At 39.3% G+C, this 71,842-nt stretch overlaps 4 protein-coding genes across 5 annotated transcripts; 3 read left to right on the forward strand and 1 right to left on the reverse strand.

The window, feature by feature from the left end:
• Window positions 1–16,112: 16,112 nt before the first annotated feature.
• Window positions 16,113–31,563, forward strand: tgm1l1 (transglutaminase 1 like 1). Its single transcript, XM_085141233.1, is given in 15 exon segments — window positions 16,113–16,359; window positions 19,332–19,590; window positions 19,592–19,625; window positions 19,707–19,898; window positions 22,492–22,743; window positions 26,285–26,403; window positions 26,660–26,767; window positions 26,863–27,040; window positions 27,641–27,779; window positions 28,360–28,552; window positions 28,737–28,890; window positions 28,976–29,260; window positions 30,086–30,246; window positions 30,365–30,501; window positions 30,596–31,563. Coding segments are annotated over 14 exon segments (2,355 nt in total). The 5' UTR covers window positions 16,113–16,359; window position 19,332; the 3' UTR covers window positions 30,741–31,563.
• A 2,515-nt stretch (window positions 31,564–34,078) lies between these two features.
• On the reverse strand, window positions 34,079–39,649 carry abhd4 (abhydrolase domain containing 4, N-acyl phospholipase B). Its single transcript, XM_085141234.1, has 8 exons — window positions 39,432–39,649; window positions 38,416–38,501; window positions 38,199–38,303; window positions 37,786–38,074; window positions 36,308–36,489; window positions 36,111–36,222; window positions 34,770–34,956; window positions 34,079–34,649 (listed from the first exon to the last, which is right to left on the reverse strand). Exons 1-8 carry the CDS (start codon window positions 39,479–39,481, stop codon window positions 34,560–34,562), a joined length of 1,101 nt encoding a protein of 366 aa, XP_084997360.1. The 5' UTR covers window positions 39,482–39,649; the 3' UTR covers window positions 34,079–34,559.
• Window positions 39,650–40,346: 697 nt separating this feature from the next.
• On the forward strand, window positions 40,347–47,526 carry dad1 (defender against cell death 1). The gene is made up of 3 exons (XM_085141235.1): window positions 40,347–40,664; window positions 43,051–43,190; window positions 43,588–47,526. The coding sequence occupies exons 1-2, from the start codon at window positions 40,454–40,456 to the stop codon at window positions 43,179–43,181; spliced, it is 342 nt and encodes a 113-aa protein (XP_084997361.1). The 5' UTR covers window positions 40,347–40,453; the 3' UTR covers window positions 43,182–43,190; window positions 43,588–47,526.
• Window positions 47,527–53,064: 5,538 nt separating this feature from the next.
• Window positions 53,065–57,386, forward strand: pigr (polymeric immunoglobulin receptor). Of its 2 annotated transcripts, none has more exons than XM_085141566.1 (8): window positions 53,065–53,201; window positions 53,828–54,172; window positions 54,259–54,340; window positions 54,524–54,750; window positions 56,477–56,567; window positions 56,654–56,742; window positions 56,930–56,979; window positions 57,090–57,386. In XM_085141566.1, the coding sequence occupies exons 1-8, from the start codon at window positions 53,153–53,155 to the stop codon at window positions 57,171–57,173; spliced, it is 1,017 nt and encodes a 338-aa protein (XP_084997692.1). In that variant the 5' UTR covers window positions 53,065–53,152; the 3' UTR covers window positions 57,174–57,386. The 2 variants fall into 2 exon arrangements, with proteins under 2 accessions (XP_084997692.1, XP_084997691.1); XM_085141565.1 differs by having other exon boundaries at window positions 53,066–53,201; window positions 56,474–56,567.
• Window positions 57,387–71,842: the final 14,456 nt, after the last annotated feature.

Below are 71,842 nucleotides of genomic sequence, written 5' to 3' on the forward strand. Positions count from 1 at the left end.
AAAGCAAAGCAATTGCAAGTTTGATTTTTTACAGTTAGTAGAAGCTATAATGGAAAGTAATGTCTTTGTCAGACATTGACGTAAACAGAGAAAATATCAATTTTGATCACTGATTTGGGGGATTAAAAATTGGAAATGGAACTTATACTGTGTCTTTGAAAACAGTGTAACATAGATTATATGAACATGGATTAACATCAGTTCATTGGTGTATTCTCTTTTCTTTTTTAATAGGAAATGGCAGCTCGGACTACTCGTCCTACTTCATGTCCATACCTCCTAAGAAATTGTGAAAAATGACTTTATCTTCACATCCACAGTTAGTGGATGAGTTGTGTCAGAAGCAAGTGTAATTTTGGGAACATTTTCTTCGTACCAAATAAAATATTCCCAGAAACATTTGACTCCAAGCACAACAGATGTCTATTGTGCTGTTCATAAGACATATTTTTTCTGCAAAAGGGACGTTAAAAACGTCATATTATTATCATTAACAATATTAAAATGTAATATTCAGCGGGCGCTGCTGCTCACTCAGTGGAGGCAGCATCAACAATTATCAATGAGATCGTAACAGTTGGGGATTTTGATCACAGAGGTATATGACAATTCAGGTTTGTGGCATTAAATTTGTATTCTAATTTTAAAAATGTAACACATATACATATAATACAATTTCTAATAGACACCTTTCAAAACATAGCCTACACCTGATTCTCATACATGCATTAGTTTACTGATAATGTTGAAATTGTGGGGGGAAAAGCAGATCAGCAAATCTGTAGCTGCCAGCTCCCCTCTAGGCTTCACCTCTGCAAAAGCTGTGTCTCTGAACTGGACCTCAACAGCATGTGTGGTCTCATAAGGTCTACTGTCAGTTTTAGTTTGCATATTTGGATTGTTCAAATATATTATGCTAAATATAGACAGATTTATCCACAATGGATATGATAGTAAGAGTTAGTGAACCTCTATTAAAGTCTCCCTCTGCAGCCTGTTGTTTCTTAGATTCAGCAATGAAACTGAATTTAAAACAAATCATAGATGACATTCTGTCACCTCGGCAACCACCAAGATCCCACTGCCTACAGACATTCAGTAACTCTCATTGGATAGTGTCAATAAATATCTTTCACTAAATATGAAAGTTTTCTACCTGTCCTTGTTTAAATTATGAAAGAAGCTATTATGTGTGAGAATCTGTTGAATGTCAAATATGTTTCCACTAAACAGTTGTCTTTTACTTTGGTTAGGGTTTTTTAACAACCATTTAAAAAACATATTTTGCTTTTGTTTTATTTTTTACTGCAATTCCTGTAGAGTAGCTTTTATAGTGTTAATTCAGTATGTGCTACAAAATAAAAGCCTTTCCTTTACAGTAGGTTTGTGGGTATTTTATTTTGAAGTGTTCCAATCATGGCACTTCAAAGGAACAGCCTGTGATGTCATAGTGCACATTCTACTGGAAAACCCTTAAATAGGAGAGACATTCAACCATCTTTAGTGGATCTCGGATGGCAGAAACACAAAACAACCTGGTTGTTATAACAAAGACAAGGCAGACGCAGAGAAACGCAGACGCAAACGCTGACGCATCTACAATGGCAGAAGCAAAAATCGAAATGGTCATCACACCTGAGCTTGAAAAAGCCGCACAACCAAATCCTGAAAAGTCTCCTGTGGCACAACCACAAAAGGAAATGGTTGTGAAACCAAAGAAACAAAAAAAGCAAAAACAGAAAAGAGTGGCTGAAGAACCAAGAAGACCAATTACTCGGGCATATGCTCGGGCTCTTCTTGAAGCTCAAAACAGCATGGGTGATGGAGAAAACCCGAAAAATCAAGAAATGCAAGAAAACACTGAAGCCGCTTCTGAAAGGGAAAAAGCTGAATCCCTCACCATTTCAAATGTAAAGGTGGACATGGAGAGAGAGGGAAAAGTGAAGAACCCCAGCAGACCAAACCCTGGGCCTAATGGAGGGACTTGGCAATATCAACCCAAACCCACATTTAGACCCCATCAGGGCAGTGTCCAGTTTAATCCCTGGCACGAGATTGCTGCTCTCAGAGAACAACTGGAAGCCTCCCAATACCATCAGAACTACCTTTACTGGAAAATGGTAGGTGCAAACAAGAGGGCCTCTTATCACCAGTTTCAGGTGAACAAACTTCATGAACAAATGCACGAGAACAAGAGAAATCATGAGGAAACAATTAAAGACCTCATAGAGCAGCTAGAGGAGGCTTCTAGTAATAAGCCCAATGACATCAGTGAGACAGAGGCTCTCACAAATGCCAATGAAGCTATTGTCTTACTGGATGAAGTGATGGTTACCCTGCAGGACCAAATCAGCCACCCTACCACAGAGCAGTGTGTGGAGTCTGCCACTCCAACCACAGAGGCTTCACACACTGACTGTGTAGGACTGATGTCCTCTAAGGAGGCTGAATTTGAGGTCCAATGTAGGATTCAGCAAGAGCAGATTGAGATGCTCCAGAAACAGCTCCTAGCAGCTCAAAATCAGCTCGAAGAGCAGGCCATTAAACATAGGCAGGAGCAGGAGACACTCAACCTGGAAATCAGTGACCTGAAATCCCAGCTCTGCCCCAACAAGGCCCTTCATGATTTGAAGGTTGAGGAGCCAGAAGAACAAAATTCCACCAATGCAAATGAAATGCATAAATGTGAGCCTCTGAAAGAAAACGAGACTGGAGAACAGGAGAAGATGGAAAAAGAGGACTCACTGCCATCCACTGCAATGTCTCTGCAGGAGCCTCAGAAAGAAAAAGACACCACAGAACAACAGAAGATAGAAAAAGAGGACTCGTCTGCATTGTCTGTGCAGGAATCTTTGCAAAGTGTTCCTGACAAACAGAAAATGCTCACTGTGAAGGTGGCTGAACTCGAGACTGAAGTTAAGAGCCTGCCAGAGGTTCAGCCAAGTAAGAAGAAGAAGAAGAAGAAGCAGAACTGTCTGCGTCCCCAATTTCACCTAATTGGTCTCAACATCAAGTCCTAAAAAATCACATTTATATACAACTAAATTGTCAGTGAACATTTGAACCCCATTCGGTCGAGACAGAAGGCCACCCCTTCCTGAGCCCGGTTCTGTCAGAGGCTTCTCCCCTATTAAGAGGGAGTTTTTCCTCTCCACTGTCGCCAAGTGCTTGCTCATGGGGGATTTGGGGGCTTTTTTAACACCAACCACTGATAAGCTCACTGACATCAAATTTAAGACTCAGCAAATATATAAATGGATGAGGAATCATCCATTTAAAACATGTTTGCTGAGTCATATTTAGTTGTATATAAATATGATTTCTGGGACACTGAGGCCAATCACAGACTAATTTGAACAATTAGTAAAAAAAATAAATTGTAAAAATTAAAAAAAAAAATAGATGTGTCATTGATTCATATAGATTTCAAATAACATGCCATTTGATGTCAAAATATTTTTGTTACATATGCAGTGCTTGTGGTATTTGCAATACCAGGTGCTGTAACCTTTTCCACTCTGTTATGCTCAATCGCTGCATCTTCATGTAAGACACGTTTGTTTGTGTGATCTTTAAAGCTGTTCTTCTAAAAAGTTATTAAATCTAGGATTTGGAATGCTGATTTCTTCAAGCTGCAGCAAAATGTATGTTTGATACATTCAGTCATGAGTTTTTTATACTGTTATTATTCCTGTTAAGAGTATCTGGAATATGCACATTTCAGTGAGATATAGGAGCTTGTGAAAAAGTCCTGAAAACGTATTGTTTTGAGTCATATCTCACATGAAACAAGCTTTTTTGGCATGTCATAAATGTTTTAAGCTGCTGTGTTATCTGTTAAAGATTCAATTCAATTCAATTCAATTTTATTTATATAGCGCCAAATCACAACAAATGTCGCCTCAAGGCGCTTCATAGATACAGAGAAAAGCCCAACAATCATATGACCCCCTATGAGCAAGCACTTTGGCGACAGTGGGAAGGAAAAACTCCCTTTTAACAGGAAGAAACCTCCGGCGGAACCAGGCTCAGGGAGGGGCGGCCATCTGCTGCGACCGGTTGGGGTGAGAGAAGGAAGACAGGATAAAGACATGCTGTGGAAGAGAGACAGAGATTAATAACAGATACGATTCAATACAGAGAGGTCAGTTAATACATAGTGAGTGAGAAAGGTGACTGGAAAGGAAAAACTCAATGCATCATGGGAATCCCCCGGCAGCCTACATCTATTGCAGCATAACTAAGGGAGGATTCAGGGTCACCTGGTCCAGCCCTAACTATATGCTTTAGCAAAAAGGAAGGTTTTAAGCCTAATCTTAAAAGATGAATCATCTCTTTAAGTACAGTGTGTTTATAATTCTTACATACCAATCAAACCACGTCAATGTGACAGTGAAAAAGCCAAAACGCTGAAATTATGTTTCCCTCTCAGTTTTGTTGCGCTGAACAGATTACGCCAAATGTAAAATAAAAAGTAAATAGAACATTCAATTTCTTGACAGTGTTTAAAAACATTATTTCAGCCCCTATATTCACAAAAAACTCAACAATGATGTTTGATGATGTCTGTGAGATCATACTTCACTGAAATGTATTTGCTGTTATTAAAGTTTACATAGTAGTATGCTGTATAACCAACAAGATTTCCAGCATCCACAAAAATATTTTCCTGAGCTAGACAGGGAACTTCTACCTTATAAGCTAAATATTAACGACATACAGTTAGAAAAATAGTTTGACGTTTAAGATGGGGGAACTAGGGGCTGGATTTACTGAGGTAGCTGTAAATTTTGGGAAGACGAGCATAAACAACCCAGACAAACAAGCTCTACATAGCAACATCAAAAAACTAAGAAGGCAGAAGTCAACTTCCTCCCCAGTTTCCCAAGAGGAGAAGATCCTGCCTTGAAGAAACAAGACTGAAAATTGTAGCTAAAGTAAAGATTTGTGATAACCCTCTTGTCCTCATTGGCACGGCGTTTGTGGGATCCTGAAACGCTGGTCTGCCCTCAAAATGAGTCACAGGTCAAAATGCTGGAGCAGACGTATAGCCTTTCATTCATTTTTATGTGACTGTGATTACTTGGTCAAGTGATGTCCTGGGTCAGTTCTTCAGGATTTACGACCTCCGGGCTAGTTTTTTTTTTTTCCTTATTTCTTGATGCCTAAAAAGTAGCACAACACTTGTGTTAATTAGTATCCAGAGTAAGTCATTATTTATTATTTTCTTTCACTGAAGGAGCAAGTTGAAGTCCATGTATGACATGCTGCCGTCCTATCTGCCGTCCTTGTCATTACATGCTGTATGCTGCTTTTAAAGCACAGCATGGGAGAATAACACAAACCTAAGACAGCACTTCTGTTAAACATTATGCAACTGCAGATTCTTTAATATGTTTAGATTTTTGCCCTAAAAATGTAAGACTTGATATCTTAATGATTTAGTTGATCCTTCATTTAGGAACATATTTCCTAAACTTTACACAACATATTTTTTTTGTTTTGCTAATCAAAGTCTAGAAAAAGTATCCTTTATAGTTTTCATAAGGTGCTCCCTGTTGTATTAATGAATGTTTACACAATGTTGATTTTCAAATAACTTTATTGTGTTCAAACACAACAGCACCACTGACAATGTTTTGAGATGAGCCATTTTTAACATACTGACAACATTCAGACACAAATAAAGTCCTTTTCCAAAAACAAAAAGTCACATTTTTGTAATAAATGTTACTCATCCAAATTTAAAGGTGTGGTGTTATCAGTCAGAATATCAAACCTATCTTGACTGATAGTCACTAACAAACAGATCAAAACATAAGATGGCAGGATGTGAACTCTTCTATCTGGTTTCCATACAGCAAACAAATGTGTACTTGAGTTCTTTGGGAAACTCCATGTTGAGCCCATAAAGTAGGCCAAACAGGTAGGCAAAGGCAGTGGGAAGGTCTGGCAGATCATCAAGAATAATGTCCTCTTCCAAAACAATGGCAGTGTTGACCCCTGTGGACTGCAAGGGGTCCAGAACAGTGAGGATGCCCACCGTAACCCCTCGGGTTGCCCTCTCAACTGGATCTGTATCCTATGCAAAATTAACAACAGCACATATAAGTCTCTGTAAACCAAAACTGAAGACTCCACCACCCTACGTGTATTTGCACTTCGTGAAATACATGTAGGGGGTGTCACAGAGGCTTGTCAGACATGAGCACGCCTGTTTGGTAGGGATGCTTGTCGGATTTACATTGTTTTGTGACATGGCGATTTTTATACGAAAACTTTAAAGCACTATTTTATGATGGAAAACATTCAAGTTGCTCACGAGGGCATTCAAGCAGCACGATTGAGTAAATCAGTCTAGGGGGAATCTTAAATGAGGTAGTAAACACATATAAATGCACATTAAAAGAAACATTACTTGCCTTCAGAAAGTTGACATGAACACCTTAGCTGCATCCAGCTCCTGGTCTAAAAAGCCTCGTGTTCGCCTTAAGGCAGACGGTCTTATTTGAGTTTATGGGGCAACTCAGCTTTTATTGTTGAATTGTGAAAGCAAAGCAATTGCAAGTTTGATTTTTTACAGTTAGTAGAAGCTATAATGGAAAGTAATGTCTTTGTCAGACATTGACGTAAACAGAGAAAATATCAATTTTGATCACTGATTTGGGGGATTAAAAATTGGAAATGGAACTTATACTGTGTCTTTGAAAACAGTGTAACATAGATTATATGAACATGGATTAACATCAGTTCATTGGTGTATTCTCTTTTCTTTTTTAATAGGAAATGGCAGCTCGGACTACTCGTCCTACTTCATGTCCATACCTCCCAAGACATTGTGAAAAATGACTTTATCTTCACATCCACAGTTAGTGGATGAGTTGTGTCAGAAGCAAGTGTAATTTTGGGAACATTTTCTTCATACCAAATAAAATATTCCCAGAAACATTTGACTGCAAGCACAACAGATGTCTATTGTGCTGTTCATAAGACATATTTTTTCTGCAAAAGGGACGTTAAAAACGTCATATTATTATCATTAAAAATATTAAAATGTAATATTCAGCGGGCGCTGCTGCTCACTCAGTGGAGGCAGCATCAACAATTATCAATGAGATCGTAACAGTTGGGGATTTTGATCACAGATGTATATGACAATTCAGGTTTGTGGCATTAAATTTGTATTCTAATTTTAAAAATGTAACACATATACATATAATACAATTTCTAATAGACACCTTTCAAAACATAGCCTACACCTGATTCTCATACATGCATTAGTTTACTGATAATGTTGAAATTGTGGGGGGAAAAGCAGATCAGCAAATCTGTAGCTGCCAGCTCCCCTCTAGGCTTCACCTCTGCAAAAGCTGTGTCTCTGAACTGGACCTCAACAGCATGTGTGGTCTCATAAGGTCTACTGTCAATTTTAGTTTGCATATTTGGATTGTTCAAATATATTATGCTAAATATAGACAGATTTTTCCACAATGGATATGATAGTAAGAGTTAGTAAACCTCTATTAAAGTCTCCCTCTGCAGCCTGTTGTTTCTTAGATTCAGCAATGAAACTGAATTTAAAACAAATCATAGATGACATTCTGTCACCTCGGCAACCACCAAGATCCCACTGCCTACAGACATTCAGTAACTCTCATTGGATAGTGTCAATAAATATCTTTCACTAAATATGAAAGTTTTCTACCTGTCCTTGTTTAAATTATGAAAGAAGTTATTATGTGTGAGAATCTGTTGAATGTCGAATATGTTTCCACTAAACAGTTGTCTTTTACTTTGGTTAGGGTTTTTTTTAACAACCATTTAAAAAACATATTTTGCTTTTGTTTTATTTTTTACTGCAATTCCTGTAGAGTAGCTTTTATAGTGTTAATTCAGTATGTGCTACAAAATAAAAGCCTTTCCTTTACAGTAGGTTTGTAGGTATTTTATTTTGAAGTGTTCCAATCATGGCACTTCAAAGGAACAGCCTGTGATGTCATAGTGCACATTCTACTGGAAAACCCTTAAATAGGAGAGACATTCAACCATCTTTAGTGGATCTCGGATGGCAGAAACACAAAACAACCTGGTTGTTATAACAAAGACAAGGCAGACGCAGAGAAACGCAGACGCAAACGCTGACGCATCTACAATGGCAGAAGCAAAAATCGAAATGGTCATCACACCTGAGCTTGAAAAAGCCGCACAACCAAATCCTGAAAAGTCTCCTGTGGCACAACCACAAAAGGAAATGGTTGTGAAACCAAAGAAACAAAAAAAGCAAAAACAGAAAAGAGTGGCTGAAGAACCAAGAAGACCAATTACTCGGGCATATGCTCGGGCTCTTCTTGAAGCTCAAAACAGCATGGGTGATGGAGAAAACCCGAAAAATCAAGAAATGCAAGAAAACACTGAAGCCGCTTCTGAAAGGGAAAAAGCTGAATCCCTCACCATTTCAAATGTAAAGGTGGACATGGAGAGAGAGGGAAAAGTGAAGAACCCCAGCAGACCAAACCCTGGGCCTAATGGAGGGACTTGGCAATATCAACCCAATCCCACATTTAGACCCCATCAGGGCAGTGTCCAGTTTAATCCCTGGCACGAGATTGCTGCTCTCAGAGAGCAACTGGAAGCCTCCCAATACCATCAGAACTACCTTTACTGGAAAATGGTAGGTGCAAACAAGAGGGCCTCTTATCACCAGTTTCAGGTGAACAAACTTCATGAACAAATGCACGAGAACAAGAGAAATCACGAGGAAACAATTAAAGACCTCATAGAGCAGCTAGAGGAGGCTTCTAGTAATAAGCCCAATGACATCAGTGAGACAGAGGCTCTCACAAATGCCAATGAAGCTATTGTCTTACTGGATGAAGTGATGGTTACCCTGCAGGACCAAATCAGCCACCCTACCACAGAGCAGTGTGTGGAGTCTGCCACTCCAACCACAGAGGCTTCACACATTGACTCTGTAGGACTGATGTCCTCTAAGGAGGCTGAATTTGAGGTCCAATGTAGGATTCAGCAAGAGCAGATTGAGATGCTCCAGAAACAGCTCCTAGCAGCTCAAAATCAGCTCGAAGAGCAGGCCATTAAACATAGGCAGGAGCAGGAGACACTCAACCTGGAAATCAGTGACCTGAAATCCCAGCTCTGCCCCAACAAGGCCCTTCATGATTTGAAGGTTGAGGAGCCAGAAGAACAAAATTCCACCAATGCAAATGAAATGCATAAATGTGAGCCTCTGAAAGAAAACGAGACTGGAGAACAGGAGAAGATGGAAAAAGAGGACTCACTGCCATCCACTGCAATGTCTCTGCAGGAGCCTCAGAAAGAAAAAGACACCACAGAACAACAGAAGATAGAAAAAGAGGACTCGTCTGCATTGTCTGTGCAGGAATCTTTGCAAAGTCTTCCTGACAAACAGAAAATGCTCACTGTGAAGGTGGCTGAACTAGAGACTGAAGTTAAGAGCCTGCCAGAGGTTCAACCAAGTAAGAAGAAGAAGAAGAAGAAGAAGCAGAACTGTCTGCGTCCCCAATTTCACCTAATTGGTCTCAACATCAAGTCCTAAAAAAATCACATTTATATACAACTAAATTGTCAGTGAACATTTGAACCCCACTTGGTCGAGACAGAAGGCCACCCCTTCCTGAGCCCGGTTCTGTCAGAGGTTTCTCCCCTATTAAGAGGGAGTTTTTCCTCTCCACTGTCGCCAAGTGCTTGCTCATGGGGGATTTGGGGGCTTTTTTAACACCAACCACTGATAAGCTCACTGACATCAAATTTAAGACTCAGCAAATATATAAATGGATGAGGAATCATCCATTTAAAACATGTTTGCTGAGTCATATTTAGTTGTATAGAAATATGATTTCTGGGACACTAAGGCCAATCACAGACTAATTTGGACAATTGGTAAAAAAAAATAAATTGTAAAAATTAAAAAAAAAAAATAGATGTGTCATTGTTTCATATAGATTTCAAATAACATGCCATTTGATGTCAAAATATTTTTGTTACATATGCAGTGCTTGTGGTATTTATGCAATACCAGGTGCTGTAACCTTTTCCACTCTGTTATGCTCAATCGCTGCATCTTCGTGTAAGACACGTTTGTTTGTGTGATCTTTAAAGCTGTTCTTCTAAAAAGTTATGAAATCTAGGATTTGGAATGCTGATTTCTTCAAGCTGCAGCAAAATGTATGTTTGATACATTCAGTCATGAGTTTTTTATACCTTATTATTCCTGTTAAGAGTATCTGGAATATGCACTTTTTACAGTGGCCATGTTACACAGTACGCTGCTCGTGTAAAAGTGCAAGAAATAAGAGTGCTTCTGGTGTCTTGCTTTAAGATAAAGTCCCATATTTTTTGTAGCTTTTTGAACAGATGGTGTCTTATTCTCAGCAATTTTTTCCAATTATCGTTCTCATAGTTGAGATTTAATTCTTATATTTAACTCAATCAAGAAAGAAACAATTCAGTCTCTTTCCTTGTAATAAGTCAAATTTTCTTCAATTAAACTTCAGTCATGGGGTGGGGTTTGTTTTCAGAGCTAGCCTCAAGTGGCCATCAGAGGAACTGCAGGCTTTGCAATTCCATGTTCCTTTTTCAGTCCTAGTTCATCGTAATATAACATTGTAGTTTTAGTCATGACGAGTAAATGCAAATTGTCAAATAGATAAAAGGCTCACATCCAAACCTTTAGTCTACTTTGTTGCTGCACTGTGTTAAGATTCAGATAGTAAAAGTTAAAACCTACACAGGGTTTTTTTTTCTACACAAAAATAGATCAGGAATCAATAACTCTGTTAATAATGAACTGGACATATAAACAGAATTGATTAAAAAAAAAAGTCCTAAATAATATTCACATTCCTTCTTATCAGTATGTAGAATTTGCTTCCATTTAATTGGCCATTGAGGCTAAAGCTGCACAATACAAGAAGACTAAACAAATACGTTCAGAAAGCTGTCTCAGTCCTGCGGGTAGAGCTGGACAATCACTACACAGTCGTGCAGTGGAGGATACTGTCAAAACTTCTCTCTACCATTTATAATGTCTCCCACCTTTTAAATAGTGTTTGGTTTGCTAGAGGGGCATCATTATCCCACCCAGAGGATGAGATAGACTAAAGGCTCCGCTGAACATTACAGGACATTACATTACCTCCTTCGTGCTTAAGCTATACAATTTTACACTTTCCACAATCTGGAGCAACAATTACCCTAAAGGGATTAATGAAATGGTTTTTTTTGAGCAGCCTGTGCTTGATAGCTTTCTTACATTAGCATTTAGCTCTAAGCAACAACCAGATCTAAATCTCTTTACCACTCAGCCTGTACAGCCTAACTACAGGTTTGATTGCATTGCAATTAGTCTAGTTCCACTTAAAAAGAGATCAAGCAGTATATACAACCATAAAGCTTTAGACAGACAATGTCCGGTCAGTTTTGCAATCTATATACTATAGAACACACTCTGTGATCCACTCTCGATTTAGATAAGTCCCTGAAAAAGGGTACTTGCTATCAGAAAGCACATATCTCTGCCTTTAACTCGGAGAGCTGAATCATGTATCCTTTTGAAAGAGAATCTTACTTTCTTTGGATTTGCTCGTTTTAAATTGTGGGAACAAAGAACTGATAGTGGGGACACAGGAGAACAGAGATATTGTTTGTTCTCCAGCAGAGTTCCTGTCGGCTCTGTCTGTTTGTATTCATCTCCAGAGCAACTGCAGCAGTGCATGAATCAGCCTGAACACGGCAAACTGTGAAGGAATGCTTCAATTATGAAAAAAGAAAATCCCGTCTATGCAGGCGTGCAGCATAGACAGATTTCATCACATCAGTCTAAAGCAGACAGCTGTTGATGTCATGCGCTGAATCTTGTTGAGTCATGTTAATCGGGACAATAGCAGAACTTTGAATGTTAAATCCTCCACTCCCATTTACCAGGCTTTAGGTATGACGTTTGTGTCACGCTTAATGAAACATCTCTCTTTATCTCAGGGTTGAATTCTTTATTAAAGATGGGTGGATGAGGTGGAGTCACACTATGAGTAAACTAGTTTAGATGCTGGTGATGGCAACAAGCCTAACATAAAAAGGGGTACAGCTAGCTTGTTCAAAAAAGTGTTTTTTTCAAACTCCCTACCAAATAAAGTACAAGGGTTGTGTCCATAAAAGCATTTGGTAAACAAGTTCTCCACTGAGCCCAAGGAGTGCTCATAGACAGCATAAAAGATAGATCTAGCCTAAGGGTCTTAAAAGTGAAATCAAGTGCCTCCGACCTCTGTTGTTTTTAAATGCCACCAAGAGGCAATAGCTGTGGTTGCACAAAGACTTCCAGTTCTCCATAAGTTTCATATGCACATAGCTCAACATACTGAACATGATACAATCACCAGTTGCAAAGGGAAAGATGTGTATTTCCAAACTGGTTGATAAATGGTTCCTGGAGGTTGTTGCCAGTCAATGGGTTGCAAAGAGGCTGTACCAAAAAAAAAGAAAAAAAGAAAACGCCTTATGATCGCTTTGGTCAATGGCAGATTTCCGCAGTCACCATAAGTTTGCATGGAAGGTCCTGACTTGTCTGCAAACACTTGTTACCTAAATGCCGAGCAGTAAAAGTTGAAAAAGTGTGATGCAACCCAGAAACTGAGCACGTACACTTTCAAAGTAAAGGTTGCGAAATGAGTGATTAAATGTAAAAATCCGTCACGAGTTGAAGATGTAATCAGATCAGATAGGATGCAGGATTAATATTACAGAGAAAACTTATACAATGGATTTATTTCTCCACCCTAGAGCTAAATCCACGTCTTAACTTGTCTGCAGTCTAAACAGTCCACGTACCTTTGGAAGGTATCTAGCCAACAGTCAGCAGTCCAAAGATTAAGCTACAGCCAGACAATTTATCTTAGCCTAGTTTAGCTTAACTTACAGTCAGCTTGTCTATCTTCTTAAGCTTTTAAAGGAATAAAGTGTATAAAACATAAAAAAAAATTTAAAAAAAAAAGCTTAGTAATACAATGTAGCTTTTTTAAAGAAATTTATGTGAAACATTCTAGATATATTTTTTTACTTATTTTATTTTATTAATTGATTTTCTTGTTTTTAGCTAGCCCTCTATTATTTTAAACTCCCCTTATTATGCTAAACTGATCTGTTTCAAGGCTATTTCTACACAACATCATCTATGTCTATGAATTAACGCATAAGAGACAAATTATCTAATTAATTACATAATTTCCTAAATAAAGACTGAATACAGAGAAAATAAAAAGAGGCAAATGGAAACTGATTGCTTCTTCATTACAAATGTTTAATGAGGGGTTTTGATTTTTTTTAGTTTTATATTCTTTTTTTTATTCAAAATGCTTTACTTCTCCTCTTCCACCTGTCTTCCAGTCTTTATGCAAAAAAAGCTATCCAGCCCACAGATAAAAGAACTGCCTTAAGCATTCCTTTGGCATAATATGGGTGTGCAGAGGGTCTTTTTTTATTTTCCCTTTCTTCTTATGTTAAACTCATAATGTGTGCTTTGGCTCTCTGTGCTTTTTTAAATCCTCTCGCCACTGAAAAAAGTCAGTGGAACTTGGTTACTTTTTAACAAAGACACACCAATACAGCACATACCAAAAATATTCTCACAGACACGGGGTCAGTCCGACAGTAGCCTACTGTGTGTTTGCTGAGAAAAAAAAAATCCAATTGTAAAATGATATACAATAAATGACAGCCAATGTTTTTCACTTTTTGTTCTTAATAAAAAAATGTATATAACACACAAATAAAAGGTTTCTTCCAACTCCTAATAAGTTATGTCTCTCACAGCCAGGAAGTTTCCTTTGGCCCGCTGCTGGGTGTTTAGTTTCCCAAGTACAATATAAGAACAAGGGCCCAGTCCCATCTGTTATACTCAGATACTCAGCGAACCCAAGTCACCTTTATGTTTCCTCTCACGCCCACCGCTCTGCAGAAGCCGCAAATGTTGTCTGAGCCATTTATCATGCTAGTGCCAAGCCAACAGAATCAAGAATAAGACTGATAAACCCTCTGCACTTTTCAAAATACAAATCATGACAAAGATCTATGGTTCTTAGCTGCTATTTCTAATTATATTGTAAAAAAAAAAATTGCATTAGGCCTTTAATTTCTGCATCAAATGGTTCAAATAATAACAGCCCTCTCTCTTAGATTAGACATTTATGAATACATTTCTGTGTTCCAGTAAGTCCCTAACTAAATGTTAAACTCATGTTCCGGACTGCACTGTACTTGTGACTGTGCTGTTTACTGTATCTTTGCTGATGCATTTTGCAGGCCTTCTCTCTCCAACCCCAACCCAGACTGCTTGACCCAATATGCCTGCGTCCTGTGACAGAAGATAAAGTACTATTAAATCGACCACCTCCAGAATGGTCAATGTTGTTTTTTCTTTTCTACGTTTTTTCCCCTCTTAGACTGACAGACTGAAAGTTTTTGCTCAGGCATACAGTGCAAAAACATGCCTTAACTCATTGTTACTCAGCCATGCTGGCACCTAACTTGCACCTTTGCCGAAGGTACATTTAGTCCAACACTTAAGTTCAGTCTTGAATATCTTTAAAAAAAAAATAAAGAATTAGGAAGGTTCACACCAAAATTTGAAAACTTTGTAAACCAACATCAGGATGCTCTTCCTAAGGTAAAAACCAGACTTTACTTCTTGTATCCCCACAAGCTCACATGTTCACTGACAATTAGATTAGCTGCAATGAAACTTGGCAACACGTGTGGTCCGGGGACAGATGGGTCCTAATGATTTCCAGCATGGCTGAATGTTTTGACTGTGAACATGAAAAGTATGAAAATAGCTGTTCTTAGTGGCTCATATTTGTCACAAAAATTCCAAAGTTCTGGAATACTACAGAGGTTCTCCCATTACAAAAGAGGGGAATCGAGTGACTTAATTGTCATGCCTAGGAAAACCCCCGGCATCGCTATAGTAACTTCTAACGTCTGTTACTGCTTTAAATTTAAATACAGTACACATCATGTCAGGTGAAATGGTAGCTATAGAACACAGTGAAATGAAAAAAAGTGATATACTTTATCGCCTAAACGTGGATTGAGCTACAAGAATATCAAACTGTATACATCAACATATGCACCACATTTTTAAAAGGTTAAACTTATGCATCTGCAATTTCATCCGGAAAAAAGTTTAAGGATATATTGATAATAATAACACCAACATTTACATTTAACATCACCTTAAATAAATTCAAATTCAAATTCAAATTCAAATTCAAATTTTTATTTGTCACATACACAGTCATACACAGTACGATATGCAGTGAAATGCTTGGACAACTGCTCGTGACCTAAAGAAAAAAAGAGAAGGCTATTTTGCTTGCTTATTGCAGCCCTAATTCTAAGTAATAGTAAGTAATTTGTAATGCCTTACTGTAGCCTGTGAGAGCATTTCTCTCCTCTAGATGTAGCTGATTAAGCAACCATCTAATGCTGATTGACACAGGAGGGCAGGTTTTTTGATATTTATCGGGCTGTCTGTGTCATCATCACCACGATCTGGTATGATTTCACAATTCTATTCTGCCAAGCCACAAAGCTGCTGATGCAAATTCAGTTATTCACTCTGCTTGCTTGCATTGGCCTATGAGTCATAAAACCTCGAATAGGTGTTCAATTATCCCGGGATTAACTTATGCCTTGGTTATTAGGAAGTTCAAACTTTGCGCGGTCAGAGGTCAGAATGGGTTTGACTTTGAGGTTTTCCTGTAAAGCAATCAAGAAAAGGAGAAGAGAAAGTTTGGCTAAATCAGCCCTTTCTTGAATGTGACGGATTTCCTGAGTTCATAACTGAAAACATCCATGAGATTTTTGTTATTTTTGGTCCTATTGTATGCGCCGTATAAAGCAAACACAAAAAATAGTTCTTCAGGCATGCCGTCCTTATCTCTCCTCTTCACTGTCTGTCACCTTCCCTTGTCTTTCTCCATCGATAAAGTTTTGCTAAGTGTTGCACAACGAAACTTTGGGTCCTCCGCCTTGTCCCACTCTATGCTCTCTGACGCATCGCGCACAAACGTCATCTGCACCTTCTGTTGGGAGTGGGAAACTTCAAACCAGGGCGGGGCGGTGGTGCTAAGCGGTGTGAAACAGGGGTGTGTGTGTGTCAGCTTTAAGTACCGCGCAGGACATTCCAGGGCACCCTTAAAATTCTGATCCACGAACGGAGCGCATTAAGACGAAAAGTTTCCAAAAGTTCTCACAGGCTGAGAGATAGCTACTCACGACGACATCCAGGTCTCATCGTTGATCCAAAGAAGAATCCATACAGAGAAAGTAAGCTTTTCAACCACTCGCATTTCGCTTTCTTAAGACAGATGTTGAAGTCAGGCACAGGCGTAAAGTTGTGCGCATTCTTTCTTGGTTTTGTTGTACAGTTAAACTCTTACTGGATCTTTCTCCACGGGGAAAAACAAGTTAGGAAAGCTCGAATTTGATGCTATGTTCATCATTACAATTAGCCACCTCATCTAATTTGTGTCCAGTAGAAAGTAGTAGTGCATTTTTGTTGTTTAAACGTTTTCTACGTTCATTTAAAAACAAACAAACACAGTAAATTAGTTCAGGTATTTTCATGGCTTCAGCCTTTTTGGTTGGCAGCCAGCTGCTGCAGCTCATCCCTTTCTTTTCTCAATTACCTAGACGATGTGTAGTGTATAGGATTTAAGCAATATCTCTATGTACTTAAAAAACAATTACACTGGAACTCCAGGGATTTGTTGCGACAGTTTAATAATCAGTCAGTTTTACATGGGACCAAACTCACTGGACAAACAAGCCAGTTGAAGCTGGTTTTGCTGTAGACAAGATAAAGTTAAATTTGTGGGGGGCATATCAGGACCTAGTAGGCGTACCAGACATGCCAACAAAAACTGGAAGAAAAGTGCAGGACTGCGGAGATACAGAGCAAAGTACAATGGAAGAAAGTGATATGAGTGGTAGTGAGAGTAGCAAAGGGAGGACGAGATGAAGAATACTTCATTTCAAGCTTGGCTGATGGCTGTATTACAGTATAGATCATTTTAAGTTTGTGCATTAGAGTGTGAGCAAGGGAAGAGAAAGGCTGCCAAAAAATTAGGCTTGTGAAATGACTTTTCATGGTTCTAGGGGGTTCAGTGGATGTCTCTAATTGGCCAATTTTAGACCATCTTGGTGCAAGAGGAAGATAAGGCTTCATTTTAAAAAGGACAAAAAACGCTTGTAAGTTGCTTGTTTACTTAGTTATGTTTCAAAAGATCCTGTAACAGCTCATATGGAGGGTGTTTGTTTTTCTGCCTCGCTTCCTTTTTTTTAGATTCAGTGAGCCTAACAGTATCGACTTGAGCTTTGGGTGAGGTCACTGTGTGAAAAACATACAGCTTTATCATCTTCCGTCAGGATTCAGATGAACTCAGGAAGCCACAGAGTTAAAAAAATATAAAACGTGACCGTCACACAGATGGTGTGCATGCATTGATTTTAAAAGCTTTGAGGTGCCCCTCCCTCTTCCTCAGCTGTTGTCTGCCCTTTGACCTCTGCCCTTTCCACCCTGTGTCGTGACATGCAAATAGTTACCCTTGAAAATCAGCTCAGCCACACTGGATCAGCAGCTCCCATCTGTCTGCGTTATCATCTAAACATTCCTGTAATGCTTTTTTATTTCACCGGTCAAACCTGTACCTGTAAACTGGTATGCTGAAGTTATGTACAGAAATGATTAAATGTGTGGTAACTCCTCCCCAAATTAACTACTGTCCAATCACAGCTCACTCACTATAACTAGAAATGATCTCCAAAGTAAGCCCTAAATGTTACCTTGTATCTTGTTTATAGGGAAACTTAGGGCTACCCCCAAAGCTAAGGAGCATATTATTAGTTAACTACAGTACAGTTCATGTTCAAGTTCAAAAGTATTAACATTGCCTAGAAGTCAAGATGCTCATGTTCTGCTGACGGTGGCTCATGTTTAGGTGGTTGTGAATCAGAAGGTAGAGCCGATCATCTAGTAACCGGAAGATTAGCGGTTCAGTCCCTGGTTGCACAGGTCGGTATGCTAAAGTATCCTTGGGCAACATACTGAACTACCACATTTCTGACTGTGTATGCTAATGTTAGATCAAAAAGCACTCAGACGTAGAAATAAAGTGCTTTTGATGAATTAATAAATGAATGGGTGAAAGCCACATGCTCAAGTAGAGTAGAAAAGAGCTATATAAGAACCAGTTCATTCACCAGTAAGAACTGGTAACAAGCACACACATGCACATACATATATGTTCATGGCTATTTGAATTGTATTGCTCTATAAACCACGTGTCTGCTATTAACGTTTCATTAACAACACTGTTTTCTCCCAACAATGTGCATCACTGCAGCTCATTACAGTTTACATGTGCTAACAAAACTTCACCGATGGTTGGTTTTTGAAAAACAAAATAGCGTTCAGATTTGCAAAGTTGCATGTCACACACAGCTTGTGATTTTGTTTTGATAGAGAGAAGATGCAGATGGTAAAACCAAAAGAAGGATTGAGGGAAAACCGTCTCTTCCCTCAGATTTGCATTCTAGTAAACACAAGAACGAGCGAGGAAGGTCAGGCCAATCCTCAAAGAGACTAACGATCTCATTCCACTGTGATTATTAGTGCAGTGTATGAGGGTGGGGATGTGACAGTATGATAAATGCTCGTAAGGTGCACGACCCTGTCCACTTGCGCTTGCAGTCAATGTGCACGCAAAAAGACATCACGAGCACAGCGGCTACACTGCTCTCCAGCAGCTGAGGCGCAGCAGATTGAATCCAGCTGCTTGTAGCAGTTATGTTTGCTCACGCAGAGCACCTAAGAAGGACGAATGGCGAAATTCCCCGAAATTGTTTGGCAAGGACTTGCTGCCGAGTAGAGTCCATGTCAGGAATGTAGTAATGAATGAAAATAAGAAACAAGGAAACTGTTCATTTAGTCCATCGCATTGTTTTTATTACAAAGATATGAAATAAATTGGACTGCCTGTGGCCTCTCATTACTTGTGAGCAGTTAATTGATATAAAATATTAACTGTATGTGTACTTAATTAATCTCCTTTCTTTCTATTTTTGTGGGGTCTTTACTGTACTATATATATATGTTGGGAACTGGCCGATAAAAAAAAAAAAAACTGAATGAAAATTGAATTTTAGTGAATTAAAAGACCAGAGAATAGTGCATATAATCGGTATCCAAAATTCTTCTCTTTAGAATTACAGTTAACATTTTTTCATGTGTTTTCCAGAATGCCAGGTGAGCGGTTAACAGTAAGAACTACATCAGAGATTGGGCGATTCCCCGGAGCAGCCCCACCCACAAGGGTGGAGCTGACCATCCAGAATGAGGGTGACAAGAAGCAGGAGGAGGGGGGCTGTCTATGGTGGCTCAGAAAGATGTGCCCGTGCTGCTGTAAGCACCCAAACACCACCTCATATGATGTCACAGATAAGGTGGAATTCACCAAACTCCCAACCCCTGCCGCCGTCGTAGATCCCCCGAAGCCGAAAGCCCGAGAACGGAGAGGCAAAGGAAACAGATGGTAACGACACTTATTTTAAACTGTGTGAAAACATGACATTGTTTTTGGCATCAAATCTGATATTCAACCCTCTCCTGTTAGAAGGGAAGCTGTCAGTGTGTTCGGTGGACCTATTGAGTTCCAAGGCAGGTCAGAACAGACAGGAGCATCACACTGACCTGTATCACGGGGATGAGCTGATCCTTCGCAGAGGCCAGACCTTCCAGATAGAGGTTGAGCTCAACAGGCCCTTCAGTACTGACACTGACAAGCTGTACCTGGAGCTGAAAACAGGTATGAAGCCAGTGGCTGGACAGTGTCCATCTTTTTAAAACCAAAATATGAAGAAAAATGAATTAAAAATTGTAACAATGAGTATGATCAATAGTTTTTTTTAAGCCATTTAAAAGACAGTTTTAAAAGTAACAGATGCACATTGTAATTAAGTGTATGTGGGAAACATTGCATGTGGGAGATAACATTTAACGCTGACGTTAGTGGAAGGTAAGACATCCAATAAAACTCTGCTTTCGATTTTTCATAGGAAAAGTGCCACTAACTATTTGTAAACGTTTTTTTTGCGTTTAAAATTGTTGGATTGCCTTTTAACCAAAATTAGCTGCATTTGCAAACACAAGAAAGAAACCAGCGACTGCTCAGATCATGGGAAATACGGTCCAACTGTTGTGCATAGCTAGCACGTTTGATTTCAGCAGCAGCTCATGGCTGCACAACAAGTTCTGGATTCCACCCAGCAGCCCGCAGTCTTAACAGTTTCCAGGCCACGGGACACTGGACACCTCCCTGTGGTATTTACAGACCTCACGCTACACACTCTGGCAATACATCACCACCCAGAAGTGATTTGCTCCTTCTGCTGTGATAGCTTCATGGGGAGAGGGGAGGAAAAAAGAAACAAACTGCATGTAAGTGTCTGAGCTGTCCACATTCAGCAGACTGGCTGCCATCAGTGTCAATGTGGGCAGGGAACAGGCTCGAAGTGTTGCTCCAAAAGCAGTGATTTTTATCAGTAAAGCTTTCAAAGCTGTTGTTTTGAGCAGAAAAGAGACACTGTTTTTCATCATTTTCATGCTTTAAAAAAAAGTATGCTAAAAAAAAGTATTCAGAGGTGAGAGAGGAAGGGAGGGGTGTCCTGGATGCGGTCAAATGGAGAACAATGGTTTCTTGGTAAACTCCGTATTTCTGTTTGGACGAATGGTCGTCCAGCAGGGTTGCACAAAGCAAGCAGCTCAGAGGAGAACATCCAGAGGGTTTTAATCTAACTAATGGATTTGCTAGACCATGACAAAAACACGTTTAAAGGAACATTAAAGCTAAATAATCACTCACACAAATGTGCACGCTTTCTGTGGGGATGCGCACATCCTGGAGTTTTGGAGGTTTTCCAGGCCCACGCTAGTGTTTACTCTTGGAACCCACACATAGCTGGGCCAAAGACTATTATACACATGTGGTTTACAGTTTGGAATGGTTGCCATACACTGGAAATAACATAAAATTACTGAGACGTGAAAAGCTTTGCAACCAGATTTTGTAAGGAGGTCTCTTTGCTGTTGTTGCTGCTGCCTTATTTGATCGGAATCTTCAAGGTTAGCTTATAATTACAAATAAACGAAAACAGGAAAACACTTTTTGGAGCTGTGCAGGTTACATTTTCATTCAAAAACATAAAGCAAAGATAGTTTACCACATCCTTGACAAGGTTATGTGCATGCACTCTGTGTGTATGAGTGCATGCACATAACCTTGTGCATGCACTCATACACACACAGTACACTCAAATACACACATACTCCCATTTATACCCTTATTTCTATATGAATCTGTTGCTCTTGTGCAACGAGTCGAGTATTAGATTTTGTGGGGGGAAAAATTGGATTAACTATATTTTAATTTAAATTGAACTAAATTTGTGGAACATTTGCCACAGGGCCGCTCACAGGCAAAGCTAAACAACAGTGTCCTGACTCAAGTTTTAAATTTAAAAGACAAATTCTCTGACTGTCTTTAAAACATTGAATGCCATGAATATGAATTTAAATGTACATTTTGTAAAAACTCTTCATAACTCTTCATAAAGTGTATTTGAAAAGAACCTCTGCCACAAGGTGGCAGCATTTTAGCAAAATAGTTGCAGTTGTTTACAACTATTTTTGAAATCCTTTGTCATCGCAATCAGTGTTGAATGTAACGCTTTCCAAAGTAACATGTTGCTCTATCGTATTACATTTACACAATCCAGTAATTACAAGTTTATTGTCACTTGCATTACAAAGCTATTTCGTTATTTGCACAACCCAGACAGAAAAAATAAGAAAAAACATGCTACATTGAGCTGATTTCAGTTCTTGTCAAGAGGAGGAAAATGGTGGAGCTGTGGTCGTTACTTTTATCTTTATTGCATGAACTCACAGGAGCATGATGGTAAAGTGCATACTGAGTCCAGAACGTAAATAACTACGTAATACTATAATGCAACTTCAGCTCTTTGCAAGCATCTGCACAGATAGCATGCTAACACAAAGCTAGCCAAGAACCTAGGGTGATGATAAAGAGTGAATGCTGACCCCAGCACAGCAGCCCGAACTTCAGCATGTGATAGATCAGTGATGAACAGTCCGGCTTCAGCCTCCATTTTTACCTGTTCATGTTAACAAGCACAACACTAAGCCTGGATACTCTGACTCGCTGTAACATCTTCAAGAGCACAGCCTGGTCCTATTTCAACCTTAGTTAATAACTCTGCAACATTTAGAAGGATTTCAATTATTAAACAAGTGCTTTGACTATTAGTAGTTTGAGTAGAAATATACAAATAAAAAATAAAAAAAAGGGAATAATATGGTTATGTATCTGTTTGGTGTAGGTTCCCTGCCCTTGGTATCCAAAGGGACCCATGTCATCATTCCGCTGGTGAAGCACCTGGAAGACGAACGCTGGGAGGCCAAAATTGTAGAGCAGAACGGCAATAAGATCAAGCTGTCCATCAACTCTCCAGCCAAAGCTGTGATCGGCTTTTACGAGCTCACTGTGACAACTTCTTCGCTCAAAGGCGACGCCACAACTACTTACACCTCCAGCAAGAACATCGTCATGCTCTTCAACCCTTGGTGTGAAGGTAAGCTGGCACCAATGGGAACAGGGAAAGCGGGGGTGGGTGTGGGTGGATTGAAGCCAGGGAATGTGGAAGAGAGGAAGGAAAGAAGACGACTCAGAGATGATTGGAAAAATAAAAAAAGAGAAGACGTGTGACCTTACATAACATTCCAGAAATGAATTACTTACTATCTGGATTTATGTTAGGCTTTAGGTAGAATTGAGTATCTGAAAAAGTCAATATTTTTCTGGGAGCAGCATCTGGGAGCAGCAGATTCCATCTGTCTAACTGCGAATACTCAGATAAAATGGATGCCTGTATAGCCATTTAATCTCCTAGAGCAGCTCTGGTATAATATTACACTTGGGTGATAAAGCCAAGTCAGTCCACGACTGACATGGGAATAGCTGTTGCTATTCCCATGAATAGCAACAGCGTGACTGTGTGTGTCTTTGTGACTGTGGTCTGTTATGCAACTCCCCCAGCTTGGACCAAAACTTCTGCCGTATTTGGTTTAGCCACAAGTGAGAGCACGACTTTCACCTGCATTGGAGATCAAAACAGTTTGGGTGTAAGATGAGGGAGACCTTTAGCGGGGTCATTCGATATACAGATATGATTGCTAATTGTGTATGCCTAAATGCCTGTTGTTCAAAGAGCTGAAAGCACCATGACTTAAGAAAACAAACAAGGGAATTGGGAACATTTCTACAGAACGGAGGCACAGCAGAGAAAAATACATTCAGAAAAAGCTGAAAAAATGCTGCACGTAGCACAGACTACAATGGAAATGAAGCCAGGGTGGACTATAAGTAATGGAGATGGCTGAAAGAAAAGAAAAACACTTTTAGGTGCTTCGGTTACTAATAAAGCTTCAGAAGTTGGCCGTCTGTCCCTGGTGTCCTGGGAAACACTGGAGACATTAAGTGTGTCGACTGGCTTGGAAAGCCCCTCCCACAAGAGCTGGCAGAGGCAGAGAGGGAGGTCTGGGCATGTCTGTTGAGACTGCTGCCCCAGTGACATTGGTGGGTGGGTGGATGGGTGATCAGATGGACGGATGGATGGGTGATCAGATGGATGGATGGATGGATGGGTGATCAGATGGATGGATGGATGGGTGATCAGATGGATGGATGACAAATAACGATGAAGGACCACACCACCTGGAGGATTACCACACCAGTTATCTGTGTCATAACTTTGACCAGCATCAAATAATCTGGACTAGTGAGGTTCAGTCTAAATATAACAGCAGATAGTTGTAATGGTTTTAGGGGATGAAACTGTCACCTAATGATTTTATGTTATTTCCTAATTTGGATAATACATTACCATTTATTTTTGAGGAGTATTTTTTGTGCATATTTCAAATTCTCTTTATGTAGCTTTATTCGGGTGATATTCAATCTTGTGTACTGTGCTTTTTTCAGTAGAACTGGTTTGATATGAATTCTTGGTATAATAAGACATTGAAATAAAAAATTGTCTGTTATTGACTTTTTAAAAAAACTTTCTTTCATAGTTTTTCAATGTTTGTTGCACATGCCGTTTCCTAGAGGGTTAAACTTACAATGTAGTCTTTCACTCTTGCAGAAAACATTTTTCTTTGAAGGGTTCAACAGCTAGAGGGGCTTTTCCTCTTTCAAAGAGAAAAAAGGAAAAAGAAATGCCTCTACAGAAAGCTCACAATGCTGTCTGAAGCTCAGCATGATGGACATGCTGAGCTTCAGACAGCATTGCGAGTGTGTGATTCTTAGAAAGACAGGGGTCAGCACTTGTGCTAACTTGTCAGGCATGGTGGGTAAAGCTTCTCTGGGCTGGTGAAAGCAGCATGGTTCCTGAGTTTTTATGTCTTCCAAATTAAACTCTCAGTTAGAAATCCCATAATCAGAGTCATGCCTCCCTCCCCTCGCCCCAAACCAATCAGGACAGATAGCCGCCCCTCCCTGTGCCCGGTTCTGCAGGAGGTTTCTTCCTGTTAAAAGGGAGTTTTTCCTTCCCACTGTTGCCAAAGTGCTTGCTCATATATTATTATTGTATGGTCTTTACCTTACAATATAAAACACATTGAGGTGACTTTTGTTCCAATTTAGCACTATATAACTACAATTGAATTGAATTATTATCGTCTTCTTGCCAGTGGCCAGCAAGAGGGACCAAATGTCTAATTTAGCTTTTTTACCTTGATATAAGTTATGTGAAGCCTGGCCCTTGCTTGCATCTGCTAATCTTAACCCTATTCAAAGCTCCACTAAGAAATTCAACCGTACAGTGTCTTGTTGTACATTCTCAGAACTGTTATCTTAGACCCAAAATTCTATTTTTTTCTTTGATATTCGACAGAAAAAAGCACATTTGCAAAGTAGCAAAATAAAAGAGAAAAGAAAAAACAGTGGACCTGATTGTGATAAAACGCCTGTGTGTCTTTCATTATGGGGTTGCTGCTTTTGGCAGCATGCCCAATCTCCTTTTCCCTCTTTCAATCTCCTCTTCCCTAGACCAATCTCTCCCTCACACTCATAAAAGTCAAAATCCTACAATTACTGTATGAAGCGCCATGGGGCGAGCTCGCAGAAATCCTTACAGCTGGTGACAACCTGTCCTCTCCCTTGCTTTTACTGCCTCCGTGTGTATTTCCTTCCCGTTTTTATGCCTCTCCCTCCCTGTTTTGTACCTTTCTTGCTATCTGCTGACCTGACCTTCAGTCTTGTTCTTGGACCTCCTCCCTAACATCCTCCTCTGTGAATCTATTTCTTCACACATTCCAGGAATTTTTTTTAGCAAGATATGAAAACCACAATTATCACAGCTGCCAGATACTATCAGCTTCATCCCTTAAAATCTCGAGACAATATGTTATGCTTCACTCTCTCTCTCCTCCTCCTCCTCTTCTTTTCCCACCCAAGCATAACTTCCCCTCTTCCTCTCCTATGCCCCCCGTACTTTGTTAAACCTCTTCCTTCCACTTGCATTTTCTTATGTCCATCTCAAACAGTCTGTTACTTTTACTGCTTTTCCTTTCTTTCTCTTTGTCCCGTTCCTCGTCCCCACCCATGGGCATTTTCAAGGTGGTGACAGTAACAGATAAAAAGGGATGGAAAAAGAAACACATAGACTCGGGTGAGGGGCGCACGCCCAAGTCTGGAGTGCTGAGGTCACCAAAACCAGACTTTTTCCCATAAGTGAGCGTGGGCCTCACTGCAAGATCTATGCAGTCATTGTGTTTCTTAACCATTTCCTGGCCTTGGGAACTTTTTTCACATGATAAATAAAAAAAAACCACATTCTTGAGTTGTTCCGTCACAAAGGAGGTGAATAAAGCAGGGATTTTAGGCCATTTTCACAAACGGGGGGGAAGCTCGAATGTTTCCATTCATTAAAAGAAATTTAAAACATCTACTTAAAAAAGGGTTTCCTTGTATTCCCTGGTTTAATTAGACTGAACGTCAGGGATAACCACATAAATGTACTTAACTGTGCATGTATTATTGAAAGCCTGTTCTTGGAAGATTACATTTTCAGTGACATGAAGCTAAATAAGAGCAAATTCCTGTGTTTCTAGAGGACAGCGTGTTCCTGGATAACGAGGAGGAGAGGAAGGAGTATGTGCTGAATGACACTGGGAGGATTTACTACGGAACGGAGAAACAAATCGGTGCTCGCACATGGAATTTCGGACAGGTACAAGCTACGAAGAGCAAGCTTGGTTTCTAAGCTATCATTACACGATTATGACCGTGTGGCACTTACCCTGTTTGTTCCTGCTGAAGATGGAATTATTTTAAACTTTTCCCAGTACCTATATTTTCATTTTTTTTCAGTCACTGGTAATTTCTGTTTAAAAACAAAATGTTTTCATTTTTCTTTACAGTATTCAGTGTTCACAGGACAATTCTCCAAACTTTGGTTTCATAGTGAATTTTTTTCTTCATTGTAGTTTCATGAGGGAATCCTGGAAGCATGTCTGTTTATCATGGAGAAGAGTGAAATTCCGCCATCTGGTCGAGGGGATCCGGTCAACGTGGTCAGGGTCATATCTGCCATGGTGAGCTAATATACAAAAGAAAGATGTTTTTTTCTAGAAAAAGTAGGAAAAAAAATACAGGAAATGCAATGACCGTGTCACTGTGTCCTTTTTAGATAAATGCTCAGGATGACTACGGTGTTCTAGTTGGAAACTGGTCAGGTAATTACTGTGATGGAGTCTCACCTACGGCGTGGAGCAGCAGCGTGGAGATCCTGAAGAAATACCACTCGACCAATGGAACGCCTGTGTCATATGGACAGTGCTGGGTCTTCTCTGGGATCACTACAACAGGTGATTATGAGGAAAAAAACATTAAAAAGCAAGGGTGCTGGATGGCTGAGTGAAAGTTAAGAGTGTGTCTGTGGTGAAACCTTAAACTTTAGTAGGCAGTTGCAAGCCTTAGGAGGCATGCAAATGGATTGTACTGTATGTTCGGCTTGTGTGTGTAAAAAAGCTGCAAAGAATACCGAAGAGTGGGTCTTGATGTGGATGTCAATTTAATTACAAATCCACAAATTTATTATAATCATGGCTTTTTGTCAGTCTGTGTCTTTGCATTAGCTCTCACAGTAACTCTGTCATAGAGCACTTCATAGTCACTGTGTGTGCATCCAGGGAAGCTTGCATGATATCTAGCTGACCCTAGCACATAATATTGCCCCTGATAGCAAGTCATAGCTTTTCTGCACTCCAAATACCTTGCATTGGCATTCTTGACATACCATCTATATTTGTCACAGATAGAGCCACATGTGTTGCTTTCATTCAACCAGAATAATGAAATTCCTTGCTGCCTAAAGTATTACCATCTGAAAATCTAACTCAAGTATCAAATGGCATTGCAGAAATAAATTTTAATTGATCTATTTATATCTGTGTCTTTGGTTTTAGTGCTGCGCTGCCTTGGCATTCCTTCCCGCAGTGTGACCAACTTCCAGTCAGCACATGATACCGACGTATCCCTCACTACAGATGTATACCTTAATGAGAATTTGGAGCCAATTGACTACCTCAATAGAGACTCTGTTTGGTAAGATATAGAGCTTTACGTGGAATGGCATCCTGCCATGAAAATCATCTAAACCTATGCTAAAGAAATGTTCTAAAACATTCTTGAAAATCCCCAAGTTGAAATTTCTTTTAAAAGTGCATAGGCTTTTTTTTGTATCTATGTGTTCTTTTATGCTGTATTACTGGTATCCTACAAGAGCCCTTAGACATTCTGTCTGCATTTTCCATATCCCTATAACTGCCTGAACACCCGTTCACTATAACTGTGGAATAGGGCACATGTTGTGAATGTAGCTAATGTAACAAAAACTAAACCCATATCCTTAGTTCCTATTAAATTGTTAAGATGTGTTTCACTTCTACAAAAATTGCCAGCTATGTTCAAAGTCAGTAAGATATATCTACAAATGCCACCAAAAGTCTCTAATGAACACTTTGCATTTTATACAAAAAATTAAAGTGCAAAATTGTGGCATAAACAAGCTAACTGCTTTATGCTAAGCTAAGCTAACTACATGCTAATTGTATTATTATATTAACCTAAAAGGAACAGTTTAATTTATTTAAATTCAAAATACCTAAACTCTGTCTAACTGTAGGAATTTCCACGTATGGAATGACTGCTGGATGGCCAGACCAGACTTACCTCCAGGTAATGGAGGCTGGCAGGCCGTAGACGCCACTCCCCAGGAAACTAGCCAGGGCACCTTCCGCTGTGGCCCTGCTTCTGTGAATGCAATCCGCTCTGGCCATGTCTACCTTAAACATGACACGCCGTTTGTCTTTGCTGAGGTGAGTGCGTGTTCTTGAACTGAACTCTTTGTTGTTTTGCATGTACTAGATATAGATATGTAAGAATTTCAGAAGTGGTCTTTGCAGCTTGAACCGTCAGCAAAAGATGAATCACGTAATCAGATGTAAAAAGGGTAACCTGTTCTGTTTGAGCTTATTGTGTTTATTGGTATTTTTCTGGCAGGTCAACAGTGACAAAATTTACTGGCAGAGAAACCTGGACGGCACATTTAAACAGATCTACAGTGAAAAGAAAGCTGTCGGCCACTGCATCAGCACCAAAGCGGTGGGCTCTGATAAGCGGGCAGATATCACATCCTTGTACAAACATGAAGAAGGTACTGGCAGCTATTTTTTTACTTGTCTAATTGTAAGTCTACCTTAGACTGATGAGGTGCACTTACATTCTCCTCCCTCTACTAGATTCAGAAGAAGAACGCATTGCAGTAGAGACTGCAAGTCGCTATGGCAGCAAGCCAGATGTCTATTCCACACCAGTGGCAGAAGATGTGTCAGTGGAGGTAAAGGTGGATGGCGAGGGACCCAGGGTGGGTGCTGATGCCCAGTTGAAAATTCTGGTGAAGAATCTAAGCTCACAGCCCCGCCAGGCAACAATCCACAGCCAGGTGGCTGTCATGTACTACACTGGAGTGCTGAAGGGCACCATCAAGAAGGAACAGATGCCTGTGGAGCTTTCGCCTAATGAAGGTTGGATTTCGAGCTCAATTATGAAGCTGCACTATCTATGTAGGGTTTTGGTCTTAGTCGTTATTGTCAAAACCTCTTCAGTACAATTTGATGTGAAATTAGCAACATCTAGGCCCAGTTAGAGTAAAAAAGATGATAAGTTTTGGCGCGATTAGGAGAGCCCCACCTCTGTAATTAACAATTGCTACCTTTTGTTTGGATTTTCCCTTGCTTATCAAGACTGGTTTAAAACAAACCCAAGGGTGGAACCTAAAACGCTAAACTCAAGGCTTTAAAATAATAGGACAAAACTTCCATCTTTTAGCTCTTGCTGCTCTCGCATCACAAAAAAAAACAAGCTACTAAAGGTCTGGAAAACTTTATTCATAAATGAAAGGTAGAAGATACGAAATACTAACATTTTAAGTCATGTTTAATTAAATTAGTTTGTTAAACAAGTATTTTAATCTAAAAAGTGTTAAAGTAAATAAAGGCTAAGAAGATAAAACTGTGTGATACTAAATCAAATATCAAAAGTCATTTTATTACTCATAACTGCAGCTCTTTGTTTAGATGTGAAAAAAGATAAGGTAACAAGAGTTTTGGAAATGCACAGTCATGAAGAAAATTGGGGACAGGATCATTTTTAATCAAACTGAAAACTGAAGCGGAAAATCAAACTTATTTTCTGAAACCTTCACATTGTGCTTAGGCTAGGCTAGCTCGTCCTGTGGGAAGTTACTTGAGCCAAGCTAACTAGCAGCTAGCTGCTGTTCCAAAATGTCTAAGCATTCATTTAAATTGAAAACAACAACAACAAAATTTGCTTTTTTTCTCATCACATAGAGAAAACCATTGACTGGGTCCTGCCCTACCAACAATACCAGAGCCAGCTGGTGGATCAAGCAGCCTTCATGCTAACCCTGTGTGGAAGAGTCACTGAAACGAAGCAAGTGCTAGCTAACCAGACAACTTTCAGGCTTCGCACACCTGACATCACCATCACAGTAAGATTTCATTTTTTCCCCCCTTATTCATACAGTGAGCATTATTTTAACACAAATGCATAACATTTATTTCTATTAAAGGTATCCCTCTTGACTAATTTAACTCTTTTTCTGGCAGCCTATTGGAGACGCCGTTGTCGGTAAAGAGATGGCTGCCAAGATTACTTTCACCAACCCCCTGCCATCTACACTGAAGGGAGTGGTGTTCAGAGTGGAGGGCCTGGGCCTTCAGGAGGGCCATGAGGTGGTCGTGGGGTAAGAACAAGTCTTTCTCTTTTTTGCCTCCCTTTCTCTTCCACTAACATTTTTGTATCGAGACTAACGTTTCATTTCATCTTGCCCCTCTCAGTGACGTCGGCGCCCACTCCAAGGTGACGCTGACAGAGCACTTCATCCCCTCCCAACCTGGACCCAGGAAGCTCGTGGCGTCCCTCGACTGTGAACAGCTCTCACAAGTGCATGGAGTGGCTGACATTGTTGTTCTTGAACAATGAAGGGCACCACAATGATCAGCTTCTCGCACAACACTTATTTCTTATAAAATATCAACTGACAATGCCTCATCATATTAAGTGTGCTAGGTTCCCGTATCTTGAGCTATACTGTTTGTTTTTTACTGCAGAAAATGTTTAATTTTTGATATTCATAAAACTATTAATAGATGATTTACTGTAGCATTATCAGTATTACTACTATTTTTACATTTTAAATAACAGAAATTCACACTTGTGTCTTGCTGTGGGAAAATTGTAATAGACGTGTGACAAAGTGCTTTTTGACTAACAAGGGTTTGTATCTTTAGACTTCTAAAACAAGTCCATTTGAAGACACTGAACAAAACCTGTGAAGGTGCAGAAAGTCAGGCAACATTGCGCTAATGTAAATACTATATATGTTGCTAGTCATAATGTGAAAACCGTTGTCTGACAAAATGAACCTCACATGGCTTATATGAAGGGAGGGAACTGTGACGTGCTTGGAAAGGGAAAAATGCTGACTTTAGCAAATGTAACGTTTAAACGTACCAATTCAGAAAACAGAAAATGATGTCGTCTGCAAGGACACGGATTACCACTTATTTCAACTGTCAAATGAAATGAAAAGTCCGCCTTTATTAAAAACCCAAACCCCTCAAATGTCTGCATATCCGAAACGAGACCACAGTAGCCTTAGTTCAACTTCTCCTTGTCTCTTTTACTTCAGCACTCAAAGTTTAATGTGAAGGAAACTATTTTAATACCATTAAACTATTTATCTACCTGGAATGTTTTGGTTTTTGTATCATCTGTGCTGTCTTTAATAAAAGTCACACTGAAATGATGTTGCAGCTCTTTATTAAACAAGCCAGTGCTGGTTAAAGGTGACGTAAGCCTCACAGAGGAAACAGGAAACTTTCCACTTTTGTAATTGAACAATGTTTTATGGTGCAAAAAAAAGAGAGAGTGACTAATTTCAGCCTTACAAATTACGGTGGGTGACACACCTTTACTGTGTTTCACCAATCAGGATGAGTAATGTATTCCCAGGTACTTAAAGCTGACTGTGCTAAGGCAGTGGCTCATATTTTTAACATTTTGCACAGAGAAATATTGCGCCCTTTATGTCACTCGACTCGTTTAACAGCTCTAATTTGTAGCTCTCTTTCACATTCAAGGCATTAGAAAATCTACGAGTTCATAAAGGAAGTAATCGCTGTCGTTGAAGCCATCAGAGAAAGATGTCAGATTATATTCCTTGCGGTGCTATGAACTCACGTATTTCCTGAATTCCAGTTCATCAAGCATTGTGACGGTGGGCTTGTCGGACAGTTTGAAGTGGAATTTGACTCATTTTAAAAACTCGGGTTTTAAAATTCATCTGAATGTTAAATGTAGCGTATAATGTCCCGGTAATTATAGTATGCCAAAAAGAGATGTAATAACAGTTTTACCGTTTACTTTATCACAAATTTGATGATGTAATATTACCTTTCACATTAATACAATGTTATTTTTTTAATTTTATGTTTTATAGTTCTGCATTCAGGCACAATTTTTATTACTTATCACATAAAATTAAAAGTTTAAGATTTTTAAAAGTAAAGTAAGAAAAGTAAATGTAAAAAAAAAGTTACCTTTTATAGCTGTTAATCAAGTTTTGTGTTATGATTTATAATTTGTTATACTTTTGATGTTACATTTTTTCTTAACTTATTACCACCTTCAAACACTGTGCAGAAATATATATATAAAACTGTATTTTTACTTAATCAACTTCTGATTTATCACAAATATACTCTTTTCTTCAGTTGCATTTATTTTTATGCTACATTTACTTTACAGGTTAATTTAAATCTATATACTTGTAAGTTTTACAGTTTTAAACGGCTGTTCTAACAATTGGTAAATATATATTTTTAAGTGACTTTCTCATTTGATATTTATAATTCATATCCATTCATCAATTTGTCCATTTGGAGTCGCAGACAGGGGTGGATAGGGTGTAGCCTATCCCAGCATTCACTGGGTAGGTGGTGGGTACACCCCTGCCGTGAGGGAACAATGCTAACCGCTATACCAGGGGTCTGCAACCTTTTACACCCAAAGAGCCATTTGGACTCGGTTTCCACGCAAAAGAAAACACTGGGAGCCGCAAATACTTTTTGACATCTAAAATGAAGATAACACTGTATATATTGTTTTTTACCTTTATGCTTTGTGTGAACAACTAAGGTGTGTTGTTTATGAAATCCATGAAGTGCTACAGAGAAAATTACATTTTATTTATGTAATCAACACATTTTGAACTCTTAAAGAAATATAACAAAAGGAAAGACACCAACCTGAACTAAAATGATCCATGTAGCAAACAAAAACTGTTGTCAGCCACCACCCTTATATCGCCTTTGGGCTGTTGGAGCCTTGACCTGACTTTTAAAAAATAATTGGTAAAAAAGGACTATGCTGCTGAAAAATTAAAAATAGATATTTGCAAAATTCTGCCTAAATATGTATTTTACCAGGTTAATGCGTGCGGCGGGGCGTGGTCTGCAGCGCCGCTGCAGGGGAGGCGGACGCACCTGAGCCACACCCGCAATCACGCCTCGCCGCCTTTACGTCTGCGCTATCTGTGCTGTTGTGTTGTTGGTCGTGTATGTCGGGCTGTGAGGTGAAAAGCTACAGCCGGCTGTATGCGTACAGCAACCGTGTGTGAAAAGTGTTCACTAAAGAGATGCTGAAAAGCGTGTTCATGCAAACATCGTCGGTCTGCCGTGATATGTTTACAATGGGGTGCGCAGAGGTTCTGCTCCTGAACCTCTGCGCACAGCGTCTGCTAATCGGGGCTGTACGAAGTCAGTTTACGCAGGACTGTAAGCTGTCATCTGTCAGGCGTGAGCGGTGTTTGTCTTTAACATAGTTCACGGTGGAGAATAGCTGCTGACATAATGTGGATCCGAAGATCCATAATTGGCCTACCTGGAGTTGAAAGTCTCGATAAATGCACGGCGTTTCGGCGGGTATATCGGCTTCCGTGAGTGTGACTCTTATTTTGAGCGATAAAAAAATAATAGAATATAATTTTATTTTTATATTTCAATATCACAATAATCTTCCAATTTAGAACTACAAGTTAAAAAGAACTAACATAAATAAAATACACTTCAGCTAAATACTAATTTATTTCCCAAACCACGCGGAGCCGCAGTATAAGGACTGTATAGCCGCAGGTTGCCGACCCCTGCGCTATACAGTCGTGCCGCTGATGGGCAAAACCCACTGAGTATAAAACCTAAAAAATATGCCAGCTGTCACTGCCCCCTGCTGGTGGGGCAATAAAGTGCATCACTCGTGGGTAGTTTAAATAAGCTTTTACTGGTTTCATTTTACAAAATACAGCTGATTGATACATGAGGAAGACATTAAGAGCAGGGATTAAAGAAAAATTGTCAGGCACATATTGAAGTGTGAACCGGGAATCATGTGGCTGATGAGCCAATATATAAATATAAATAAACTCAGTGCATCCATAGCTGTGTGCGTGTTCCACTGAGTGTTAAAGGAATATGACAACCCAGTATATTTCGGCACTGGCAGTTCGGTTAATGCTCTTCATGAAAATGTCAAAAATAAATGTAAATAACACTAAAAACCCTTTCTAACAAATATAAGAGTTTTACTGGAATAATAATAACAACAACTTGTTACAATAAAGAAACTACAATCAAAATCATGGCATTTCAATATGCAGACCCACCCAGCATACTTCACATGCAAAAGTGCCAGTGCTAAGACCATCGCCATACTTTTTCTTAACAAGTTCAGTCCAAAAACATGTCAGTTCACAGATTTACAAATATTTTCAACAACTCTGTTGAACTCCCCTGGTTGATCTGCGTACACGTGGTGGGAGGCTTCATTTATCAGCTGCACAGAGGAGCAGATAGGAGCAGTCAGCAGGAATGTACAGCAAAGTTGAGTTTAATTATATCAACATGACATTAAGCTGAATTAGACTCGTATGCTTGTCTTTGTGTCTCTACTTACCAGCACTCTGGTGTTGGAGTGGTTCCTAATCTGAGCCATTTTGTATCCAGATGAGCTGTCCACCCAGGACTGTGCTCCATACAGCAGAGTGACGGGCATGGAGGCGGGCAGCTGATGAACCCGATCCAGCATCGGCCTCTTAGCCCATCCCAAGGACTCCGTCATGGCCCTGAAACCCACCTCTCCACTTGGATGGAGGAAGAGAAAGAGAAGGTTATCACTTCTCTCTAATCAGAACTATAAGAAAAACATTAACATTGAAATTTGTGTTGATAATATATATCTAGAAAGGGTTAATGCCATAAAATTTCTTGGTGTGATCATTGATCATAAGGCCTGTTGGAAATCACACATCACTTATGTGAGGGGAAAGTTAGCACGGGGCATTGCTGTCTTGGGGAAAGTAAAACAATTTCTGGATAGGAAAACATTGTATATGTTATATTGTGCTTTGCTATTACCATACATTCAATTCAATTCAATTCAATTTTATTTATATAGCGCCAAATCACAACAGAAGTCGCCTCAAGGCACTAAATACATGAGTTATTGTGTAGAGGTTTGGAGAAATACATATAAAAGTAATATTCAGACTATAATCATAATGCAGAAAAGGGCCATTAGACTAATAAATCAGGAGGGTTATAGGGCTCACACAAACACACTCTTTATTAGGACGCAAGCTATAAAATTCCAGGATCTGGTGAAGTTTAAAACAGTGCAAATAATATATAAGGCAAGGAAAGGGATGCTCCCAATCGAAATAAGTAAATGGTTCTTAGAAAGAGAAGGGAGGTATAATTTTAGAGGGAAGTGGAATTTAAAATTACAAAGAGTAAGAACAACATTGAAAAGGATGTCTATTTCAATAGCGGGAATTAAATTCTGGAATGAGTTAGAAGAAGAAATAAAGGTCAGTAGTGATATAAACCAGTTTAAAATAAAACTCAAAAAAGAAATTTTAAATAAGTATAAGAATGAAGAAAATGCAATTAACCCAAGACAGCAGTCAAACTGATGTTTATTTTCTTCTGCAAATTAGCAAATCTAAATATAGTTTAGTTGAACATGAGAAAATATTTTTTTTGTGATGTTATGTTCTAAGTTGAAGGCGTTGTATACGTTTTTGTTGTTCAAATTTAGATGATGAGGATATAAACCTGAGGGGGTCGGGCTAAATAAGTATATACTTCTGCCTACTCCTTTTCAAACAACTGCATGGAATGATTTTATGAAACATTGGTGAACGTATATGTTTGAAATAAAAAAAGAACTGAACTGAACAGAATCACATTTTTAATATGGAAGGGGGGGGGGGGGGGGGGGGGGTTCTTCACATACCTTGGTGTTTGTGCGTTACAGTGGTAGATGTACTGGGTCATGGTGTCGTCATCAAACAGATCTTCAAACTTCCTTTTGAAATCAGGACGGAATCTGTTCACCAAGCCCGGACCTGGATGCAGAACACGTTGTGAGAAGGAGGTCGCAACATTACGCGTGCCACAGCGCAGCAGCAGAAGGATGTTCGCACTTCTTACCCAACGGTCCCGCTGCTCTAATCACAGCAAGTGGGTTGAAGAGGGTAACGACTGCTAGGATAGCCTTCACCCAGCGGGGAGGGGACGGCCTCTTCACCACATCTGTCCCCTGGCCCTGCTGGTTCTGGACCTTGGGTCGCTCTGGAAAACCCCAGGGATCTACCAGAATAAGGTGTGATACTCTGTGAAAAAGAAAGCAGAATATAATCACGATAACATACAGCACGATGTATTAGTATGAGTCGGCAGCTCATTTATAGAAAAAAGTCACAAGTTGGTAAAAATGAAACATTACAGTAGAAATAACTGATGGCTGAGACTGAAGCAACACAGTACAGTTTCAAGCTTTAACACAATAACAGGCTGTAAAAACAAAGGGAAGCTGATGAGGTTGGTGATAATTTTCACATTATAGACAGTAACGTGACCCGCTGTTAGCACAACAAATATTAGTCAGTGCAGATTTAAGTTTAATTTGCTAAAAAAATAAATGTCATTTTTATTGATGTCTGACATGGTGGGTTATCCAGGTGGAGGCATTCATCACAAAGAGGACACACTGTGACTATAAATTGATGGACATGGTCGACAGAGTGTTGGATGGTTGCTTAATTGACACTAAACGCCCAAAGCCTGCCCAGAAAATATCCCCAACATCATTAGAACACCAGCAGCAGCCTGAACTTCTGACACAAAGGAGAACGACCCCAAGCTTTCATGTTGTTTATGTCAGATTCTGACCCTAACACCGAATCTCAACAAACAATTTTCCCGTCTTTTATCCTGTCCAATTTTGGTGAGCCTGTGTGAAGATGCTCTTCTGGATAATTTGTAACAACTGTTTATTTAGTTACTGTGACCTTGCAACAACTCAAAGCAGTCTGGCCGTTCTCCTCTGACCTCTGGCATCAACGAGGCATTTTCTCCCAGAGAAGTGCCGCTTGCTGGATATTCTCTCTTTTTTGGACCATTCTCTGTTAACCCCAGAGGAAAAAAATTCCCAGAAGTAGCTTTATCTAAAAAATTTACTGCTGCCCATTTGGACCAACCATGACACATTCAAAGTCACTTAAATCATCTTTCTTTGCCATTTTGAGGTTCCGCGCATTATCTTGACCACGTCTCGATACCTGAATGCGGTGATTTGCTGCCATGTGATTGGCTCATTAGAGTTCTATTAACAAGAAGCTGAAGAGGTGTACCTAATAAAGTGGACAGTCAGATTATACTTTGGAAATTGTTGCTTTCTTGAGGACAGTAATATAAGATGATTTGTATACTGTTCATATCTATACAGTACCATTAAGCTACAGCCAGCCTTTAATAACATAACAGGTTTATTATGTTGCTATGGCCACGCCTGGTTAATATTCAACATGACACATGTGACGCACGTAATTCAAATACTAGTGACTAATGTAAGCCACAGGTAATTCCGACCACAGATGATGGACTGCGTATTTCATCAGCTTTCTTACCTAGATGGATACTGAATGGCATAGGAGGTCGCCAGGTAACCCCCCAGGCTGTGTCCCAGCAGAATCATGTTCTCCAGGCCTACAGACTGCCTCCACTGTTCAATGGAGTCCACAAACTGCTCCTCTGCCTTGGCAGCATCTGAAGGGAAGGGAGGCCTGGAACTCCTGCCAAAACCAAGGAGGTCAAACGCGTAGACGGGCCTTGACCGGCTCAGGGCGTCTAGGTTCCTGATCCACAGACCCACCCCTCCTCCAAAGCCATGAACCATCACCAGTGGAGTCTTAGGCACTACAGGCAATACAGGAACAGGAAAGAATGATGTATTACGCCATTGTTATGACAATTCATACTTTACTGCTATGTCTGCTTATAATCAAACAAAGAATACAAAAAGGGGAGCTGAGATCTCTACCTTGTTCTACAGGTTTGCGAACCGCTTTGTTGGTGATGGTCAGAGTCCATATCCGGTACTGGTTTTGTAGGGTCACAAATCTGGCCCATAGATCATTCTGAATACCTGATGTTACCAGACAAGGAGGAATAATCATTAGGGTTAAAGCCTTAAAGAAAAAAAGTTATATATCATTTCCTGTTATGTAATCACCCAGCTAATATCAACATATCCTTACAGGCAAGAATCTTAGATTCAGTTGTCTTCAAAAGGGACATGGAGGTAGGGCGCCAGGAAGGCCACCAGCTCCAAGCTGAACTTGTCCTGATGAGGACAGAATGAGAGAAAGACATTTGAAGAATGAAGGGATATTAGATAGTGGAGTAGAAACACAATACAAATTCCTCCGATGCAAAACCAAGCAAGTAAAATCAATGTTATCATTATTTGAAATACAAATAATGTTGCATAGATAATGCACTTGACACTTGTGTGGTACAGAGCCAGAGCCGAGAGTCACGTTTCATCATGCTGTTAATCAAAGTCAGACTTGTAGGACTGATGGTGGTGGGGTAAATCCTGCTTACCTCCATTCTCATTAGCATTCGTTTTTAGAATAATAGGGTTTTTTTTCTACACTGAGGTACCAAAAGGACAGGATCGCGTTTCTGCTTCTGTCATCATTACATCAGGTACATCCCAGGAGCTTTTCACCTATTCACCAATCAGCAAGGCAGTTTAGCTTTGCTGAGTCATTTTGATAAGTCACACTCACCCCGGTTCCTCCTTTTTTTGTTGTCAGCCAATAACAAGTAGAACGCACCTGTTAGCCAAGAGTGCAGGTGACACTCCAATAGAGTGCTACCTACCTTATGATTACCTTATTAGACCTACCTTCACAAGTCAACAGTAGACTACACTTACCATCATTTTACTATAACTTTGTATGTCTTTGTTACTTAAAGCTAACTGTTAAATAACTTTCTGCCGTACTAGTATTTGCCTTTATGTTTCCAAGAGTAATTTCACACAGAACGTGCCAAAGACCATGGCAACATCTACATTTTACATTAAAGAAGCTAGAGACCGATTCACAAACAATGACACAGCACAGTCTTACAGTTCATCCCGCCCAGAGCCCAAAACGCGTCTGAATACAGACAGTCTTCCGAGATTTAAGTACCATATGATTAAAGGCGACTAGCTGCGTTTTGTGAATGGTTGTATTGGGCTGCATTAAGCTAAGTTACTTACTCTGTTTCACAATCGTTCTGCACAGGTGCGATGGTCGCAGGGTTATCCATTGGTGGGCATATTCCGGTGACTACATTCAGTCTGATCACGTTTGATAACACGCTCTGTCTCCTCTGCTTTCAAGTTACACTCAGCTGATGTATGCTAATTTCTAATGTTTTGTAACAAGTACATTCCTACGTCAGCTGATCAAACACAAAGATCGTTTCTCGAAATGATGCTCGAACTGTACGAAAAAAAAAGTCACACGTTCGGGGGTTGCGGATCCGCTTCCTCCTGTTGTCAGTTTACAGTGTTTTGTAGCCATTTGACATTTTAGCGCTTGTGCTGTTTTCATGTTTAGCTGCTAATATTAACCTATAGGCAGCTTATGTAGGAGAGAGCAGTGTGTCATGATTTATGGGAATCATCATCACTATACAAATTCAGAAAACAATATTTCAAAATGTGCCTGTCTCTAAAACACTTCAGCTTCTGTTGTTTAAATGTGCTACAGGTATAATTTTTCATCATAAAATCAAACACAACGACAATAATAATAATAATTTACGTAACATAATTCAGTGGGCTAGAATTCTAAACTTTGACAATACAAATGAAGTACGATCCTATTGTGCTAGTATCAGATACCAGATACCAATACTACGATTGGTACTGATACTCTCAATATTTCTACTTTCAGCCTCCATATCCTTTCATTTTTTTCTTCTTTTTTTGCTATTATCTACTGTGCTGACCACCACACAGCCTGAGGTCACAAATTAAGCCATAAAAAAGAGAGAAATAACAACTTAATATCGTTGCAGCTCAAGATATCAGCAGAGAAAATCATCTGTCTTATTTTTACATCTCCGTGCTCTACTCTGCGTGTCTTGGCTTTTCGTTCCGATTTGGTCGGAACGTATAACGTGCAACACCACGTCCGTTTCCGGTTTATTGGGACACGTCACTTATTCGACTGAGGAAAAGGTTTCGTGCAACAAAAACCTGAGTAATTTTCTGCTAATTAGACGGCCAAAATCATGTCGAACTCAGTGATATCTGTTATTTCTCGGTTTCTGGACGAGTACGGCACCACGACGCCCAACAAACTCAAAGTGGTGGACGCATATCTGCTGTACATCTTGTTAACCGGAGCCCTGCAGTTCCTCTACTGTCTCCTCGTCGGCACCTTTCCATTCAATAGCTTTCTGTCGGGCTTCATCTCTTGCGTGGGCGCTTTTATTCTCGCAGGTAAATGTTTATTCGATTAAACGTGTCGCTGGTAATTTTATTTAATTTTATTTTTTACAAAAAGGGGTGATCCAGAACATGTACTCAGGCACAAGTTAGCTATCTATGCTAAACTAGTAGCGTGACTTCAGTTAATATTAAAATGAAATGAATACACGTGTTTCCCGAGTAGCTCTCTGGGTGGCATTGGTTCATTATTTTCAAGACTGCACAGATGCTTATTTTGCACCTAGAAAAATGTGCTTTAAGCAGTTTTCATACATTCCCGTAGCCCTGAACTTTTCAGGACTGTCCACCGCAGGTGCATGGAAAGGCCATGGACTCAAAGACTAAATGTTAGATGGTCACACAGTGATTTGGACCATTGACTTGTAGGCTTTGCATATCCAAGCCAAAATATTACGTTTGTCCTCTGCCATATTTTTTAATTTATTTTTTTGGAAAAGCCAACAAAAACCTTTGGATGATGGCATAGTGTGCCAAAATATTAGCCAACACTAGCAAGCTTGGTTCAAACTGTTAGCGTAAATAAGCACATTTTAATCAAGTAATAAAATATCAGAATTAAAAATATCAGAATTAAAATATCAGAATTAAAAACTGAAGCACAAACCAAGTCTATTTTGAATAGGCTCGTTTCTCAGGCAATTCCATTAACACAATAAAAGTTCATCTGTAATTGAGACAGTGTGTAGGGTTTAGTTGTATATGAGGACGTTTTTTCCTCCGACACTGTCGGCCCTTCAGGTGTGCAGAGATTTTGAATTGGTTTTCATACGGTTTTTTTTTATTAAAATGCTCAAGGTACCAAAAGCACAAACATGGTGGAATGTTTTATAATACAGATAGAGATTGGGGGGGTAATAACAAAAAAACCCCACTGTTTAGCTGCTGTGAAGGGGAGCCCATGCATAGAGGCTAAAACAGTTTTTTGTTCGGTGCTGTAAACGTTTTACCCCTTTTGTCCTGAAAAGCTGACGTGGGCACCCATGTTTGTGAATGTGAAAACTTGAGAACAAGTTGATGTAGGATTTTGAAATTTCCCTGGCTGACAGCCAGCATTCTGTTTTTAAAAAAAAAAAAGAAAAAAAGAAAAAAAAAGAAAATACAGTAAAATTCGGGATTTTAAGATGGGCATTGACTTGCTTTTGGAGCCAGCCTTAAGTGGCCATTAGTATCAATTCACTGATTTATTTGTAGAGCTGTCGGCATTGGCATTTGTAATGGACGATAAATACAAATTTTAAAAATACTGATTGGAGAAACACCCTTCACCATGTTAGCTTCAAGCTGGATTGACCTGAGTGTAAAGAAGTAAATACATATGTACACCTAGCATATGTTAGTGGAAATTGTTTGTTTTGTCCATCTGGAAAAACATAAATACATAGGCTCATATATCTGTATATATATTCGTTGGTGGTTCGATCCCTGGCTTCCCCAGTCTGCATGCCAAATATCCTTGGGCAAGATACTAACCCCAAATTGCTCTCCGATGCATCCATATCGGAGTATGAATGTGTGTGAATGTTACTTAGAAAGCACTTAAAGAAATGTGCTTGTGCGAATGGGTGTGAATGGGTGAATGTACAAGTTGTGTACAGCGCTTTGAGTGCTCAGAAAGAGTAGAAAAGCGCTATATAAGAACCAGTCCTTTTTTTTTTTTTACCATATCAGATTTTATAATCAACAAGTATTGGTTTCTTTAAATATTTATGGTCGTGCTCTAGCCATTAGAAGATCTCGAATTTCTTTTTCTGTCAGCTGCTTGTTGTTTGTGGCATTACAAACACACATGATGCCAACAGGAAGTTGCAGAGTGCCCTCTGGTCTACACACTATGTAACATCAGTAATCATAACATGATTGAAGGGTGTTTCTCCTATCAATACTTTATATCAGATTTTCATATATTGTCAGTTATGAAATCCAAAACCAATGGCTCTTCAAATGGCTACTAGAAGTCAGTAATTTAAGCCCATTGATAAATCGGTTGGCCTTTACAACTCATCATGTTGGACATTAACAAGTATGAGAATTTAATTGGTTTATAAATGTGATGGAGGTGTGGTGTTTTTAGGATGACAAAAATGGAGAAATTATCAGTCTGCATTGACCAGTCAGCTATTCAGTTAATTATTTCAGCTATACTGCATCGTATCTGTGCTTCCTATTTCCATCTAAATGCAAAAACAGGTAACGAGCTGAAAATTTAAAAAAAATTAGGCTGTCTGACTTTTGGTGTTTAACTACTAAACCACTAACCCTAATATTAAAACTATTAAATTATCATGGGGAAAAAAACTCCGCTGTAGCCCCACTGCAGTTGTGCATTGACAAGTGAAAGAGGCACATGCTGATACTTAATCCCTTGTTTGTTTTTCAGTGTGTCTTCGTATCCAGATCAACCCACAGAACAAAGGAGATTTTCTGTCCATCTCCCCAGAGAGAGCCTTCGCCGACTTCCTGTTTGCTCACACCGTCCTCCATCTCGTTGTGATGAATTTCATTGGCTGAGGCAAACATGTAAGTGCGTCTAAGTGTTCCACGATGAGAAACTGTAGAAATTGTACAAAATATCCAAACTAAATCTGCCATATGTGTCTGTGGATATTGAGTTGTTTTTGTCAGTGAAAAGTAAACAGATATATTGTCCTTCAGGTGCTCTGTCACATTAGACATTATTGCCAGTTCGTCACTTCATTCTCTGTGGAACAGCGCAGCAGATCGTACATGTGATAAGATGCTTCTCTGAGGACTACATGATGACACATATTGCTTTTGCTTTACTAGAAAATGGTGATATTGAATTTTTAGACTTGCTGCTGGCTGGGAAGGTCACACTGTGTCATTTCTTCTTTAGCTTTCATAACTTTGCTGTCTCACACAAACGCCGCGTCTTTTGTTTGTGTTTTTTCTACAGATCACGACGAGAAGAAGTTATTAAACTCCCCGCTGATCTGGACTATCCCATCCTCACCGAATAAGTCGGATCTGGCCACATACGATGCAGTGCTATTTTCTTTTCTTTCTACTTTTATGGAAACATTTTTTATGTAAACATTTGTCCAGCATTCCCTTTTTTGCACCGACACAAAGAAATAAAAACAACTGAAATGGTGGCCTTGTTAAACAGTGGTTGACTCTATTCACGTGTGTGTGTGTGTGTGTGTGTGTTATAAATTTTTTTAATGTAATTAGATTTAACAAGTAGCTAGGTCTGTGAATGATAGCAAAAAGTGCTATGTTGATGCATTTCTGTAAACAAGTCTTGAGTCATACCTCCTTGCTTTATGTTGTGCTTGTTTTGTTACACTTTCTTACATTTCTTTTTTTTTTTTTTTTTTTTAGAAGTGGCCTTGAGCAGTAGCTCTTCTGGCTTTGTGAAGCCCTTTCAAAGTTTTTTGTTGTCGGTTTTCCTTTTTTAAACCACTTAACACTGACCTATGAATCATTCGGGCGACCGTGGCTCAGGGGGTTGGGAAGTGCATCTGTAACCGGAAGGTTGCCGGTCCAATCCCCGGGCTCTCTGTCCTGGTTGTTGTGTCCTTGGGCAAGACACTTTACCCTACTGCCTACTGGTGTTGGCCAGAGGGGCCGATGGTGCAATATGGCAGCCTCGCTTCTGTCAGTCTGCCCCAGGGCAGCTGTGGCTACAACCGTAGCTTGCCTCCACCAGTGTGTGAATGTGAGAGTGAATGAATAGTGGTATTGTAAAGCGCTTTGGGTGCCTTGAAAAGCGCTATATAAATGCAATCCATTATTATTATTCAAGCATAAAAAGGCACCTAACTCAAGGGATGAGGCAGCATTGTCTGCATGTAATACAACAGAGAACCACTTTTAAAGATACACTTTAAAAGTGGTATTTTGTTATTAGCAGCCTGTTGCTAAACACATAATTTGTTCCAATTTCTTCAGTAGGATCTACTAAAAAATGCAGAAGAAAAGTTTGACAGGCATAAAATTGTATTTTTGCTCCAACGAGGTAATTATCAAAGCGGCATTAACCAACAGCTTGGTATATCTCAGCATGGTGCCCAGTGTGTCCTTAAAATATGTATTGAAATTGGACAGGTAGAAGACAAAAGCTTTTCCTGCCTGCCTCTTCTATCTACAGCAAATGAACTGTATCTGAAAATCATATCTTTATAAAATAGGAAAAAATTCAGGAAAGACCTGACATAGGATATGAGAGATGTCTCCTCAGCACACCTACAGTTTACTGAAGCCTCACCACAAATGTTCTAAAGGGAAAGGCTGAGGTGTACCAATTACACAAGAACTGGGCTGTAAACAGGTCCTGTGGTCAGTATGTATGTGTGGGAGTGTCTACAGCCATCTGTAAAACACAATGGAGGCTATGCCATGGTTTGATGGTGGAATTCCAGCCAGATGTGTTGGGGATCTTGTCAAACTTGATGGTATTATGAATGCTGAAAAGTACCATTAGATTTTGATTCACCATCTAATACCATCTGGAATGTGTCTGATTGCGAACACTTCATTCTTCACTCATCACAAACACGCTGTCAGTGCGCTATAACATATCTGGATGGAAAAACACGTAATGGAACACCGTGAGGCATGGATCGGCCTCCCAAGAGCCCAGACCTAAATGTTATTGAAGCGGTGTTAGAGCATTTTGACAGACAACAGAACAAAAGGCAGTCAACATCCAAAGAAAAGCTTTGAATGGCTTTCAAGAAGCCCGGAGAACTGCTAGATGAAAGCTTGCCCGAGAGAATTCAGGCTGTGTTGCAGAATAAAGGTGGTCATGCTAAATATTGACTATAAAGCTTGTTAGGATTATACAAGGCCCTTATTTGCATTATGCTGTATTTCCGTATGTATTTACACATGCTTCCTATTTCTCATTTTCCTTGCAAAATATAAAGAAATCAGTGGTGACTCCACACTTTTGCACAGCACTGTATTCCTGTGCATCCCCCCCCCCCCCCCCCCCCCCCCCCCCTTCTTCTGCAGCTTCTCATACAAAGTAGGATTGTTCAAATCTGGCTTTTCAAATTACCATTTAGTGCTGATTATTGCAAAGAGAAATCCTTTCTTCTTTTCAAGGATAGCAGGGAAGAAAACTCTACATCCAAATGGTTGTGGCAAAGGACTCCAGGCTCAGTGGTGGAACTCACATCTTTAGAAGTTGTGCATTTCCATTTTATGCCACAGTCCAAAATGTCTCTTTTTCTTCCCCCCGCTTTTTTTCTTTCTAACTTCGGGATCTAAGCTTAAGCATATTCAGTTCTACATAAAGAAATGCATACTGTATTAATGTGCCAAGTCTCAGTTTTAATTGGAGTGGATTTACGGCAGTATTGAAAAGTCTTCCATAAAAATGCAGAAATTTTTACTGCAGAATTTAGGGGTCTGAGAATAATTGCACAGATCCACATCCAAAGTCATATTTAATCATTCTTATTGAAAAGCAAGTGGTGAATGACTGCTTTAAGTCTTAGATATCTGCAAACACTTTGTGTTTTCCCTGGAGATGCCCTCACAGACCTTTACTGCAGACACCTGGGGTTCTCTCCACCTTTTCTCTGCCTTCACTTTTCAAGGTACAATGCAGCCAAGTGTCCAATTACCTTTAAACAGCGACACTAGAAGGACCATAACTCCCACACAATCCTTTCAATGTTGAAGTGAATCTATTTTGATTAGTATTTCTTACACTACATTTAATTCTAAGTGTCACAATCTGGGCTCTGTAGGCTCAGTGTCAAAGGTTTCCCAGCAGAAGATTGCACAAGATAAGCAGTTAATCGTCTTGTTGTCACTGTGGCTTACATGATATTTATATCATAGCCCTTGATATTTATACATAGGACTATGTATTTCGCTCAGAATACTTAAGATACTTTTCTCATGTCCATTTTTAATGTAGGTCCTGGTAAAATATGTTTTCACTTGGAAGAGAATATTCCCCACCACTCCGCACTTTGCAGATATTCTGTTATTCCCACAGACTGCATAATTTTTTTTCTTCCAAGTCGAAGGCAAAGGAACTCGTATTTTCCTGCTGCCCTATTTCTGCTAAGAGAGGGCAAAGCGAGAACATTACCCCCAGAGCAAAGAGAGGGTTTGCTTCTATTACTTGTTCTGGGAGAAGTGATTGAGTCAAACACATTCCTACCAAAATTGCTTTAAACTGTGCAGAGCCAATATAGGCTTATATTTGTCACAGAAAACACTGACCCGAGGGTACATTTCAGCTAGTTTGGTCTTGGCGTGTGAGTTTGTGGGGGTGTTTGAACTGGAAATGAAACCCCCTCTCGGTGCATGCAGAGATGAAAAATAGAATCGAGTACACCGGGCCATGTTTCAGAAACCTTAAAGGTCAGATCTGAGTTTCTTCCTGTGCTGATTTTATGGCAAGCAGTTAGGCAGTCCATCTACCTGTCTCTACATATTAAATATAAATGTGTCATCATTCTCTCATTATAGGACCTGTCATGGGTACAGGGCAGGTAAAGGTTACTGGAAGATAAACAGTCACTGGTGGAATTAAAGACACAAGCAGCAGTGATCCTCATGTGACCAATGTGGAACATTATAAATGCACAAAGAATACTGCTGTATAACATGTATAGAATACAGTGCATACATCATGCATATCACTCCAAAAGTTGATTCTGTTCATCTGGACGTAGCGTTTTCTGGGAGAAACATTTCGTCACTCATCCAAGTGACTTCTTCAGTCTCAGCTGACTGCAGGTTTCCCCAATCTTATAAACAGTACATTTGCATAATGACTGAAACCAGCCCACTGAAGGAACAATGGGCTGGGAGGTCAGTTCCTTAATCATAATTATGCAAATTCTCATGACCATTGATCAACAACCACCGACCAAAACCCACTGATCAAAGACCACTGATCAATGGCCATGAGTACCATTCACAGAGAGTTGGGGAATGGCTGCAATCACAGCATTGTAAGATGGCAAAAGATGTACCCTTTGGCCCCCTTCTCGATTCAGAGATGGTCTTTCCCTTTTCACGTCCTCTTTCGCCATCTTACAATGCTGTGATTGCAGCCATTCCCCAACTCTCTGTGAATGGTACTCATGGCCATTGATCAGTGGTCTTTGATCAGTGGGTTTTGGTTGGTGGTTGGATGAGTGACGAAACGTTTCTCCCAGAAAACGCTACGTCCAGATGAACAGAATCAACTTTTGGAGATTTCTTTTCCTGGATGATTGAGAATGCATCAAGACATCATGCATATCAGTTCATGTTTATCTAATAATGTTGACTTCCTGTTGTCACTTGATGGGGCTTTGATTGTGACTGTGACTCAATTTTGGTTTGATAAGAGCTGAACTTTTCACATTGAGTGAGACGTTCCTGTGTTGTGATTGAACATCTAAATTCATCACGCTGCAACCTAATGAAACTCTTATGAAATACTTTTTATAATGAAAGCGTTGCAATTCAGCATTAAACAGGTCTTTAGACTGAGTGAACATGATAAGTCACATAAATACTCTCAGATTGAGTTGAAATTTCATACATTTTAAGTACGTATGCTAGCTGTTGCTACAACAATCACTCGGCATGCAGATATGCTCAGGTTGGGACTCTTATCGCGCATGACATCTGGAGTAGACTAGAAAGCCTGCATGTGAACTGAAATACAGTGTTACAGTGTGAAAAATATCACCAGTAGGTGTAAGTAGGTTGAAAACTGCAGTCAACTGAATTTTGTTTTCTTACCCCTCCTAATTCAAGTGCATAATCATAGCTACAGTGGCTGTTGTAAGACAAACAACTCTGGCCACCATTCATCTGTAGTGAGTGTAGGCTGTCAGTCCACTCTTTACTTCAGCTGTCAATATGCGTCGACATCTATTTACTTTGGCAGAGGCTGGAAAGCTTTGTGAAAGGAATCCAAAATGAATCATTCAGACAGTTACTCTATCTGAATGATAACAGAGTAACTGAGATGAGTTGTTGAGGATTTCTTAAACTTTTCTGTCAGTAAACGCTGGTGTTTAGCTGCAGTTAGTAAAACTGTCTTTGAAGTGCATCTAAGATTGCTGGACACTTAGTGAGACACAGTGTGAGAATGTAATCAAACTGTTTATCACAGGCAAAGTGTGAATTTTAGGGATTAACATTGGCTGACATAAGCACCTGTTGTTATTGTTTACCCAGCTCGTTGTCAGCTGCGTAAAGACGGGAAGGTTGTGCATCTAATCTGCTGAGATTGTTTGTGAAAATGTCTGGAATAAGTGAGTATGTTTATGCAAATTTTAATGTGCTGGACTCCTGACTTACGTTTAGGAAATGAGGTTTGAGGTGGAAGGAGGAAGAGGAAAATGTTTTTTCAGTTGCACGGTCTCTTTCCTTCGTATCTTCGCTTCTTTGGTGAAAGTGACCCCTTCTCTGACAATAAAACATCGGTTTGATCCTTCATAAGTCTGAACTCTGAAGATGTAGACACAAATTAAAAATTATCCCCATGCCACACAAATGCCTACAAGTTATATTCCCCTCTTTCCTGTGGCATACTACATATGTGGCCACATACATTAAACCTGATTAGGTGGAACAGCTATGTCTTTCTTGGCTACTGTATTTAAGATGGCAGGGCAACATGGCAGCTTCCAGAAATCTGCGCCTACTATGTATTTTGAATACATCAACTTGTTGGTAGACGTAACTAAATACTAATGATTACTGTGCAATGTTAGTATGTTCCTGTCAAATACACTCAAAAAACTACTTACTGTATCTTTAAAGATTTTTTTATGTGTGCATATTTTTCAGAATTTCATGCATACAATATTTTGGTAATTGGTAATACTCATGTCATCTTAATCTTAATCCATTCTTAATCCATAGGGTTTTAGAAGCTGTGTGTGTTTATGTGAATATTCCAGAATGCAATTGCATTTCTGGTGGCAGACACCAGTATGGGACAAGAGGGCCTCGCTTGCAGTCGTCACACTAATTCATCCCAAAGGTCTGGTTGAGGTCAGGACTGTACAGGCCTGTCAAATGATTCCATACCAAACGCGGTCATACATGTCTTTATGGACCCTGCTTCGTTCGTGCACCATCCCCAAACTGTTCCCACTAAGTTGGTAGAAAGAAAATTTTCACAACATCTTCGTATGCCGAAATATGAACAGTTCATTTTTGTAACTGTGGCCGAGTCAAACTGACCCCCCACCACCACACAAACACACACACCTTAATCCCCACTCCACTAAACTTTACACTTGGCAGTCAAAACACTTGTGAAATGACCGGACCCACACAATGTACAATTGATGTGATTTAAGCTTTATTTTTGACCACAAACACTTTTTTTAGGTACGGCACTGTCTTGTAGCCCAGAGCCAGCTCTCTCTGTGCCTTCCTCCACTACATACTCTCTCCTCGCCAGTCTCCTCCATCACTATAAAGGGGAGAACGTCCACAGCTGGACTGGCCATCGGAAATACCGGGAATTTGCCCGGTGGGCTGATGGTGATTTTACATTTTTACGGGCCGATGTTTTTTGTTTGTTTGTTTGTTTGTTTTTTGTAACGGTATAAACAATGAAAGGTGGTGGATTGGCCAATTGGTCATGATTACCTCTGGGCTGGACGATGAGGTAGAACTTTAAAGTTCTGCATTGAGATGAAAAGGAACGCGATTTGTCCCGAACTTCAGCAAGAAGTACGGGAAACATTATTGAGATCCTAAATTAATTCCAGCTGTTATCCACTCGAGCGCTTTAGACCACTATGATCTGGATGACTAAAATCATAGGTTCATTGTACTTTGAATACTTGGTTCTGTTGTGGAAATTTTAAATAACCTGCAAACACCCCCAGCGAGCGTTTTGAAGTGGTTTAATAACATATTTCAATATGGAGAGAAACATCCCAGCCAAAAACTAGGATGATCTCTGAAATTTGGCCACTGCCCTCACATCTCACACAGACACTCAAAGAACATTGCACAACACATCACGTATCCCTATACCTTCAGTCCAGCTCATCCTTGACCCCCTCCCACTCTAAGTTACGACCATCCTTCACCTCCCTTGAGCAGGGTGTCTGGAGATCTTCAAGTCTACAATGGGTCCACTGTGAAGGTGCAATAAAACCTGGGGCCCACTTGTGATAACATACAACGGGTGACAGGAGTGATCTTGCTATACTAAAGTAAGAAAGTGATATTACTATTACTAATGTGATATGATTAAAGTCATATATCATGAATCATTATATTATTAAAATATAGTCATTATATTATGACTATAATATAATGACTATAATTATATTATATTATAATGCATTAATCATATATGATTAATGAATCAGAAAAGAAATCTGCCACAACAGTTCCTAACATGCAAACACACAAAAACTTCATTGTATAACACTACCAACAGGTGTGGATTTTCAGCAATATTTCAGTAATTGTATGCAATCAATAAGTCTTTAAATAACCTTGGCCACTATTCAGTTGTAATGTTTTGTTATATAATATAAACTTTTACTAGTACATTTTTAGACTTTACTCGAAAATGACTAAACCACATTTGAAGAGTAAATGTGTAGAAAACAAAGTCATTTACAGTCTGCATTTTGAACAGTAACCTGTCTAACAATCACACCACAAAGAATACCAGAGTCACAAAAATAAAGACAAGCATTAGGCATTATTACAGTATTCTGTTTTCATCTATATAAAAGCACTGCGGCTTCCCATTAGACATATTACAAAGAGACATCATAAACATTATAAGCAAAGTCAAAGATTTCAAATAATCTGAGAAAAGCTATTAAAATCAGTTTTCCTTTTATCAACATGCCCTCTTATCAAGTTCATCAGTCTGAAATTTCTTGTAAGATACAAAAAGACATACAGTCTGCCACAGTTTTCAAAGCAATACAAGGATATGGGTTAGGGATCCGAAAATAGTAACTTTGGGAAATGTTAGGTTTCATTTCTCCGGAAAGGTCAAACTGGGCAAAAAGTTGAGTTTCACTTCTGAGATCATCCCAGATCTTTCCAGGAAATAGATGACCATAAAAGGTTTTGTAGCAGAAGCAACAACAAAAGAGCAAGTGGGGCTTTAGGGACATCCTTCACAGAGCAAATTGAAAGGATTGGAATAATTGTTTGTTAATTCAGTGTCTGAGGGGGTTGTGCTTTGAAGCTTAATCCGACAAATGAAGACTGGACCATATCCAAGGTTTTCAGGCACCAGAATCAAGTAATTTCACTGCAGCCTGCCAAATGAATTCTCCCCAGCTATGGAAGGGAAAGGCTTAGTATGTGCCTGTCAGGGGGAATAACGTTATTGTAAAAAAAAAAAAGGCTAAGTATGTCATGTTTTAAGTTACAAGCCTAAACCTTGAATGACAGTCTATCTTTAGGGGAAACAAAAATGTGGTAAATGGTAAATGGACTGGTTCTTATATAGTGCTTTTCTACTCTTTCTGAGCACTCAAAGCGCTGTACACAACTTGTACATTCACCCATTTGCACAAGCACATTTTTCCTAAGTGCTTTCTAAGTAACATTCACACACACATTCATACTCCGATGGATGCATCGGAGAGCAATTTGGGGTTAGTATCTTGCCCAAGGATATTTGGCATGCAGACTGGGGAAGCCAGGGATCGAACCACCAACCTTCTGATCAGTAGATGACCTGCTCTACCACCTGAGCTACAGCCACCCCTGTGGCTGTGCTGTTTAGTTAGACAATAAGATTGTTGATACCTTACATGGCTGGATGTTTTACGCAAAATCCATTTGCAGCTGGATCCAGAAAGCAATAAATATAGCAAATAGGACATGCAAGAACTAAACTGTGTAAAAATCCTGTTTTGCTTTTATAGGTGTCGTGCATTCCTGCATATATGTAAAAAAATATGAGTGAAACTTAATGCGCCGCCACCCAGATCAGCTTTCGACATTCTCCTCTGTTCGTTACCTGTAGCTTTATTTAGAAAACTGCTATGATTGGGATTAAATTTCGCATCTCTCATCGCAAGAAAGACAAAATATTGGAATTTGAAAGGTGTATTGCAAAAGAAAATGTTTTTCTGAGAATTAAAAATGTTCCTCTTGCGATAAAAAAAGAGCCACTAAAGTCCAATATGGAGTTTTTTTTAATTGTTATATTCTACGCACATTATTGTGAATCGAAATCAAACATGAAAAATACCTATATACTTATATATAGGCTATACATGAGCTGAGAAACAAGGAGTAGGTTTCCTACAGAGAAGATAGATTTAACATCAGCATAACATTAATCTTATTCAAATTTTAGTGTTCACCACAGGAGGTGAACAGTGTCAATAAAATCTGCCTGGCATTTATGTAGTTAACATCTGGAGCATCTGGATCCAGCCAATTGTCACGTGACAAAGGGAAATTTGACACTCTGTGGAACCTGCAGTCTGTGTTTGCGCAGCAGAGAACACTTTCTTGTTAAGCGTCAAACTTGAAGTGGAAACATGCCGCGACTCTTTATACTCACGCTCAGCCTGTTACCATGGATCCCAGGTATTCACTGTGACTGTGTGCATTTGAATAGAGAAGTCAGACAAAAAAGACTTTCAAGCTGTTTTCTGCTTCACATAATTGGAAAAAAACAAAGATAATTTATGTCTGTGCCGCCTGTTCCTCACTTCTCTGCTGTGCTTTTAGCAAATACTCTTGCTAAAATGTATGATACTCCTTAGGCATTCCTTTATGACTTTCTGTTATTAATCGTTTGTTTAAGACAGACTAGAAGGTTGTTAAAAGCTTGCAATGTTTTCCCCAGGAGCCGGAGAGGGCTTTTGTGTTTTTGGAAATCTTCCAATCGTCTGTACTGTTTGCCCTTTAGCAAACAGTATGTTTGATGTTTATTTTGTCAGGCCTTCAAAAGCCCGTGTATTATGAAGGGATAATCCAATTTTGGAATGAGAAGTATGAAGAGGGAAGTTGAAGCAGGAAATGTGCTTCGTAACAAAGGAAACTGAAGCGATAAATATGGTACAAGTGTTGCCAAAGGCCACATTCCCCCACATCGCATTTATAGATAACAGGTGTCCAATGTTAGCAACTGCTATATTAAGGTTGTGTCATAACCGAAAGTTTCATTTCAAATTGGTGTTTAACATTGAATTATCTCCACTTCTTATCAGTTGTTCTCTGCTGGGTGGCCACTCAGAACGAGGTTAGTGTCCTGGAGGGTGGATCCATCACTGTCCCGTGTCGATATGACCCTAAGTATGCTAACCATGTCAAGTACTGGTGTCGTGGGAGCATGAGAGAGTTCTGCACCAGCTTGGCTCGAACTGACGAGACCTCCTCGACCAATCCAAGTAAAGACAAAGTGAGCATTTTTGACGACCCGGCCCAGGAGATGTTCACAGTGACCATGAACGACCTGAAAGAGACGGAGTCTGGGTGGTACTTGTGTGGCGTGGAATTAGGTAACGGGTGGAAGGCCGATGATGTTGCTTACACTAAAGTGAAAGTTATTCACAGTGAGTAATGGAGAAATATTAAGATGATAAACATTTCTTCACCCACAGTTTTAAAGAAGTTTGTTGCATTTTCATGATTTCTGCAGGTGTGTCAGTCGAGAACAGCATGGTGAGTGGGGAAGAAGGAAGTAGTGTCACGGTTCAATGCCTTTACAGTGAAAGATTCAGGTATTTGGTTTTGCTTTGGAGGATTTTATCCACATTTTATCCTTTAAAACTCTTAGAACTGTCCTTAAAGAAGAACTGATCACACTTCAGTAAATGTGGGAATTTGTCCGGAAACTTCCACTGGTGTCAAATGCTGGTGGACAGTGAGCATTCACTGACTCCCCTGTGACTGCCTGCCAACAGAGAAAGTGAGAAGAAGTGGTGTCGGAGCGGAGGCTGGAGCTCCTGTCTGTCGACGGGTTCTGAAGGGAGTTACGAAGATACTTCAGTGGCCATCAGCGATGACAGAACTGGGACTTTCACTGTAACCTTAAAGAAGCTGCAGATGAGAGATGCCGGCTGGTATTTATGTTCTGCAGGGCAACAGCAAGTAGCCGTACAGGTTCAGGTCACACCACGCGCCTCAACTAGTAAGTTGATAAAGAGCCTTTCATTTTTTTGGACAAAAAATACATAACAAATTACACTTTTGAACTTCACTGTCTAACTGACTTGAAACTGTGAAGTTTAAGCTTCATTATGGATTTTCTGTGTGCTGATATCATCAAGGATGAGTATTTTTTTCATCGCAGGGAGTTTAGAGTTATTCAACATCCTTATGTAAGACTTCCCTCTCTAGAAATGTACCCCGATATTTTTATTTCTGAGTGAGTGTGCAGCCAAAAATCAGCCAACATTTAAAAGATTTATGACACAAAAGTCATATGTAACACAGTCAGTGGTAAAAGAAATACAACTGACAGGAGCAACACAGCTGACGACATGCATTAAGAGGAAAAGAGAAACCTGTATTCAGATAAAAACCTTTTTATTTTCTCTCTGTGTTTCTATAAATATTAAGTGCTTCTCTCAAAATCAGCATGTGGTGCTGCTTCTCAGCAGAAGGTAACCTCATCTCCCTACAACTTAAAACACTCTGTTTAATAATGTATGCTGCGAATGCAATTTAACACCGTGAATGCAATGATTGAAAGCAATTCTTTTCAGTTTTCCAACCTTACTTTGTTATTGACCAGATTACACAAATGTCATCCTTTCAAACCACCGCGTCACATCAAAATGAGTCATACTATGAGATCATTGCTATGTTGAAATGAGTATTTCTGAAGGCAATGCAGATCATGTTGAAAACAAATGCTAATTTCATCTGGTAGTGAGGTCTAGTTAGAGTGTGATTATTTATTCAGTACTAAACCTCAACATTATAATAATATTTATGTCAGTTATGTTAATCTCTTCTACTTTTATCACATGTACCATGTAATTTCTGAGTCATAATAATAACAGGACAAAATTAGTCATGATAGACTGTCGACTGTGTTATCCATGGTAACAGGTAACACAGTTGACATTTCTTTAATTTTAGGCCCATGTCACCCCTAAAATGCAGCCTAGTGTTAATTTGAATAGCAAAACTTGACATTTAGCTAAATGGCCAGGAAAAAAATTAATTATGGAACTGGTTGATTTAAAAAAAAAAATGTTAAAAACAACCATGCCCTAATATAATATTTATCATTGCTCGAAGTGAATATTTGGTCGATACAGCCTGTAGACATGAAATTTCTACAGGCTGTATCTGTAACTGTAGAATGAACTAAAATTTGCTAAAATGCTAAACAGAGACTTTTTCATTATTGTGTGTCATTGGTCGCAAATGATTTTAACATACATACTGCCATTTTACAGCATTGTTTTAAGTTCAAGAAAACATACTAAGACCCTTCCCATTTTTCACAGTCCTTACATGCTCATTTTTACAGGCATATTTACCATCTCTATGTTCTTAGGTTAGAGGAAAAGCAACATTTCCAAGACAAATAAATGATCACAGCTTATCATTTGGATAATCTATTAGCATTTTAAATCATGCATTTTAGGTAGTTGTGTGATTGCTTGGCATTTTCTCCATGTCACCTGGCAGCTGCTGAATTGAGAAGAAGCAGCTTTAAAGATCAATATGTGTTTGTGACAGATGGCAGAGGCTCTCAAGTCTCTACTTGTTTGGGGTATTGATTATTAAAAGTCACCTATCAACAATATTGACGTTAGGACGCTGCAAACACTCTTCACCTATCACAGCAGAGTTGTTACAGTATTTTTTTAGCGCTACAATATCTTTACCTTCAAAAGCAGAGCCTGTGACATCCCCACCTACTCCGAGTCAGTCTGCTGTGTACCTCCCTCCACCCAAACCCATCACTAAGGAGTCCTGGAACAGTCACCGGTAAAAGTCAAGCACTTCTTTATCTTCACTTTAATGGATGTTGAAGGTGGGTTGTCTGCTCATTCTGCTTTGTGCCTGCTTCCTAGTTACATGTTGGAGTCTGTAGCGGTGTGTTCGTCTCTCCTGCTCCTTGTGGGCTTGGCTGTATTAGCAAGAAAGTTGTGGATACTGCATAGTAAGGCAACTTCATATTCCTTTGAATTTTAAATTATGAAGTGTGTGTGTGTGTGTGTCTGTGTGTGTGTGTCTGTGCATGCATCGGCCACAAATCCTCTATATAGATTTATATGATATAAAAATGCATTAAATTTATCTGACTACTAATTTGCATTCATATTTGTACTTTCATATCATCTTTCTAGAGGAGGATTCTGAACTTAGACACTTTAAGGAGATGAAAGAGAGATTCTCTGTAAGCCCCCATTATCATGGCCATCTCTGATCTATTACATTCTTTAAAAAACACAATTATCAGGGATCATTTTTAATCAGATCACTCATTCTTCTTTCTGTCAACTACAGGATAATCCATCGGACATGGGTGACCCGCAACATGTTCCTATTGCTTTCCATAACAAGGCTACCATGGACGTACGTGCTTACTAAGATCATTTTGTGAACTGTTAATTGTTACTGTTTGTAACTGAATGTAATTTTTCTATTAATTTTCCACACTGGTCTTTGTTCCAGTATTTTTTTTTACCATACCAAACCACGTCTGAACAGAGCTATATGTTCTGTTTCCTGCAATATAAATTTGGGACATTATAGTCTTGTCTTGACTCAGTATTTTAGACTCAATAAAATAAATCAACAAAATACACGTGTATAATTATATGTGACTTTTTATTTATTTACCAGACTGTATGTGTTTATGCAACCTGTGACCTTTTTGGGAAAGATTTTTACTAATTATAGGGGTCATATGGCAAAGCTACTAGCTAGATAATCATAAAACTTTCCTTTTTAGTTACACTTCAGTAGACCTAGAGTGCTGGGGCTTCCCATGATGCACTGATGGTTTCTTCTTCACTAACCTTTTTTCACTGCCTCTGTGCTTACATGCCACTTTGCATTTAATCGTCCTTATTAATCACTCACTCTCTTCCACTGTGTATCTTTTGTCATGTCTTCCTCAACAAACCGGTCACTGCTGATGTCTTCCCCTCCCTGAGCCTGGTTCTGCCCAAGGTTTCTTCCTGTTAAAAGGAAAAGGGAGTTTTTCCTTCCCACTGTTGCAAAGTTCTTGTTCAGGGTTAGCTCCTTGTAGCTTTTTTACATTAATATATATAACACCTTGAGGCAAGGTGTTATATATATTATATATATATATAAAGTTGTTGTGATTTGGAGCTATATAACTAAAATTAAATTTTGTTGAATCTGCCAATCAAAGTTGTTACTGAAGAGAAGAAACACTCACTTGGGGTTTAACTGTTTGTGTTTCACAGATGGCGTATATGGACAGTATAGTTTACTTTTGGCTCTGCTTTAGTTTCTGTCTATTTTGCTTATTAATGCAATTGACTCTGGCTTTTTAATACTGCATTTGCTCAAAAAGGTCAAAATCGTACAGTGTAGAAAGTGCAAAATGATGTCAAATACTGTCAAAAGCACGGCAGCGCTACACGTGGTGATATAACCTTGTCTGTATTAAAAGGCTGGCCAATCAGAAGCCTAGGAGGAACCATCACCAACAATAGCACCGTGCACACTCTGACATCAAAGGAGGAAATAGAGGCCCACACCTTTGATGCTCCCAGACATCAAAGGTGTGGGCCGTTTTCCTTGTTCACATGTGAACACATAAACTGACTTTCTGAAAACCTTCACCCTGTAAGCAGTTTTCCAAAGTGCTGTTTTCAGTGGTCTAAAAAGCTGTTTACATGCTTACAAAAAAGCTACATTTTTCTATGTCTAAGTGTAGCCAGACCCACACAGACACACACTTTAATAGTCTTTAATGCATCCATGAGTACATCAGTTTCAAGAGGAAGAAACTGTTACATGCCAATGAAACTACTACCAATTGAGAATAAAACTGATTGTAAGACTTTCTTTCTGTTATCATAAGGCAACATAATTATGCAGTCAATTAAAATAACATGTTTACACTGATGGAGTCCAAGAAATCATAAAGCCTGTAGATATAATGGTCATATGCAGTGGTCATTTTTTTCAGCTCCAAACTGCTGCTTGTTGCTACAAAGGCTAAACAGAAAGAATATGAAATGCAAAACAGTAAATCTTGTCTGCCTAAAAAGCCCATGAGACCCAGAGGGGAAAAATGATTTCAGTTTTTGCTCCTATTAGTGGAACTAGACTGCACTGTTTGATATGTAGTATCATCATAATGATATGGCTAATTAACACATTTAGACATGGATACAGTCTGACGGAAAACTTGTGGAGGAAAATGTACATGACGTTAGCGTAGTTGTGAAATGCACTTCAGAAAATAGGAAGTAAATGAAGACAGAATGCATTAGAAGAAGTTGGCAAATTAACTCTGAAAGGAACAGCTCTACATTTTATGCTTGAACTGTCTGTTCTCATACTGAACCACAAACCGGGCTTTAGAATTGTAAATTGAACAAGCTAATGAGACCGTCGAAACCACTGCGGAGCCCATGAGTCAACTAGACCTTGAAAATATTGTATTAATATTTAGCTCACCTTCATTTTAGGGGAAAAAATATCAAAATTCAAAGAGTCAAGATTCATTCACTGTGCCATACTGGCACCTATGTTCAGGCATAGCAGGTGATAATTTTGTTTGTGAACTGCAGCCCTTGATAATGGAGTGAATTTGACATCTCATCAACTATGACCCCTTATAGCAGCAACATGTGTTATTTTAGGTTATATTAATATCACCAGAGGTTAGGATTCAATTCATTTCAATTCACAACATCAATAACCTCAAGGGACTTTATATTGTAAGGTAGACCCCACAATAATACATACAGAGAAAAACCCAACAATCATATGACCCCCTATGAGCAAGCACTTTGGTGACAGTGAGAAGGAAGAACTCCCTTTTAACAGGAAGAAACATGCTGTGGAAGATAGTCAGAGATTAATCACAAATATGATTCAATGCAGAGAGGCCTATAGTGAGTGACAGAGGTGACTGATGAAGAAATACTCAATTTCAATTCAATTCAATTTTATTTATATAGCGCCAAATCACAACAAAAGTCGCCTCAAGGCGCTTCATAGATACAGAGAAAAACCCAACAATCATATGACCCCCTATGAGCAAGCACTTTGGCGACAGTGGGAAGGAAAAACTCCCTTTTAACAGGAAGAAACCTCCAGCAGAACCAGGCTCAGGGAGGGGCGGCCATCTGCTGCGACCGCTTGGGGTGAGAGAAGGAAGACAGGATAAAAGACATGCTGTGGAAGAGAGACAGAGGTTAATAACAGATATGATTCAATGCAGAGAAGTCTATTAATACATAGTGAGTGAGAAAGGTGACTGGAAAGGAAAAACTCAGTGTATCATGGGAATCCCTCAGCAGTCTACACTTATTGCAGCATAACTAAGGGAGGATTCAGGGTCACCTGATCCAGCCCTAACTATATGCTTTCGCAAAAAGGAAAGTTTTGGATGATACAGCCCAGCAAACCTATAGTATTGATAGCAATGCAGACTTTGCTCAAAGGTAACAAAGCAAAGGTTAGTTTCAGCTACTGCTATGGCCAAAATATATTTACTCTTGAGAAAATATAGAGTTATATACAATGCAGATATACACAATGAGAGAGCAACTCTCATTGCATATATCTGCACTGTCTATTCCTAATGTACTGTAGGAATAGAATCCAAGTCCAAGGCCGTTATAATGACCAGGGTAAATTGATTTGAACATCTTTCTTAGCCTGCTTGGTCTTATTTTAGCTTGGCTTGTTCTAATATTGCTTTTTACATCACATTCTCTAAAAATTGGAAATACCTTATAATAACATTCTAATCTTTATAGTTCCTAAGCATCACAAATAATTAAATCATGGCAATACTTAAGAAAGCTTGTTATGTGTATCATCATTATCTAATGTCAGTTCAAAAAAGGAGCCAAATGGGAACTAAAGGATTGTTTAAAAAAGGTCAGTTTGTAGGATGAAGGCCGAGGACTATAGGAAAAAACACAAGGAATCAACAGTGAACCCAGACAAACTGATAATAGGGCACAATCAGTTGGAAAACTGCATTTTGTCCACACTGATGTTTCTGGGTTTAACCACATAATTCTTTTAAAAAATGATGCAATTTAAAGTGAATGTTGTTTGTGTAAGAAAAAAATAAACCAAAGATTGCTGACGCCATCATGTTAATCTTTTTTTTCCCATCTCATAGTACTACTAGAGTGCTTTTCTCTGGGACTGCTGCTTTACTTGTGGTTCTTGAGGTATTTAAAAGATGAATGAGAAGGAGTGCCTTACGTTTTCAGTCCCCTCTTCTGTGGGACCAGCTCAGACTTTGGATTTAAGAAACAGACACCCTCTCTACTTTTAAGATGAGGCTTAAACCTTTCCTTTTTTAAATGTTTACAGTAAACGCTGGATCAGGTGACTCTGAATCCTCCTTTAGTCATCTTGCAGCAGACCTAGGCTGGTGATGGCTTCCCACAATGCACTGACTGTTTCCTCTTCTCTCACCTCCTTTCAACAACCCTGTGTTTATGCACCACTTTGAATTTAGTTATTATTATTAATTATTAAAAGGGGGATTTCTGGCAGTAAGCAGCACCGATGCTGGAAATGTTTCGGCAGTGCAGAAAACTGCATCGAGCTGTCAGGAACTGATGTGAACTTTGCAGTTGACAAGCGTGGGTGTTTACTTGAGCCCATAGTCTTACGTAGCTTTCACATGTAAATGGTCATCATGCGAACTATACAAATGCAACTACAATTACTTCAAAAGCAGCTATTAAACTGCTTTGAGTCACTGAGATCTGAATGTGCTCACTGGGCAGAAACATCAGGTTTTTTTTTCATGCATACACCATTTAAGCAACGGGCTTTTACTTCAGCAAAATTACTTGCAAATATGTGTGGAAGGTTGTGTAACAGATAAGCTACCGTAGCTGCTCCACTTATGTGATGTAACAGGGTGTTCAAATCTCTGCCGTTTCTATTTGAATGAACATATTGCTCCGTTTTGTAGGGGCTGAATGAATAAAACCACACATAAAAAGAGGCACAAAACAGAAACATAGAGACAGGCTGGCTGAAAGAAAGGCAGAAGAGATCCAAGGATAAAGTCGACACAGAAATGGTAAAAAAAAAACCAAGCATGACAGAAAGCATGACATGTAACAAAAAATAATCACTGGAGGTGAAGTAGTACTGTTCAGTACCCAGCTTCAACCTTTGTGTGTTTAATGAAATACACTGTTCTTTTGTGCTGTCCTGTATGTTCTATTATTGTGGTTTATTGTGGTCTGTTCTGCCTTCTGTAGCTCAGTCTGTTGTAGCAGAGCTTCAGTACGGTCTTGTCTCCACTGTGTAACACGGGCTTCATCATTAATCTTAATGCATTCAAGCGGAATCCGTTCTGCCACTAGATGGAGGTCAATGCTGTATGAAATATGTTCTTTTCATTATATATTGTGTGCGCATCTCTGTGGGCGTGTGCATCTGTGTTTGTGGGTATGTGTGTCTACTCATGCACACAAATATTCCTTTGTTTTTTTCAAATGCTGCACACAATTGTAGGAAGTGAAGAAAAGTGAGAGGCTACTGCTATTCCCAACAGAATTCTGTACAGAGAAAACCCAGGATTTCTTATCTTAAAAATGCGTTAGGCTGTGCTTGTGTTTCATTCAGCGTAACAGCATTTCACTTCATCTTGATGTCTACATGCTTTATAAAATTACATTTCTGTAACCATTCTCTCGGCCCTTGCGGTTTGAGGACGCCAACAATCAATACATTTCTACTCGCCCTGCGCCCAGATGCTGCTGATAATAAGGCATCGGCTTGAAACAAGGCCCAGGCTTAAGGATAGGATTCTGGTTTGTGACAGTGTCTGAAGGCCAAGCTTGCACAAGCATACAGCCATCTAAAAAAAGAAAAAGCACCAATACATGTAACTAAGATCTCTTTGGTGTTTAAATGCAATCATGCCTGAGGGCACAAAGATCATAACTACTCAAACAGGTTTTGTGAGCAAAGATTTCTCTGGATTCTCTGAACCGTTTAATGGTATTATCACAGAAACTATTGCAACCACAATATTCTATGCAGCTTTAAAAAAAAGAAAGAAATTAATGCATACTTTGCAATCAATAATTTAGACACTGAATATGTTCTCTGCAACCTGCTTAGAGAAAGAATTTCCCTCAGTGTTTCTATCGTGATGGAAGCTTAAAAATAACACAAAACTGCCTGAAAAGGGACCTAGTTATCGTTTTCACCCAATGAGAACACATGACTTGGCCTGAAAGGGCTCTGGGTGTGCTGTGGCAGTGAACATCTGAACTCCTCTGAGCACATCTATTTAGCAGTTATTATCCATTGTATGGAGGCTTTAATGAGAAAATAATATATACTGTAGTTTTCTTTTGCCTTTTGTTTTATCTCCAAGGTCCAGATTTATATTATTTTATACTGTTAAACTCTCAAATTTCCAAGGCTGTTTTATTATAACCAAGAGAAAAAGGTTAACAGTGTTGGGAAGGTTACTTTTAAAATGTATTCCATTACAGAATACAGAATACATGCCCCAAAATGTATTCTGTAACGTATTCCGTTATGTTACTCAATGAGAGTAACGTATTCTGAATACTTTGGATTACTTAATATATTATCATGCTGTTTACAACTACATGAATGTACTATTGCTGTGATTTATTACTGTTACTGAAGGTCCGCGGCTCCGAACCGTAGTAAAGGGACCTCTGGCTAATATGTCGGGTTCGTGTTGGGCTCGTAGCCAAAAACTAGCTTTACTTTGTTGTCTGGGTCAATTTTGCTAGCAGAGACAGAGAGAGGCGTTGAAAGGCTGCTCCAACAGAACTTATTGTTTCGGAGGAAAACACGAACACGGTGTACAGTCGAGTCTTAATAGCTTACTTACAACTGGGCTCGTCAGGCACTCTTCTTGGCTGCAGTGGTTATTATTATATTTACATGCTTCCAGCTCCCGTTTTTGCTCGATGACAGCTCGTACTTTTCCTTTTTCTCCCTCCCTCGCTCACAGACACATAACGGGTATGGCAGTCCATTCTCCCTGCAGCACGGACTACACTGCCCATCAGGCTACATGCTTTAGAGCTGTACCTGTAGCATTCTGCCTGTTAGCTTAGCACAACAACAAAAAAAGGCCTCTCTCACCCAGGAAACACGCAGAGAGAGAGCGTCACCCTGTAACCATGGCAACCGTAACGCTGCCTGGAACAACAGAACGTAGCTGTCAAACAAAACCCAAACAGTCCTGACCCGCGACAATATGAAACAGGATTACCGCCGTGTAATCCATTTATTTCAACAAAGTAACTGTATTCTAAATACCACCTTTTTAAACGGTAACTGTAACGGAATACAGTTACTTATATTTTGTATTTTAAATACGTAACGGCGGTACATGTATTCCATTACTCCCCAACACTGAAGGTTAAGCACCTTGAGAAAGAGGCGAGCCCTTTTATAATGGAACATAAGACCACAGAAGGACATAGCCGGCACAGTGTTATTCAAAATGAGTGCAACATGTTCTTATAAATAAAGAAAATAACTATTGTCAGTATGTCAAAGAATAATAAAAAATACACGCATGTAAAGCAGACTTGCTTAGGTGTCTTTATCCTCTTTACCTCCAATATTCTAAAGTGGTTTTCCTTCTTTTCACCAACTATCTCTAATATTGAACATCCAATAGAGGCATTCAGATTTGCAGGGAGATGAGATTATTCTAGCAGCTTAAGTGAGACCACAGCTGCACAATACAACCTCATTTTAAACAGTAAATACATTTACAAATGCTACAGAAATCTCAGTTATCTCAGCGTTCGCTATTTATAAATCCCATTCCATCCAAAGGTCTAGATGCCTTTAAAAATTTGAATGTAGACATTTTAATGGCAAGTGTATCCTTGACCTTGGGGTGGGGAAAAAGATGACTAAAAGAAAGAAAGTCATTGGATGGAATTAACTCATTTGATATTTGCATCCGCTGAAGACTTTGGAGCTCTGGTTGCTTTGTCAAGCTTCAACAATTTCATCTCTTGGGGTCAAATGTAAAATAATGGGAAGCATTCCAGTTAGCTCTGATTCAGGATGTTTCATAACATGAACAAAGGGTGCCGCAAGAGAACATTCGTAGTTTTCATGTCACACAGACACACAGCAACACAGGGAGAAAAACGTAAGCCAAAAACAGAAAATTATCATATTTTATGAATCAAGCCTGTGCACTCATACACCTATTTCAGAGTCAGACATTACAATTATTATTTATGCACCCTGAACATTTTGCTGTGTTACAGACCGTAACATTTCTTAGCAATTTGCAGTAGGATTTGCAACTTGCTGCTAATTATTTTGAGTTCTTCTGACATGCAACTAAGGTTCAGGTGGTTTATGTTAATAGTCACAGAATAGCTGCTTTTTCCAGAAGCATCCATGGAAAATGCCTGGAGAAACGAGGCCGTTTTTGACCATGTTGCTGATTGGGCCTGTGTCAGGGTTCAGTTCCTTCAACAATAAGCATTGTGATTTTAAATGTCATTGCCAGCATGGAGCAGCATTCCTGCGATGTGGTCCAATTGGGTCAAGAAGCATTGTGTCCTCATCATCTGCAGAAAATGCACAGCGATAAGAATGGGCACTGAGGGCTGACAGAGGCCCATGGCGCATATAATATGGGCTATCTCGATTTCCCAGAGAAAATATAGAATAAATGTAGAAAATTCTGCAATTTGACATCATGTTGTCATTGCTTGAACCAAATATAGAACATAATTTACTTTTAGCAAACATAAAGTGCACAAAACTGAATTAACTGAGTGAAAAGAACAAGATAAACGCCTTCCAGTCCAGCTAATATCTATATGCAGGAGACGGCAATGACTTTGAAAACATTCATTGAAGTTTAAAACGAATAACAGTTATCTCTCAACAGTTATTCAGTGATAACTGTTATTTCTGACAGCCTCTTTAAGAAGACAGATTTGAAGTCCTAACAGAAATGTTGTATTTCAGATTACTATCATATCCCCGATGTTGGTTATTTGCATAAAAATAAAAAAAAATAAAAATCCTTCTGCTGTAAAAGTATGACTCAGTTGTTGGGGACTCTGCACAGCTAAGGAATTCTGCATCTGCAAAGTGTTTACAGACCCCTAATTTTATTTGCATTTTAAACTGACTCAGCTTTAGATTTGTTCATCAAAAAGTTTGCTTTTCTGCTAATGTAAAAGTGTCATAATCATACTCTACATGGTCATAAAATATAAGTGGGCTTTTGCTGGATAATTATCTTGCTCTGCTAGAGAGAATATCGTGGTGAAAACAGAGGGACACATATGGATCAATATCTATTTCATGCTTCTATGTTACCATTGGCACTGTACAATTTATGGGTGTTACAACTCAGTTTTGGCCTGCTCACAGAGCATAGGGGGACATTAAGGTGAGCTTGGTCATTTAGAGGCTGATGATGTCCATGGATTTTATGTTGCAGTCAGAGTCATTTTCCATACTGACTCATAAGTACAGCTCGTGCTCAGCAGGAGCCTAATGTTTTCTGGGATAGTGTATTTTCTGTAGTTCTGTAGTTTTTTGTTTTTTTGTTGCTTTCAGTTCAGACGTCTGTGGTTGCTCTAAAACAGCTGCAAGGATAATCATGTTTTTTTGTCACGATGGTTGTTGGTGCCAGATGGGCTTGTCTCAGTATTTCAGAATCTGCTAATCTACAGAGATTTTACTACATAAACACCTCGAAGGTTTACAGAATAGGGTCAGAAAAAGAGTAGCTATCCAATGAGCAGCACTGGATATCACCTCTGGATGAAAATGGCTTGTTGATGATGGAGGGCAGAGGAGAATGACCAGGCTGCTTTGAGGAAATGGAAGGCAGTAACAGTAAGAACTCATGGCAACAAAGGTATGCAGAAGAGCATTTCTGAATGCACAACACATTGAAACTTGTCAGCTAGGATTAGGAAACTGCGATACTCAGAGTGCTACATGGAAAGATGGATGTATCCTGTCTTATGTCAATTGTTCAGGCTTTGGTAGATATTTTCTTAGCACACTTTGGGCCCCTAAGCTTCAACTAAGCATTGCTGAAATGGCACACCTATTTTAGGGATGAGTTCCTGCCTGTATCTTGGGTTCTTCCTCACAAGTGACGGGAGAAGGGAGCGGGAGATTGACAGACGGATTAATGCTGCGGCTGCAGTAATGCAGACACTATACCGGTCTGTTGTGGTGAAGAGAGAGCTGAGTGTAAAAGCGAAGCTCTCAATTTTAACGGTCGATCTACATCCCTACCCTCACCTGTGGTCACGAGCTGTGGGCAGTGACCAAAAGAACGAGATCACGGATACAACCAGCGGAAATGGGCTTCCTCCGAAGGGTGGCCGGCCTCTCCCTCTTAGATAGGGTGAGAAGTTCAACCATCCCGGAGGGGCAAAGAGTAGAGCCGCTGCTCCTTCACATCGAAAGGAGCCAGTTGAGGTGGTTTGGGCATCTGACAAGGATGTAGTTGTCCGGGCGTGTCCCACCAGGAGGAGGCCCCAGGGCAGACCCAGGACATGTCGGAGAGATTATATCTCTCTGCTGGCCTGAGAATGCCTTTCCTGTTCTCCCAGACAAGCTGGAGAGGAAGGTCTGGGCTTCTCTGCTTAGGCTGCTGCCCCTGCGATCCTGCCTGGATAAGCGGAAGAAGATGGATGGATAGATCTATTTTAGTATCTATTTTAGTACTGATACTGATATCCGTTTCTTTATGAGTCCATCTTCCACCTGGATGATGCTGGAGATACCAGGTGCCTGTGCAGACCTAGCTGTAAGAATATGCATGTGGCTAAACAGAAAGTTTCATAACATTTTAAGAGGAGTTCTTTAGATGCTTCCAGCTGTTTGCATGTGTCCTGCCTATGAGTTTGCTAAATATCCACAGCATCAAAAAGTTTCCTGTAGGATCAAAGTGAAAGGATTGTGCACATTAGTAGTTAAGTGAGTAGAGATCATTATAAGTAATAGGACATGATTTATTCTGTTTCAGAATTCAATTACACTATTTGGCGATTAAACTCTGATGGCTCATCACAGCAGCATGAAATCCCAGCGGTGATAGGAATTAGGCCAGGACCCCCTGAAGTCTTGACGCTGGTGGTGGTGAAGATAAGATAAAGGCTTGTGTAAGAGAGACTTCTGTTTGTATATGATGTAACTCTAGTATGAACTCCCGTTTTTACTTTGTTTTGGTCTCTTCCAACTCACGGAGAAATCTACACCTCTTGCTGCTCACCAGTTAGTCTCATAATTGGCATAACTGGGATTTTTAGACCTCTTTTCCCTAAGCCCAGTTGTTGCTGTTGAAGCCACTGTTACTGAAACAAATCTGTGCACCTTTAAAAATACTATGTCAATCTACTCCAGCTATGATAAATAAGAAATGTCTAAATATGTTAAACGATTTTAGTGATCAAAAGTCATACATTTGCTTAGCTTTATATTAAAGTTTGCCTGTGAAACGTTTTTAAAAATGCAAAAGTAGGCACTGTAGAATAAGGCAGATCTGCCCTTAGTGTAATGAGACCTTTTGAAATCAATTAAAATTAGAATTAAATCACCTCGATCTAAATGGACCATCAAGAGGCTGCTAATCTTTACACAAAGCTCACATTTGGAAAATAGTCCTTTTATTGTAATAGAATATTTGGTCCATGACTTAATTTACCATGCTACCAATGGCAAAGCAATTGACTTTCTATTTAACCTTATCCTAACATATGATTATATTCTTGTTCATGGTCCATTTGTGCTGGTGGTCAGTATTAGACCGAGCAGTGCAGAGGAAGGCAGCAACATCGTTCACTGTTCAGTGGATCCATTTTTCGCATTTATTAGAAGCGTTGCCAAGGTTTGCATTCCTGTACAGCCATTGCATTTTCACTATGGCATGTGCATGCTGGGGGATGATGAGAAGAATACAGCCACCGTGACAGTAAGAGAAAAAACACAATTTACTTCAGTAACACAATGACAACCACGGATTTCACATACTGTACACCTTCTTTGTAGTATGCTGGAAACAATGTTGGAAACAATTTAATTAAAGGCATTTTGCACCACCTGTGGTTTTAAAATGTTAAAAACAGCCACAGTGGAGCAGTTGTATTACAGAAAGAGAGCTAAAAAATCCCTACTGAAAACAGCACACATAACTAAGCTAATAAATGAAAACACAGCAGTGGAACACAGCCTTCTCTTTAATCCAAAAGGGTCATGTCATGACATGACAAAATAACTATGCAGCTAAAAACACAACAACTTTAGCAAGTGTGTAAGTGGGCTTTTTCCAAACCGAAGTGACAAAAGTACTAAGTATGTCCCTGGCAACTAATTTTAAAGTTGTTTAAATGAGAAAAAAAATTGAGTAGTTGACTAGACGAAAAGAGCGCAAAAAAACTCAGAAAACTGAGCTCGCTTTCAATGCATGAAGATGAACTTTGGCCACGCAAATACCATGAGTGTATTTTAGGAGCTATATGAAATGTGCAGCATATTGCATCATGACGTCACAAACATATTATCAGATTAGTCTGCAGAGTCTTTCTAACCTTTGCAGTGTTAGCAGCAATGGCCTTAATGACATTATAGCGTTCACACCCTCGGTGAAAAACGTGGCTTTGGTTTCTTGGTTAAATTCCATTTTATTCTGATAGTTTTTTTAAAACTTCAAAGTGCAGCAGAACAGCACTGATTAGCATAGGCATCTGTATACTCTCCACCTCTGCTTCTATTTACAGAAATAGAGGATATGACATCATACATGCTACGTCATGCACGCTTTGCTTGAGATTTATTCTCGATATTGGATCTGCTACAATCACTGCTTTGGAAAAATGTGTATTCCCTGACTGGTTGGCAGTGGTTTCCAAAGGTGGCTGGATCTTCTCAGGTGGAATCAGATTCAAAGTGGGCACAGCTAGTTGCTAGCAGACTGCTTGTTAGCAAACTGCCACAGTTGCTTATAATTTTCCATGTTTGCCTGCAAATAGTGAGTATTTGCAGGCAAACATTGCAACTATCGGAGTGGTTTTACAACTTGAAAAACTGCTAACATGTTTCATTAGGTTGAACTTTTACTTTGAAGGCAAACGATCTTCATATCTGGTTGCACTTTTCACAGTTTAACTACAGCTCTGAGAGTACCTGGCTATTGTTTGTAGACAAGTCCATCACTTTAATTCAAACTATGGCCACAGCGTCTCTACAAATCATTTCCCCAGCGACTGCGTCCAACCTCCAGAAACCACTAGTCATTTTTTTCCTCAGTACTGGTGATTGCCAGATGATTACAGACCAATCTCTAGGCCTGTGTGACTGGGGCTTTATTCACTTGATCCTACATTGTCACCATGATTGTCACATATCCAAAATAGCAGATAAGTTAATGTCACATGGTTAATGGTCACATGTCTGCAAAACTACAATAGGGAGAGGGTGACCATCACGGCTGCAGCCCAGGTGAGTAGCTTATAGTGTTGCGATATCTTGGATCCGATAACTACCTTTACACATTAATAAAAGATGGATAACATGTTTAACTGACTAGTATTTCTGACATCGACCAACAATGATAGCAACTTTTGAATGTCTAACCAAACAGTCACGCACATCCCCAATAAGTACAATAGTTGAGGTTGGACTCTTTTCTGGACTAAAAAGGTTTGTTATCTTCTTTCTTACAGAGAGGAAGAATGAAATTAAATTACAAGGTGTTACTAGCTGATCAAAAGCTAGCATAGTTGTATCATAATAACTTTAGCTCAGTGTAAAAAAAGCCTTTGACTCTGGTACAAAAGCTGATGAACATCAGCTTCTGTAGGAACTGCACGTTGTGTGTCTCAATGCTCAATAATCACACACAGTGTGACATTTTTACAAACCACAGTAATGCAAAAAAAAAAAAATCAATAAAAAAAAATCAATAAATACAAATATTTATATATATATATATATATATATATATATATATATATATATATATATATATATATATATATAATTATATAAAAAAGAATCAAGGCCTTTAAAATAGTTGCTCTGTGGCTTGCTGCCACACTTAAAAAATCAATACACTATTGCTAATTATATCAAGTGCAATTCATAAGGTCATTTCAACAAATCAAAAATCAATAACGTTTGAATTTGGTTTGATCAAGTTTGCACTTTACTTGCAGTGAGGGCATTACTTTCAGCTAAACATTTAAAACATTGATTCGAGAGTTTAAATGTAGATGTGTCAGCTGTTGATGAAACTAATTAGCCTGCTCTGTTTACATGATGATTTATTTTGTGGCTAGCTTAGACATAGCAATGATATTCTGACGACAATGGTACAAAACAGTTTATATATAATAATTACCAAATCTTATGGCTGCTCTGTACTGAAAGTCCCAGCCCCTACTGTTTCAGCTGCACAGAGATTCGTGCAGTGTGCAGAGACACAAGTGCACGATTGTCACAGCACTGACACGGGTCTCACTACCAACTCCTCACCCAGGCATGCTTGAGTAGAATGTGTTAACGTCACATTTGAATGCAGTGGCTTTGCGTATACCATTTTTAGCATGCAGAGTTAACATCTTCAGTGGGCAAACCTAGCCCTTCAGAGCGTTCATCCAATTATCTGCACAGTTTCAATGCACGTATTCCCAGTAAACGTTCAAAGTCTGGAGATTTGCAAATGAAATTCACTTAAAAGAGCAGTGACAAAGACTTGACTAAATCTGCGCCGGCTGGAAGTGTCTTCTCATTTTTCTGTTAAATCAGTTTTCCCATGTTGTTGTACCTGATAAATTCCTGTGTGTCCAGAGTAATGTGGGAATCTTGTTTTTATTTCTGTTACTTATGTTACTGGCATTATTGTAGCTGACTTTGCCATAGTAGTGACTGCATAATGACATATTGTGATAGTACTCTGTAATATAGCCACATCATCGTGTTACCCTGTTGCATCTTTCCTTTCTGCTAATCAATGCAGAGAATTCCCAACAATGCAATTTATCTTGATTTGTTGTCTATCATTGTGC

This window comes from Neolamprologus multifasciatus, chromosome 18 (assembly GCF_963576455.1).
Source record: "Neolamprologus multifasciatus chromosome 18, fNeoMul1.2, whole genome shotgun sequence".
NCBI classification, from domain to species: Eukaryota; Metazoa; Chordata; class Actinopteri; order Cichliformes; family Cichlidae; genus Neolamprologus; species Neolamprologus multifasciatus.

What these genes read in the sequence shown, in the direction of transcription:
- pigr (XM_085141565.1), top strand. Translation starts at nt 53,153, where the DNA reads ATGCCGCGACTCTTTATACTCACGCTCAGCCTGTTACCATGGATCCCA. An exon ending in TAAAGTGAAAGTTATTCACA is followed by an intron (nt 54,173 to 54,258) that starts GTGAGTAATGGA and finishes TGATTTCTGCAG; the next exon opens with GTGTGTCAGTCGAGAACAGC. An exon ending in AGATGAAAGAGAGATTCTCT is followed by an intron (nt 56,980 to 57,089) that starts GTAAGCCCCCAT and finishes TGTCAACTACAG; the next exon opens with GATAATCCATCGGACATGGG.
- abhd4 (XM_085141234.1), bottom strand. Translation starts at nt 39,481, where the DNA reads ATGGATAACCCTGCGACCATCGCACCTGTGCAGAACGATTGTGAAACA. An exon ending in TGAATCTAAGATTCTTGCCT is followed by an intron (nt 38,304 to 38,415) that starts GTAAGGATATGT and finishes TGGTAACATCAG; the next exon opens with GTATTCAGAATGATCTATGG. An exon ending in TGTAACGCACAAACACCAAG is followed by an intron (nt 34,957 to 36,110) that starts GTATGTGAAGAA and finishes CCTCCATCCAAG; the next exon opens with TGGAGAGGTGGGTTTCAGGG.
- dad1 (XM_085141235.1), top strand. Translation starts at nt 40,454, where the DNA reads ATGTCGAACTCAGTGATATCTGTTATTTCTCGGTTTCTGGACGAGTAC. An exon ending in GGGCGCTTTTATTCTCGCAG is followed by an intron (nt 40,665 to 43,050) that starts GTAAATGTTTAT and finishes TTTGTTTTTCAG; the next exon opens with TGTGTCTTCGTATCCAGATC.